The sequence below is a fragment of the Meles meles genome, unplaced genomic scaffold (assembly GCF_922984935.1).
Source record: "Meles meles unplaced genomic scaffold, mMelMel3.1 paternal haplotype, whole genome shotgun sequence".
In the NCBI taxonomy this organism is placed as follows: Eukaryota; Metazoa; Chordata; class Mammalia; order Carnivora; family Mustelidae; genus Meles; species Meles meles.
Window position 1 is genome coordinate 689143 of NW_025721582.1, and position 72089 is coordinate 761231.

The window sequence follows — 72089 nt, forward strand, 5'->3', positions numbered from 1 at the left end:
TCAAAAGCCCCAACTAGCTGGGCACTGCTGGTTACTGATCTCCTGAGACTGAGAGATAGAGTTTGTGGGTTCAGCCACTGAGTGTGGGGAAATGTGGTCACACAGCACTGGGAAAAGGGCACTGATACTTTCTAACTGCCCCGGGCCTGGGCCCTCCTACCATCCATCTCTGCTCTCCTCCTCAGCTTCCCCTGGCCACCCTGGCCTCCTTTCTAATCTCCACTCTGGGAACATCAAATTCTGCCTCCAATCCTCTGCTCCAATCTGAGCCACCCAGATTCCCTATTCTATTGTTTTTCTGATTTCCACATTACTTCTGTCTTGATGTTTCTATCTTTGGGCTGAACTTATTTGGGCCTCATGGATCTGGGTGTCCATTTTTCTCCCTAGAGTTTGGAAATTTTCATCTCTTATTGCTTTAAATACACTTTCTATTCCATTCTATTATTCTTTAACTTCTGGAATTCCCATAATGTTGATGTTATTTCTTTTAACATTGTCTTATAAGTTCTGAAGACTTTATCTTTTTTTTTTTTATTCTTGTCTTCTTTTTATTACTCTAACTGGATAATTTAAAATAATGCTGTGGTTTAGGACACTGATTCTTTTTTCTTATTGCTTAAGTCTGCTTTTTAAGCTCATTATTTTATTCTTAAGGATGGCCATTGTATTTTTCTGTTCTTGTTTTCTTGGGTTATTTTATTCTTTTTTATGAACTTCTTTTGTTTATGAACTGGTTTCTTGATTTTCTTTAGCTGTTTGTATGTTCTTACAGTTTACTCCACTTCTTGAAGAGGATTATATTTAATTTTTTGTCTGACCATTCATAGACACTCTTTTCTCTATAAACCATTATTGGGATATGTTAGTTTTTTGTGGTTGTTGTTGTTTATTTATTTGTTGTTTTTGTTGTTGTTTTTGTTTGCTCCTTTTTTTTGGTGGTGTCATGATTACCTGATTTTTCATGGTAGTTAATTTTTTATGACATTTGATTTCTGATGTTAGTAGCTGCATGTGATTGAGTGTGCTCTTTTTCCAGACTTTGCAGATGCACTTTGGTAGTGATAGTTTTTCAACAGTCAGCTCAGTACGGGTTTTTGGACAACTCTACTAATAAACATTCTTGGGTGTGTAGGGCTTGCTATCACGGTCTATTTTGGAGAAAAGCTGCTTCCTGAACTTTGAGAACAGTGGTTGGGTGCTGCTGTTGAGAACAATTGGATAAGATTTCTGATATTATACCCATCTAGCGAAGCTGTAGAATGGGTTCAGTGGTGGTCTTAATTTCTGGTCGGTATTACCGGATTTGGGAACTCGGCATTATATTCAGCAATAGTCAGGGCTATGACTACTGACAGAACATCAAAATGGAACCCAGGGCCTACATGGCTGGTTGTTTGGAGATTCAAGTAAATCAAGACCGTATGACAAACTTCCTGGCAGGTAGAACTTATGGTTTGGTCTTGAAGATGGCAAAAGCTGCAGGTTGTGTTCTGAGTTAAACTAGCACTCTAATCAAGGCTGTTGGATGGGGTAAGAAACTTTCGATGTACTTTCCTAAGTTCTCTGGTCAGGTGTACTGAAGGTTCTTTTCAGAAGTGGGCTGGGCTTTAAATCAAGTTCCTAAATAGGTAGAACAGGAAAACTGCCTCCAAGGCTGCCAAGGCTCTTTGTTGTCTTGACTAAAGGTGGTACATGCTTCCAAATACCCTGGCCAAGTGAGACCACTGAATCTGTTTTCAGTATAAATATCTCTTCCTATTACACTCTCTGCTCAAAAATTTTGAGTTATACAGTTTTCCAGATATTCCAATATATCTTTCTGCTTCTTTGAAGATTTTATTTATTTATTTGACAGAGAGAGATCACAAGTAGGCAGAGAGGCAGGCAGAGAGAGTGAGAGGGAAGCAAGCTCCCTGCCGAGCAGAAAGCCCAATGCGGGACTCAATCCCAGGACCCTGAGATCATGACCTGAGCCGAAGGCAGCAGCTTAAACCACTGAGCCACCCAGGTGCCCCTCTTTCTGCTTCTTTGAAGACTGGCTCTACATTCATTGGTGGGTGAGACTAGATTTAGGTCCTCTATAAGAGCAGAATGGGAAGACCAGGTCTAAGTGGCTTCCTAAATGTTCCCAGTCAGGTTTTCTGGTCTGTAGGTATTTAGAGCTATACTCAGCAATTGGTGAAGCTACAAATTACTTCTCCTCACCGGGCAGGGTGAGAGTACCGACTTATGGAGACTAAAGTCTCTTTGTGGTCTTGACTCAAGACAAATCACTCTACAAGTTCCTTGGTTCAGTGCTGCCACTGGCTTTACTCTGTGAATATTGTCTCTGCCTACCATAATCTCTGCTTCAATATTGCTGAGATATGCAGTTTTAAGGTGTCCCAGTAGACCCAGGAGATATACTCAGGAATGCATCAGTGTCACTCAGCTCCCTGGCTTTGGTGGGGTCAGATCAGGCCCCACGTATAGAAAGATTATTGTTTGAGGTCCTGAATCAGGTAGACCTGTACCCGCAGTTAGTTTCCTGGCTAGGCTATACCACCACCTTGTCTCTCCAGATTAACATAACTGGTAGTTGGGACTTCTACTTGGGTGTAGCAGGTAGGAATTTGGTGTGCTAGTATATGACTACTTGTTTTCATTAGTTCACCACCATTCTTCATCACAACCAGATTTTCAGTAATCAAGCCCCATAATTTCCTCTGCAAACCCTGTGGTGCAAGACCAGTGTGAAATATCTCCCCAAAAGACCTACAAGACTGGAGAGCTGGGAGTTGATCCTTAACTCTCTTTTTACTCCTGGAGGACAATAGATTCAGGGAAGCTCTGTCAGTGGGGTGCTGTATTGACCTGGGTGAGGAGCAGCAATCATAATGTAGCTGCTTCTCCTACCACTTCAATGTAGTTTTTCCCTGTCTCATGATACAGGAGAATGCTTCAACCTTTCTCCCATGCTGTAAGATTTTCTCAGTGGTGTCTTCTTCTGAATACTTTTTCCTTGTTCTTGTGAAAGGAAGTAAATAGGAAACAACTTGTGTTGCCATGTTAGTAATGTCACTCTTCATAGTGTTTTTTTTTCCATTTTATTCATTTTTTAAGCGTAACAGTATTCATTCTTTTTGCACAACACCCAGTGCTCCATGCAAAACGTGCCCTCCCCATTACCCCAACCTCCCACCCCTGACCCTTCAAAACCCTCAGGTTGTTTTTCAGAGTCCATAGTCTCTTATGGTTCGCCTCCCCTTCCAATTTTTTTTTTAATAAACATATAATGTATTTTTATCCCCAGGGGTACAGGTCTGTGAATCGCCAGGTTTACACACTTCACAGCACTCACGATAGCACTTACCCTCCCCAATGTCCATAGCTCTCTCCCCCTCTCCCAATCCCACCTCGCCCCAGCAACCCCCAGTTTGTTTTGTGAGATTAAGAGTCATATATGGTTTGTCTCCCTCCCAATCCCATCTTGTTTCATTTATTCTTCTCCTAGCCCCCTACACCCCCATGTTGCTTCTCCATGTCCTCATATCAGGGAGATCATATGATAGTTGTCTTTCTCCGATTGACTTATTTCACTAAGCATGATACGCTCTAGTTCCATCCACGTCGTCGCAAATGGCATGATTTCATTTCTTTTGATGGCTGCATAGTATTCCATTGTGTATATATACCACTACTTCTTTATCCATTCATCTGTTGATGGACATCTAAGTTCTTTCCATAGTTTGGCTATTGTAGACATTGCTGCTATAAACATTCGGGTACACGTGCCCCTTCGAATCACTATGTTTGTATCTTTAGGGTAAATACCCAGTAGTGCAATTGCTGGGTCATAGGGTAGTTCTATTTTCAACATTTTGAGGAACCTCCATGCTGTTTTCCAGAGTGGTTGCACCAGCTTGCATTCCCACCAACAGTGGAGGAGGGTTCCCTTTCTCCACATCCTCTCCAGCATCTGTCATTTCCTGACTTGTTAATTTCAGCCATTCTGACAGGTGTGAGGTGATATCTCATTGTGGTTTTGATTTGTATTTCCCTGATGCCGAGTGACGTGGAGCACTTTTTCATGTGTCTGTTGGCCATCTGGATGTCTTCTTTGCAGAAATGTCTGTTCATGTCCTCTGCCCATTTCTTGATTGGATTGTTTGTTATTTGGGTGTTGAGTTTGCTAAGTTCCTTATAGATTTTGGATACTAGCCCTTTATCTGATATGTCGTTTGCAAATATCTTCTCCCATTCTGTCAGTTGTCTTTTGGTTTTGTTAACTGTTTCCTTTGCTGTGCAAAAGCTTTGATCTTGATGAAATCCCAATAGTTCATTTTTGCCCTTGCTTCCCTTGCCTTTGCCGTTGTTCCTAGGAAGATGTTGCTACGGCTGAGGTCAAAGAGGTTGCTCCCTGCATTCTCCTCAAGCATTTTGATGGATTCCTTTCTCACATTGAGGTCCTTCATCCATTTGGAGTCTATTTTCGTGTGTGGTGTAAGGAAGTGGTCCAATTTCATTTTTCTGCATGTGGCTGTCCAATTTTCCCAGCACCATTTATTGAAGAGGCTGTCTTTTTTCCATTGGACATTCTTTCCTGCTTTGTCAAAGATTAGTTGACCATAGAGTTGAGGGTCGATTTCTGGGCTCTCTATTCTGTTCCACTGATCTATGTGTCTGTTTTTGTGCCAGTACCATGCTGTCTTGATGATGACAGCTTTGTAATAGAGCTTGACGTCCGGAATTGTGATGCCACCAACTTTGGCTTTCTTTTTCAATATTCCTTTGGCTATTCGAGGTCTTTTCTGGTTCCATATAAATTTTAGGATTATTTGTTCCATTTCTTTGAAAAAAATGGATGGTATTTTGATAGGGATTGCATTAAATGTGTAGATTGCTTTAGGTAGCATAGACATTGTCGCAATATTTAATCTTCCAATCCAGGAGCATGGAACATTTTTCCATTTTTTTGTGTCTTCCTCAATTTCTTTCATGAGTACTTTATAATTTTCTGTGTATAGATTCTTAGTCTCTTTGGTTAGGTTTATTCCTAGGTATCTTATAGTTTTGGGTACAATTGTAAATGGGATTGACTCCTTAATTTCTCTTTCTTCAGTCGTGTTGTTGGTGTACAGAAATGCAACTGATTTCTGTGCATTGATTTTATATCCTGACAGTTTATTGAATTTCCGTACAAGTTCTAGCAGTTTTGGAGTGGAGTCTTTTGGGTTTTCCACATATAGTATCATATCATCTGCGAAGAGTGATAGTTTGACTTCTTCTTTACCAATTTGGATGCCTTTAATTTCTTTTTGTTGTCTGATTGCTGAGGCTAGGACTTCTAGTACTATGTTGAATAGCAGTGGTGATAATGGACATCCCTGCCGTGTTCCTGACCTTAACGGAAAAGCTTTCAGTTTTTCTCCATTGAGAATGATATTTGCGGTGGGTTTTTCATAGATGGCTTTGATCATATTGAGGTATGTGCCCCCTATCCCCACACTTTGAATAGTTTTGATCAGGAAGGGATGCTGTATTTGTCAAATGCTTTTTCAGCATCTATTGAGAGTATCATATGGTTCTTGTTCTTTCTTTTATTAATGTGTTCTATCACATTGATTGATTTGCGGATGTTGAACCAACCCTGCAGCCCTGGAATAAATCCCACCTGATCGTGGTGAATAATCCTTTTAATGTACTGTTGAATCCGATTGGCTAGTATTGTGGTGATAATTTTTGCGTCTGTGTTCATCAAGGATATTGGTCTGTAGTTCTCTTTTTTGGTGGGATCCTTGTCTGGTTTGGTGATCAAGGTGATGCTGGCCTCATAAAATGAGTTTGGAAGTTTTCCTTCCATTTCTATTTTTTGGAACAGTTTCAGGAGAATAGGAATTAGTTCTTCTTTAAATGTTTGGTAGAATTCCCGTGGGAAGCCGTCTGGCCCTGGGCTTTTGTTTGTTTGGAGATTTTTGATGACTGTTTCAATCTCCTTACTGGTTATGGGCCTGTTCAGGTTTTCTATTTCTTCCTGGTTCAGTTGTGGTAGTTTATATGTCTCTAGGAATGCATCCATTTCTTCCAGATTGTCCAATTTGTTGGCGTAGAGTTGCTCATAGTATGTTCTTATAATTGTCTGTATTTCTTTGGAGTTAGTTGTGATCTCTCCTCTTTCATTCATGATTTTATTTATTTGGGTCCTTTCTCTTTTCTTTTTGATGAGTCTGGCCAGGGGTTTATCAATCTTATTGATTCTTTCAAAGAACCAGCTCCTAGTTTCATTGATTTTTTCTATTGTTTTTTTTTTTTGGTTTCTATTTCGTTGATTTCTGCTCTGATCTTTATGATTTCTCTTCTCCTGCTGGGTTTAGGGTTTCTTTCTTGTTCTTTCTCCAACTCCTTTACGTGTAGGGTTAGGTTGTGTACTCGAGACCTTTCTTTTTTCTTGAGAAAGGCTTGTACCGCTATATATTTTCCTCTCAGGACTGCCTTTTCTGTGTCCCACAGATTTTGAACTGTTGTGTTTTCATTATCATTTGTTTCCATGAATTTTTTCAATTCTTCTTTAATTTCCTGGTTAACCCATTCATTCTTTAGAAGGATGCTGTTTAGTCTCCATGGATTTGGGTTCTTTCCAGCTTTCCTCTTGTGATTGAGTTCTAGCTTCAGAGCATTGTGGTCTGAAAATATGCAGGGAATAATCCTAATCTTTTGATACCGGTTGAGACCTGATTTGTGACCCAGGATGTGATCTATTCTGGAGAAGGTTCCATGTGCACTAGAGAAGAATGTGTATTCTGTTGCTTTGGGATGAAATGTTCTGAATATATCTGTGATGTCCATCTGGTCCAGTGTGTCATTTAAGGCCTTTATTTCCTTGTTGATCTTTTGCTTGGATGATCTGTCCATTTCAGTGAGGGGAGTATTCAAGTCCCCTACTATTTTTGTATTATTATTGATGTGTTTCTTTGATTTTGTTATTAATTGGTTGATATAGTTGGCTGCTCCCACGTTAGGGGCATAGATATTTAAAATAGTTAGATCTTCTTGTTGGACAGACCCTTTGAGTAGGATATAGTGTCCTTCCTCATCTCTTATTATAGTCTTTGGCTTGAAATCTAATTGACCTGATATAAGGATTGCCACCCCAGCTTTCTTCTGATGCCCATTAGCATGGTAAATTGTTTTCCACCCCCTCACTTTAAATCTGGGGGTGTCTTCACGTCTAAAATGAGTTTCTTGTAGGCAACATACTGATGGGTTTTGTTTTTTTGTCCATTCTGATACCCTGTGTCTTTTGATTGGGGCATTTAGCCCATTAACATTCAGGGTAACTATTGAGGGATATGAATTTAGTGCCACTGTATTGCCTGTAAGGTGACTGTTACTGTATATTGTCTCTGTACCTTTCTGATCTACTACTTTTAGGCTCTCTCTTTGCTTAGAGGACCCCTTTCAATATTTCCTGTAGAGCTGGTTTGGTGTTTGCAAATTCTTTCAGTTTTTGTTTGTCCTGGAAGCTTTTGATCTCTCCTTCTATTTTCAATGATATCTTAGCTGGATGGAGTATTCTTGGCTACATGTTTTTCTCGTTTAGTGCTCTGAATATATCATGCAAGCTCTTTCTGGCCTGCCAGGTCTCTGTGGATAAGTCTGCCGCCAATCTAATATTTTTACCATTGTATGTTACTGACTTCTTTTCTCGGGCTGCTTTCAGGATTTTCTCTTTGTCACTAAGACTTGTAAATTTTACTATTAGGTGATGGGGTGTGGACCTATTCTTGTTGACTTTGAGGGGGGTTCTCTGCATCTCCTGGATTTTGATGCTTGTTCCCTTTGCCATATTAGGGAAATTCTCTCCAATGATTCTCACCAATAGACCTTCTGCTCCCCTCTCTGTTTCTTCTTCTTCTGGAATCCCAATTATTCTAATGTTGTTTCGTCTTATGGTGTCACTTATCTCTCGAAATCTCCCCTCATGGTCCAGTAGCTGTTTGTCCCTCTTTTGCTCGGCTTCTTTATTCTCTGTCATTTGGTCTTCTATATCACTAATTCTTTCTTCTGCCTCATTGATCCTAGCAGTGAGAGCCTCCATTTTTGATTGCACCTCATTAATAGCTTTTTTGATTTCAACTTGGTTAGATTTTAGTTCTTTAATTTTTCCAGAAAGGGCTTTAATATCTCCAGAGAGGGTTTCTCTAATATCTTCCATGCTTTTTTCGAGCCTGGCTAGAATGTTCAGAATCGTCATTCTGAACTCTTGATATCTGACATATTACCAATGTCTGTGTTGATTAGGTCCCTAGTCTTCGGTACTGTCTCTTGTTCTTTTGTTTGTGGTGATTTTTTCCGCCTTGTCATTTTGTCCAGATAAGAGGATATGAAGGAGCAAATAAACTACTAAAAGGGTGGCAAAGACCCCAGAAAAATGCGCTGTAACCAAATCAGAAGAGACCCCTAATTGTGGGGGGGAGAAAGGGGATAAAAACAGGTTCTCAAAAAAAAAGAAAAAAAAAGAAAAAAATTTAAAAAATAAAACAAATAGAAAAATATAATAAAGAAAGAAAAAATATATATATTTAGATGAACTAGTCAAAAAACGTTAAAAAAGAAAAGGGTAAATGTTTTAGAAAATTAAGAGAAGAAGAAAAAAGAAAAAAGAAAAAAAATTGAAAAAAGAAAAAAAAAATTGAAGTAGCCGCAAGTCTAAAGAATCATGGGGAGAAATCTATGAGTTCCGTGCTTTGCTTTCTCCTCCTCTGGAATTGCTCTGCTGTCTTAGGAATTGAACCTGCTTTCTCCTTGATAGATGAACTTCATCCTGGCTGGATATTTTGTTGATCTTCTGGGGGAGGGGCCTGTTGTAGTGACTCTCAAGTGTCTTTGCCCGAGGCGGGATTGCACCGCCCTTACCGGCGGCCAGACTAAGTAATTGTCTCGGGTTCTCTTTTGGGAGCTTCTGTTCCCTGAACGCTTTCCGTAGAGTTCCGGAGGACGCGAATGAAAATGGCGGCCTCCCAGTCTCCGGCCCGGAGATGCCAAGAGCCTGGGGCCCCACTCCTCAGTGCGCCCCCAGAGGACAGCACCCAATCACTCCCGTATCCCCAGCCTCTAGCCGCGCTCTGAGCTCACCCAGCCCGCGACCAGTTCAAGGTAACCCCGAGCTGAGAGTTCAGTCCTCGGCTCTGTCTCTGCAGCCGGCTTCTCCGTTCTAATACCTGCGAGCTCTCCGACACTCTGACACCCCCGATCCTTCTGTGACCCTGTGGGGCCTGGGGCCACGCTGACCCCGCGTGGGCTTCACCCTGGTTTAGCCTCTGGAGCAGTGTCCCTCAGTGGAACAGACTTTTAAAAGTCCTGATTTTGTGCTCCGTTGCTCCGCCGCTTGCCGGGAGCCGGCCCCTCCCCCCGCTGTCTATCTTCCCGTCGTTTTAGATTCACTTCTCCGCCAGTCCTACCTTTCAGAAAGTGGTTGATTTTCTGTTTCTAGAGTTGCTGTTCTTCTTCTCTTCGCTCTCCCGTTGGATTTGTAGGTGTTTGCAATGTTTAGATAAGCTATCAAGCTGATCTCCTGCTACCTGATGTAGTCTCAGGCTGCTACTTCTCCGCCATCTTGACCCCTCCTCCACCCTTCATAATGTTTTTTGTTTTTTTTTGTTTTTTTTTTTTAAGATTTATTTATTTGACAGAGAGAAATCACAAGAGAGGCAGGCAGAGAGAGAGGAAGGGAAGCAGGCTCTCCGCTGAGCAGAGAGCCCGATGTGGGACTCGATCCCAGGACCCCGAGATCATGACCTGAGCTGAAGGCAGTGGCTTAACCCACTGAGCCACCCAGGCGCCCCCTTCATAATGTTTTAATGGATGTATTTATTGTTACAAATGCCCCCTTAAGATTCCTTTGCAGGGTCCATTGGGTTTGGGTATGTTGTATTTTTACTGTCATTTGTTTTGAGATATTCTTTGATTTCACATTTGTTTTCTTCTTTTATCAATTGATTGTATGTAAGCATGTTGTTTAGTTTTCACATAGTTGTAGATTTTTTACCTTTCCTCATATTGATCTCTATTTTCATACCATAGTGGTCAGAAGTAATACTTTTATAATTTTAATCTTCTTAAAATTGGTAAGACTTGGGTGCCTGGGTGGCTCAGTGGGTTAAAGCCTCTGCCTTCGGCTCAGGTCATGATCCTAGAGTCCTAGGATCAAGCCCCACATCAGGATCTCTGCTCCGCAGGGAGCCTGCTTCCTCCTCTCTCTCTGCCTGCCTCTATGCCTAGTTGTGATTTCTCTCTGTCAAATAAATAAAATATTGTTAAAAATTGGTAAGACTTGGCTGTAAATTAATATATGATATAACCTGGAAAATGTCTTGTGTGTGTTCGGGAAGAATGTGTATTCTGCTACTGTGGATGGATTATGATAGATTTATCTGCTGAATTACTTTGTCCTCAAGCATAATTAAGCCCAATATTTGCATAGTGATTTTATGTCTTGACAATGCTTCTATTGTTTAATGGCTTATTGAAATCTATTATTCTTATTGTAGTATTGTCTAGTTCTCGGTTTACCTCTTAGAATTTACTTAATATATTTGGTTGCCCCAATGTTGGGTACATAAATCTTGACCACTGTTATATAGTATTCATGGATTATTTCCTGCATATTTTACATTGACCTTTTGTATCTCTTTATACAGTTTGGACTTAGAAACTGTTTTGACTACTATAACATTAGCTTCCCATCCTCTCTTTTGCTTTCCATTTGTATAGAATAACTTATTCCTTCCACTCACTGAGAACCAACTGGTATAAGGTGGTGTCACAATGTGGTTTTAATTTGAATATCCCTGATGACTAGTGATGATGAACATTTTTCATGTGTCTGTTAGCCATTTGAATGTCTTCTTTGGGGAAGTGTCTGTTCATGTCTTCTGCCCAGTTTTTAACATGATTATCTTTTTTGTGTGTGTTGAGTTTTTGGAATTCTTTGTAGATCTTGGATAACAACCTTTTGTCTGTACTGCCATTGCAAATATATTCTCCCATTCCGTGGGTTGCCTCTTTGTTTTGTTGACTGTTGCCTTTGGTGTGCAGAAGCTTTTGATCTTGATGAAGTCCCGAACGTTAATATTTGCTTTTGTTTCCTTTGGCTTTGGGCACATATATTGAAAGAAGTTGCTGTGGCTGGTGTTGAAGAGGTTACTGCCTATGTTCTCCTCTAGGATTCTGATGGATTCCTGACTCACGTTGAGGTCTATTATACTTTTTGAGTTTATCTTTCTGTACGGTGTAAGAGACTGGTCAAGTTTCATTCTTCTACATATAGCTGTCCAGTTTTCCCAGCACCATTTATTGAAGAGACTGTCTTTTTTGCACTGTATATTTTTTCCTGTTTTGTCGAAGATAATTTGACCATAGAATTGAGGGTCCATATCTGGGCTCTCTACTCTGTTCCACTGGTCTATGTCTGTTTTTATGCCAGTACCATGCTGTCTTGGTGATCACAGCTTTGTAGTAAAGCTTGAAATGATGTAACGTGATGCCATCAGTTTTGTTTTTGTTTTTCAACATTTCCTTAGTGATTCAGGGTCTCTTCTGATTCCATACCAATTTTAGGATTATTTGCTCCAGCTCTTTGAATAATACCAGTGGAATTTTGATCGGTATGGCATTAAAAGTATAGATTGTTCTAGGCAGTATAGACATTTTAACAATGTTTATTATTCTGATCCAAGAGCATGGAATGGTCTTCCATCTTTTTGTGTCTTCTTTAATTTCTTCCATGAGTGTTCTGTAGTTCCTCAAATACAGATCCTTTACCTCTTTTGTTAGGTTTATTCCCAGGTGTCTTATGGTTCTTGGTGCTAGAGTAAATGGAATTGATTCTGCAATTTCCCATCTGTGTTTTCATTGTTAGTGTATAAGAAAGCCACTGATTTCTGTACATTGTCTTTGTATCCTGCCACGTTACTGAATTGCTATATGAGTTCTAGTAGTCTAATAGTAGGGGTGGAGTCTTCTGGGTCTTCCATATAAAATACCATGTCATCTGCAGATAGAGAGAGAGTTTGACTTCTTCCTTGCCAATTTGGATACCTTTTATTTCTCTTTGTTGTCTGCTGTTGTTAGGAATTCTAATACTATGTTGAAAAAGAGCAGTGAGAATTGGGATTCTTGTCGTGATCCTGATCTCAATGAGGGAAGCTGTATGCTTTTTCACATTGAGGATGATATTTGCTGTGGGTTTTTCATAGATTTTATGAAGCACAGGAATGTTCCCTCTATCCCTATATTTTGAAGTGTTTTAATCCAGAACAAATGCTGGATTTTGTCAAATGCTTTTTCTGCATCAGTTGAGAGAACCATGTGGTTCTTCTCTCTGCTCTTATTGATTTGTTCTATCACATTGATTTGTGAATGTTGAACCATTCTTCTAACCCAGGGATGAATCCCACCTGGTCATACTGGATAATCGTTTGAATGTGCTGTTGAATTCTGTTTGCTAAGATCTTGTTGAGAATCATAGCATCCATATTCATCAGTGATATTGGTCTGAAATTCTTCTTTTTGGTGGGGTCTTTGCTGGTTTGGGGATCAGGGTAATGCTGGCTTCATAAAAGGAGTCAGGAAGTTTTCCTTCTCTTTCTATTTTTTGAAACAACTTCAGGAGAATAGGTGTTATTTCTTCTTTGAAAGTTTGGTAGAATTCCCCAGGGAATCCATCAGGTCCTGGACTCTTGATTTTTGGGAGGTTTTTGATTACTGCTTCAATCTCGTTACTAGATATTGTTCTATTCAGGTTGTCAATTTCTTCCTGGTTCAATTTTGGGAGTTTATAATTTTCCAGGGATGCATCCATTTCATCTAGGTTGCTTAGCTTATTGGCATATAACTGTTGGTAAGAATTTCTGATGATTGTTTCTATTTCCTTGGTGTTCATTGTGATCTCTCCCTTTTCATTCATAATTTTATTAATTTGAGCTTTTTCTCTATTATTTTGGATTAGTGTGGCCAATGATTTATCGATCTTATTGATTATTTCAAAAACCAGCTTCTAGTTTCATTGATACGTTCTACTGTATCTCTGGTGTCTACCTCATTGGTCTCTGCTCTAATCTTGAATATTTCCTTTTTTGTGTGTGGAGTTGGTTTGATTTGTTGTTGTTTCTCCAGTTCCTTAAGATGTAGATACTGTTATGTATTCTGGATTTTTCCAATTTTTTGATGGAGGCTTGGATGACTATATATTTCCCCCTCAGTACTGTCTTTGCTGTATCCCATAGGTTTTGGGCCGAAGTGCCTTCATTCTCATTGGTTTCCATGAATTGTTTAGGCTGATCCAAGCATTCTTAAGCAAGGTGGTCTTTAGCTTCCAGGTGTTTGTGATCCTTCTGAACTTTCCCTTGTGATGAACTCCAGTTTCAAAGCATTGTGAGCTGAGAATATGCAGGGAATAATGTCAGTCTTTTGATATCGTTTGAGCCCTGATTTTTGACACAATATGTGGTTTATTCTGGATAAGGTTCCATGTGCACTTGAGAAGAATGAGTATTCTGTTGTTTTAGGATGGAATGTTCTGTATATATCTATGAGGTCCATCTGGTCCAATGTGTCATTCAATGCTCTTGTTTCTTCATTGATTTTCTGCTTGGATGATCTGTCTATTACTGATAGAGGCATGTTAAGTTCTCCTACTATTTGTGTATTCATATAAATATGACTCTATCTTTATTAATAGTTTTCTTATGTAATTGGCTGCTCCCATATTGGGGGCATAAATATTTACAATTGTTAGATCTTGTTGGTGGAGAGGCCCTTTGAGAATGATGTAGTTTCCTTCTGTATCTGTGACCACAGTCTTTAGTTTAAAATCTAATTTATCTGATATGAGAATCCCTACCCCGGCCTTCTTTTGAGGCCCATTGGCATGAAAGATGCTTCTTCATCCATTCACTTTCAGTCTGGGTGTATCCTTAGGTTCTAAATCCGTCTCTTGTAGACAACATACAGATGGATCCTGTCGTTTTATCCAACCTGCAATCCTGTGTCGATTTATGGGTGCATTTAGGCAATTCACATTGAGAGTGATTATTGATAGATACATTTTTATTGGCATCATGTTGCCATGGAAGTCTTTCTTTCTGTAGATTGTCTCCATATATTTCTGTTCAATGATATTCTTAGGATTTTCCTCTTTTATAGAACCCCCCTTAATATTTCCTGCAGTGTCGACTTCGTGGTCGCATACTCTCTTAAACCTTGCTTGTCTTGGAAATTCTTTATCTTTCCATCCATTTTGAATGTCAGTATTGCTGGATAAAGTATTCTTGGCTACATGTTCTTCTCATTTAGTGCCCTGAATACATCTTGCCAACCCTTTCTGTCTTGCCAGGTTTCTGTTGACCAATCTGATGTTATTCTGATAGGCTTTCCTCTGTCCAGAAGGAACTTCTTCATCCTAGCTGCTTTGACAAGGTACTGTCTACAACTATGATTCCTCATTCTTATTATCAGGTGTCTTGAAGTCTTTATAGATTCTATAATCCTGAGGGGAGACTATTCTGCTTCTAGTACATGAAGGCTGGTTCCATTCTCAAGATTGAGAAAATTGTCATGGAGAAATATTCATCTATATCTTCTAGTCTTCTTTCTTTCTCCTTCCCCTCAGAAATTCCAATAATTCTGACGTTGGAACATTTCATGGCATCATTTATTTCCCTAATTCTGTTTTCATGGCTTCTAAGCAGTTTGTTCCAGGTTTCCTCCTGATTCTACTTTTTGTCCAGTTACCCTAGATTTTAAAGAAATTAGATTAGATTGGAACTCTTTGAAAACATTGTGAACATCATCCCTGGTGGCTTTCACTTTTGTCGTAGTCAATTCCATTTTGTCATCCATGCCTTTTTCCAACCTAGCTATTGCCTGGACAATTGTTAGCCTGAATTCCCTTTCCAACATATTGTCTTTGTCCATAGCCATTAGCTCTGTTGCAGAAGGCCCAACCTCTACATTTGTCTTCTGTTGGGCATTCCTCTTCTTAGTCATTTTGGTGAGAGATGGCTGAACAGATGTAGCTGGTTGTATCGACTGTGGTGCAGGCAAGGGGCACCCTGTAATGCTTCTGAGCAATCAAGTGTCCCAACCAAAAGAAAGAAAAGAGTAAGGAAGAAAAAAAAAAGAGAGAGAAAAACAGGGGAAATAAAGAAAGATAAAATAAAAGAGAAGGACAACCCAAATACAAACAAAAACAGACAAACAAAAAGAATGATAAAATTAGATGACAAGAGAAAAAAAAAATATATATAAGCAAAACAAAAAAAGAACCTCATCAAAAAGAACCCCAAGTATAAGATTTATATACTATCAGTACAAAAACAAATACACAGAAGCACTGGCAGAAGAAATAGATAAGAGAGTGGTTATAAATTCTCAGTGTGGGCGAGGATGGTTGTTTTGAGTCTTCCTGGATGTATCTTGATATCTTTGTTAGATCACTCAGCTTCCCTAACATAAAGGGGGATTAAAAACTGGTTTACCTATGGGGTAGCATTGATTGGGGAAAGGGGATTACCTTGAAATTTAACTCTGTATGAATATTTAAAAATAAAAATAAAAAAAGAATAAACTAAACTAAATTTTAAAAAAACTAAAAAATATAGAAAAGCAAAAGAAAAACACAGGTATATGTATCAAAAAGTTCATTTTAAAAAGTTATTATGGAATTTGATGTACTCAGCATCTCACTGTGATGGTAAATAGGTTAAAAATTAGCTATTAAAAAATGAACCAGGGGCGCCTGGGTGGCTCAGTGGGTTAAGCCACTGCCTTTGTCTCAGGTCATGATCTCAGGGTCCTGGGATCGAGTCCCACATCGGGCTCTCTGCTCAGCAGGGAACCTGCTTCCCTCTCTCTCTCTCTCTCTGCCTGCCTCTCTGTCTACTTGTGATCTCTCTGTCAAATAAATAAATAAAATCTTAAAAAAAAAGAATGATGAATCACTGACACCCTACCTCTGAATCAATGGTATATTATGTTAATTAATTGAATTTAAATAAAAAAATGAACCAGAATCATGGAACGAATTAAAAATAGAAGTTGTATCTACGAAGTAGTGGCGGTTGTCCTTTTTTTTTTTTTTTTTTTTTGGTTGACTTTCTGGGCGAAGGGCTTTCTGGGCGAAGGGCCTTCTGTGTCGTTTCTCAGGCACTGTTCCCTGAGTTAAATCCTCCTGTCCCCATCAAGGGGGTGGACTCTGAGGAAACTGTTTTTTTCAGGCGTTTGTTCTCTAGAGGCTTTTTTGTTTGTTTGTTCATTTGTTTTCTCTCACCTTGGCAGCTTTTGATGGTTTTTGGAGATTAAGAGGAAAGCAAACTTCCCCAAGACCTCCCTCTCAGAGAGAAGCCTCAGTCTGTTCTGCTCTGGGTGCTTCAGAGCACATAAATTCCCCCTCAGCCACTGGCAGACCACATTCCCAGTCATGGTCTCTGGGGTCATAGGAACTCCTGCTTGTACCCAAAACCACTATCGCCTCGGCTGTCTGGGCAGCTTCAGGCCACCAGAGAGGTTCCAAGTTGTGGTACAACACTGAGATTTTCCACTGGCCCAGGTTGGGAATGCTCAGACTCTCCATGTCCAAGAGAGCACTGGCTGGCACCTGTAGCGCCTCTCTCAGGTAGGGGTGTGGGGTGGGGAGTGACTCAGGCTCTGGTAGCACAGCCCACATGTGGATAGTTCAAAAGGCTGTGGTTCTGCTGGCTGGTACCTGCATGCACCTCTGGATGGGGGGCACGACTCAGACTCTGGTAGCATGGTGCATGCTGGAGAGTGCATAAGGCACTGGTTCTGCTGGCTGGTGAGGCTCCCTGCCCCCAATGGGAGCCACCACCCAGAGGATCTCAGGCATGCTGGCGTCTCAGGGACCAAGACCTGGCTTCTTTGCCACACTCTCTCTGGCTCAGTGCCAGAGGTGGCTGTCCTGGGTGTAGGGACTCAAGTACCTGTCCCTAACCACTCCAATTCCCACAATTTCCCCCCATGATCCTTTGCTCTTTTTGAGTGCTTTCAACCAGACTCAAGTTAATGCTGGTCCCCAATTGCAAGGCACTCTCATATTGGAGTATTACTTTCCAATGGGTCACGTCTGTTGGCTCCTTCCTCCTTTTGTTTATTTTCCAATATTAACCTGATGTTCCCATTCTGCTTTACCTGCCCACTGGCATCTTCTGCCCCCATAGAGATCCAGAAGTGTATAATTCTAGTCTCAGGCTGATTTCTTGGGTGATCAGAGTTCTTTGGTAGGTAATCAGCTCACTTTAGGGTCCAGGTTGAAAAGGCGCCTCCTCCTACTCCCCTGTCATCTTGTATCCCTGCCACATATGAGCTTCTTGCATCAACTGTAAATTTTTGTTTTTTTTTTACATTGAGGCTTACATAAATATCCTATGTTAAGGTAATAACAACTTATCTTAGATTGTATAGAGATACTCTACGTTTTTATTCTCATTTGCCATATAATATGTATTTGATATCACAATACACCTTTTTATTTCTTTTTTAAATTTTTATTTATTTTTTAATTTCTTTTATATATTGTGTATTTATTATCAAGTTATAGTCGTTTTATTTATTTATTTTAAAACAATTTTCTTAAAATTTTCTTTAAAGTTAACTGATAACACAACTTTATATTACAGTATTAATGTACTTTGACTTTGAATATGCAAATATCTTTATTTTCTTAAAGATTTATTTATTATTTAAGAGAGAAAGAGCACACATGCCTGTGTTGGGGAGGAGCAGAGGGAGAGGGAGAAGAAGAGAATCTCAAGCAGACCTCTCACTGAGCATGAAGCCCAGTGCAGGCCAATCTCCTGACCCTTAGAGCATATGAAGAGTTGGTGACCCAACAACTGAGCCACCCAGGGGTCCCTCCAATTATGTTTAAAACTAAATTTTATGGGGCACTTGGGTGGAGTAATCATTAAGCCTCTCCCTTCAGCTCAGGTCATGATCCCAGGGCCCTGGGATAGAGCCCCACATAGGGCTCCTGTTCAGCAGGAAGCCTGCTTCTCCCTGCCCCAATTCTGCTGCTTGTGTTCCCTCTCTTGCTATGTCTTTGTCAGAAAATAAATAAAATCTTACAAAAAAACCTAACTTTTATATTTCCAAATGTTTCACCTTTCTTAATAGGGTTCTTTTATTTAAATTTGAGGATGCCCTTTTCAGCTTTTCTTGTAAGGCAGGGCTAGTGATAATGAACTCCCTGAACTTTTTTTTTTTTTTTTCTTGTTTTATCTTTATCTCTTTGTCACTTTTGAAAAACACATTTGGACGTTAAAGTATTTTTGGTTAGTTGTTTTGTTTTATTTTGTTTTCCTTTCAGCACTTTCAATATATTACTTTACCTGGCCTGCAAGTTTTATGATAAAATATCCACTCATGAGGATTCCTTGTATGTATATTTCTTTTTTTCTCTTCCAGTTTTAAACTTTAGTTTTTGTTTGATTTAACAGTTTTATTATGTTAAGTAATAATTTATTGTTTAAGTTACTAAATAATAAGCTTGGGGACTCATGATCTTCATGAACTTGGATTAAGATTCCTGCCCCTCTATCTTTATTTTTATTCTGAGACTCAAAAAAATGCCTAGATTTTTTTTTCAGTTGATGATTTCTCATAAGTCACATAGGATGTCTTCACTTTTTGTCATTTTTTTTCTATTATGGCTAGATAATTTCAAATAATCTGTCTTTAGGTCACAAGTTTTCTGTTTGATCAAGTCTGATATTAATGTTCTCTTTTGAATTTTTAATTTCACCCATTCTCTATTCTTCAGATCAACAATTTTTCTTTGGTTCTTTTCTATAACTTCTATCTTTAAAGAACTCATTTTGCTTGTGTATTGTTTTCCTGATTTTATTGAGCTATTTTTCTATGTTTCTTTTAACTCACAGAGGCTTTTACAAGGACTATTTTGAATTATTTACTGGATAAATCTGGGATCTCCATTTCTGTGAAGTTGTACTGAAAAACTATTATGTTCTTATTGTGGTATGATGATTCCATGAATATTTATGTTTCTTGATGGCTACATGTGATATCTTCACATTTGAAATACTAGACACTTCTAGTCTTTACTGCCTTGCCACTTCAATGAGTTTAATCTTGGGTTTATTTTCTCAAATGATGTACTGGACACACACCCTCCTCCAAGTGGTGACTACATTTCTTTGTTTATTCTGTGATGATTTATCAATCATGCCTCTTCTAAATTTTGCAGTTTTCTGTTGTATATTTTAATATAATTTAACTTAAAAATTACTATAGACATATGATGGGTATCCTTTCCCCTCACTTAAAAGGGATGACCAGAGATGTTCCCCAGTAATATTAACAAATTCCTATATTAGATGATTTGTGGTAACTAGATTTTCATCTTTATTAAAAATACATTCTATTAACTTGGGAAATAAAATTATACATTGTAATAATTTTAAATTAATTTTAAGTCACCAACTCTATACTTGCATAAACTGGGTATTGTTTTATGTGTTAAAAGTGAAGGAAATATTCTCCAAATTCCAAATCATATTTAAACATATTATCTGGTTTTCATTCTGATTTCCCCAAAATCCTTCCAGTATTTACAGAAGTAATCAGCCCCATGGGGAAGCTGATGTAAAGAGCAAAAAAAAAAAAAAAATTGCCTCTCATGCACAAGAGGCAGATGGGAGCTTCAGAACCATGTTTTCTGAGTTTTTCTTATGTTTTGTGCCAAATCATGTCATTAAATGTTAAACTATTTCCAAAGAAGAGAAGCATGTGATACAATGAGCAGCTTCTAGCTTATTAATCCTAGTGATAAACTTGGAAAATTCCTCTGAGAGTGACATGTTGATAAAACCCATATTCATTCTCTGTTCAATACCAGCTAGGCTGGTCTACCAAGGACCTGATGACGCATGTTGAAGGGCAGTCATGCACTCTCTGCTGTCTTTCTACAGGTGAGAAATATGGACATGAAATAATTAAACTCTTGCTTCCACATATTTATTTTACTTAGACCACAATTTGTGTATATTTATATAACATAAAAATGGAAATAGTGGGTAGTATAAAATTTAATTATTAAATGCTTTATTAAATACTCAGCAAGTAAAGGAGTGATAAGAAAAACTAAAAATGTTTATAAATTGTTTAGTGTGAAGAAATAAATACAGATCTCTTTTGCCTAGAAATTGGAATTGCATCCTTGCCAAGTTGATTCTTCACTTTGGAAAAGTTCTGCTAATAGGTCCAATAACAGCATGAAATAAATGTTCAAAATCTCAGATACTGACTATACACAAGTTATTTTCATGAGGCAGAACAATTTTAATGTATAATTCCATGGTATTGAAATGTCATTTGACTAAAATAAAGGGCTGATTCATAATATACAGCTAGTATTTTTGTCAGCTGGGATTTTGTTAAGTATAGATTGTGTTAAACCTGAATAATACATGCCTACCATGGTATTGACAAATATTTAGCAAACATCTCAGGGAGTTTTCCTTTCAAAATCCTAAAGACTCAAATTTTAAGAAAATATCTAAGGTTTCCATTCTACTATATCTCCTTGGTTTCCATTAATTAAGGACATAAAGGTGATAAATCCATCAACTCTTGATTATCTCTCATTGCTTTATTTCATTTTCTTTGACCAGATTTTAAGTTTATTCTATTATATATATTTTACTCATCACAAAAGAAAGGACAGAGATCTTCATCGTGATCTATTATGTACTCCAAGCTCCATGAACTATCCCTGATATAGAAAATGTGCTAAAATAGTTGAATAAATGAAAACTATTTTATTTCAGAATTAGCACTCAAAATTACTTGGGTTTAGGGGCACCTGGATGACTCAATTAGAAGAGCATGTGACTCCTGATCTTAAGATCATGAGTTTGACCCCCACATTGAGTTCAGTGATCCCTTAAATAAAAAAAAAATTAAGAATAATCCTTTTTTAAATTGTTTTTCCCTTTCTTCTGGGAATCCCAAACTTGAAGAGTTGTAGTAGAAACTGTAGATCAGTAAAATTAGATGTGTTTTTTAAGCTCACATTTCATTACACGTCAAGGAAGAAGGTCGAAGCAAAAGAATTATACCTAAATTCCTTCCAATGTCACCAATTCTGATGTCATTTCTATTTAAATGCTTTTAAGCTGTAGCCCCTGCAAAGAAAGAATAGCTGGTTTTTGCTATACTTGTCACAGTTAACCATTTTCTTTTTGAGAAACAGGAGTATGTTTCATATGCAGGCATTTGCTCAGTTGAGGAGACAAAATTTGCCTCTTTCCATATTAATTGAAAACATAGATGTTAAAATGAGGCTTAGGTTTATATATTTAAATTGATATCAAGACTTTTCTTCTCCTGAATTTATAGTGCTTAACTGCAGTGAGTAGTGATTTTAATAAGTATCCAATAAACTTAGAAAGATAAAATCAGGAAACATGTTTGAATATAATTAAATCTGTCTCTGGAACTTAGCTTCTGCAGAGTTGATGAAACAGACAGGCACTATCTTTCCTCCTTAGAAAAATTGTGTGGGAAACTTCTTTCATGAGGAAAAAAATAATATAAATGTAACCAAACTCAGAGCTTTCTGCATATAATTGTTCTTTCTAATTTGAAAGATTGTAAAAATGTGTGAGTATTTTTAAGAACAAGATTGCATGCTGTGTACATATTAAGAAGTAAAACCAGTATCAAGAGAGATAACTGGTCTAATGCTATTGTTTTATTAAAAATGAATCCTTTTGATGTAGTCTTCAAGATTCATTACTACATCAGAAACTAATGATGTACTATATGTTGGCTAATTGAACTAACTAACTAAATAAATAGTTTGATAATCTTAAATTTATCATCTAAAATTTATATAATTTACAATCACTTTTACCATCATGTCTGCTTTAAATATATGGAAAATTAGAGTAAAAGGATTTAAGTAACAAAAACAAGGTTATGTACTGCAATTTTAAGATTCAGAAATTATATTGTTTTCCTACTCTGAGGCCTATTGTTTCTCCACAACTACCAAGTTGGAGAGTTGTTTTCAGTCAGAGGAGATCCTACAATTTATAGTCAATACTTTTATAGCATTATTAGGTTCTTAGTATTGTTATAAGAGCCTTACACACACTGCACAATAATATTGAGGACAGGGACTGCTCTGATGCCCTTTTGTCTAGTGAGGAACTTGAGGAGTGACTTCCCTGTTGTCATATGGCTAATAAGCGGCAGACCCTGGATTTTTACCCAGGCCATCAAGACACAGATTCTTTCTAAGGATCAGATTAAATTGCATCAGGATTAATGGATAAAATGGTATCTTAGAGTTTGAAGTTATTTTAGAAAACTGGGGAATTTAAACTAGCAAATTGAAATTATTTATACCAATGTTTAGTCTCAATCGCTTGGGGGCATTCTTTTGTATGTAGCTTTCCTTTCTTTGATAATTCTTTTAATTTTTTAATACCTTATGTATTTAAAAATTTGTATCTTCTGACTTTTTGATGTATGTATATTAGTAAGTCCCTCTGAATTTAGTTTACAATGGTTAACATGCATATTTAAGACAATAAAGATTTATTTCAGGTAGCATCTTGTAGTACAATGTTTAACAGTAGGGAGGAATTTGATGAATTTTGTCTTCCGATTTGGGAGAGATACAGGCAGGGTTCTGGTGTAATTTCATGCCTGCTCAGTCATCCTCTTAGTATTTAGAGACTGAGATGTGGAAAATTTTATTTATTAATTGCCCAAACTTTTAATAAGAAGCTTATCCTTTGACTTAAAGTAAATTCTTTTTCCACATATAATCTATACTTGTAGGAATACAGAAAATAAGATCCAGAAGAAATTGATGTCACTTGAATCTTCACCATCAGTGAAAACTTGGATATATTTTATAATTTAATATATGCATATATATTTGTTTATAAGTATATAATTATTAAACTATATATAGTTATATGTGTATAGAGGACTGTAACACCAAGTGCTCAGTGATTCATACATATTCAGGGAAGAAAGTGGTGGGGGTTGTTTTTATGGATTCAGCAACACAATCCAGGGACTTCTACCTGGTTGGAAACAGAGGCCAAAACACCTTGATTTTTCAATGTTACTGAACTCAGTAACTAACTCTGATCATACTCAATTAAGGAATAATCATATAGAAGATGTCTGTTTTTAATGGAACCAATGACTTTAATCAACACTGGGGAAGTTCTCAAAGTACCTCCACCTGTAGAGAGGTTTTGGTTTAAGAGAGTGATGTATTATGTTAGACACAACCATAACAGGTCTGAGGTCTGACCACAGAGCTAGCATCTTACTTTAAGTCTTTTTAAAATGTGTTTTATATATATTTTTTATTTTTTTTTTACATTTTTTAAGTAAGCTCTGCATCCAATGTGCGGCTGAACTCATGACCCCAAGATCAAGAGTCACATGCTCCACAGACTGAGCCAGCCAGTCAACCCTAAGTGTTAAAGAATTATCATTCTTTAGGATTTAGGAACATCTGTAACTAAAAAAATATATATATACAGGAGAAGAGGGAAATCATGTATTAAAAACTTGATAATTTAACTTATGGTTTTAGATTTATAAATCATTGATAAGACATTTCTAGTAACATTTCAGTTTATGCCACAATGAGTTAATTTGGGTTCACACTTTCAGGTAATTTCTGAAATGTCTTTGTTGTTCATTCTTCATTCAATTTTAATAATCTTGTCCTCATTGGTCATTTATTCAGGAGTTAATTCTGCCACTTCCCCCTTACACACATGGAGGATTTCTTTCAAAGGTGGATCTTCAAAAGGAAATATGGTGTCAGCTTTACAGAGTTTCATATGTAATGATAGTTATACTGGTGAAAGACTGGGAATAGTACTATTGAAAGGGCATTATTATGTCTTCTTGGAGATAAGTAGCTTCCCTAAACAGTGATTATTCAGCAGTGAGAATTGTGAGTCTGGTGTTTGGAGGACCATTCCCAGGTTACATTAAGTGAGGACTTTTTTTCTTTTTCTTCCCCCCCCCCCACTGCTCTGCCCACCCCTTGGATGTTAAAATGGGAAGTCAGACATCTATAAGAAAATATGTGATTCTTAGAGATTGCCCAGGAGTTAGAGAACACTTTATATTTTTGGAAATAATGAACTTCATTTCTTACTTTATGACTTTGTTGAAAACTTTGACCATAAATCCAAAAATTTTTAAATGTGATTATGGTTTTGCAGCCTATTTTAATATGATTTGTCTCATATAACTGTAAATTCAACAAATGATTAAAAGGATATTGTATATTTAGGGTGAGTTGAACATAGCTGTGGAAAGTATGAAAAACAAAGTCTTGCTTCTTTTTTTAAAATATTTATTTATTTGAGAGAGAGAGAGATTACAAGTAGATAGAGAGGCAGGCAGAGAGAGAGAGAGAGAGAGAGGGAAGCAGGCTCCCTGCTGAGCAGAGAGCCCAATGCGGGACTTGATCCCAGGACCCCGGGATCATGACCTGAGCCGAAGGCAGTGGCTTAACCCGCTGAGCCACCCAGGCGCCCCAAAGTCTTGCTTCTTGAACCAGGCCCAGATCTGCCATTTGCCCTCTCCATGCCTTAGTTTCTCCAATTGAACAATAATGATAATTATAGTAACTGTCCCCATAGAGGTGCTGTGAAAAGTAAATACATCAAAACACCAGAGCATATGGAGAGATTACTGGCAAAGGGTAAGCACTGCATGAGTACTGGCTAATTTGTTATTAGCAATCAATATGCCTCATTATACTTGTTAAAACCTGATAAAATTATTTGTTGGTGTGACTGTTGTATCTAATTACCACTAACTTTAGATGACACAAACTTATTATCTTTCTATTCTGGAGGTCACAAGTCAAAAATGATCATAATAGACCAAGATTGAGGAGGACTTGTACTCATTTCTGAAGGCCTTAGAGGAGAAAACTTTTTTTTAATTTTTCAGATTCTAGAAACCACTTAATTAATTCCTTGCATCATGGTCCACTTCATCTTCAATGCCAGTGTTTGAATCATGTGGCCTTCTGTTCCTAACACCACATCTCTCCCTCCTCCTTTCTTCCCCTCTCTTATAAGGACTCTTGTATTTACATTGAACACAACAGGACATTCCAGAATAATTCTTCTCTCTCTCTCTCTCACACACATACACATGCGCACTCACTCTCTCTCTTTTTAAGTAGGCTCCACTCCCATGTGGAGGCCAACACAGGGCTTGAATTCACAACACTGAGATCAAGACCTGAGCTGATATCAAGAGTTTGATGCTTAACCTAGTGAGTCAACCAAGCACTTCCAGAATAATATCCTAATCACATCTTCAAAATCTATTTTGCCAAATAAGGAAATATTTCATAGTCTTGAAATTAAGATATAAGGATCCTTGAGTGGGGTGAGGACATTATTCTGCATAATATAATTGGCTTTATTTATCACCAATTAAAATATATCCTAGATTTATTGTTTAATAAAATACAAAATTTAGGGGCGCCTGGGTGGCTCAGCGGGTTAAAGCCTCTGCATTCGGCTCAGGTCATGATCCCAGGGTCCTGGGATCAAGCCCCGCATCGGGCTCTCTGCTTGGCTGGGAGCCTGCTTCCTCCTCTCTCTCTCTCTCTGTCTGCCTCTCTGCCTACTTGTAATCTCTATCTGTCAAAAAAATAAATCTTAAAAAAATACAAAATTTATAGAAACATATTTGAAGACATATTTTTTCTGATAATATGAGACAGATGTAAACTACTGGCAAGAAAAACATTCACAATGATTTTTCTGTCCTTTTGTCTGTATTATCTAGGATGAATTAAACTATGTTATTAACATCCACAATATAGTGACTATATATGTTTATATATAAACATACATATATATACATATATATGTTTAGTGAACCATATATGTTTAACAATATTTAAATATTCAAGTAATATTTACTATGTTCCAGGCATTCTTTTATATTCTGAAAGCACATAGTGAACAAAACAGGCAAACTGCCTTACTCATATTGAGATTGTTAGTGACAGGAAACAAACACAAAGTGAAATGAATATATATGTTAAGTGGTGTGAAGGAATATAAAAACAATAGTCACCAAGACTGTTAAGAATAGGACCCTCTGAGAAGGTGGGCTTAAAACAAAACCCTAAATGAATGAAATGAGGTGTCAGTCACAGATGTGGGCAGGAGACCCTGGCGTGGGTCTCAGCAGAGACAAAAGCTCTGGACTGGAGGCACCCCCAAAGTAGGGACAAAGGATTAGCAGGGAGGACATACTGAATTTACAGCACCAGGGCAAATGCCCTGGAGGAAGCAAAAAATGATTTCAGAGGATTAAAGTGTTACAGTATGGTGGGCCTTGAAATGAAATAAGAAGTTTCATAGTAGATCTGTGAGCAGGAGTTGACATGCTCTGATGTAGAATTTTTAAGGACTATTTATTTGAGAAAGAGAGAAAAAGAGAGCACACAAGCAGGGAAGCAGCAGAAGGAAAGGGAGAAGGAGGTTCTTCTTCTTCTTCTCCCTTTGAAAGCCCAAAGAAGGGCTCCATCTCAGGACCTTGAGATCATGACCTGAGCCCAAAGCAGACACTTAACCAACTGAGAAACCCAGGTGCCCCCCCGATGTAAAATTTTAAAGATCACTTTTGTTCTGCTGAGGTTAGACTAAAAATAGAAAAGAAAGAGAGATCACGGAGATAGCAGGAAAGCTACCAGAATAACCTAGATGAAATATGGCTGGGAACATTTCATTTACAAAGTGCCAACAAATGTCCTAACACTTTGTGATGTCATGATGCATAATTCATTTATTTTTTTTTCATATTCCTGGCATAGAATTCCTAAAACCCTCATAATTTCCTAAATAGAAATATGTGGATGTCTTTTGTTATTCATAAAAAGGCCCTTCTACCACATCTTGAGTTTATGCTAATGAGGTGACTTATGGAAATCTCCTAAGAATCAGAGCTTGTTGCCAGGAAAATAACCATAATTAAAGGTTTGCAATTTTTAAAATCTCCATCTCTCAGATTTCCAAGGAGAGGATCTAGAGGTTTCAATAATCACTAAGGGAAAATGATTTGATCAATCATGCCCAAATAATCAAGCATCCCTAAAAATCAAAAAGGACGAGGTTCAGGGGCACCTGGGTGGCTCAGTGGATTAAGCCGCTGCCTTCGGCTCAGGTCATGATCTCAGGGTCCTGGGATCGAGCCCCGCATCGGGCTCTCTGCTCCGCGGGGAGCCTGCTTCCTCCCCTCTCTCTGCCTGCCTCTCTGCCTACTTGTGATCTCTCTCTCTGTCAAATAAATAAATAAAATCTTAAAAAAAAAGGGCGAGGTTCAGAGAGCTTCTGAACATATGCAGTGACTAAGAGGATGGTACATCCAGAGAGGACAAAGAGTTCTTGGTCTTTCCCAACACACCTTAACTTGTGTATCTCCACTACCTGGTTTTTCCTTAGTTAAATGCTAGTCAATCCAGTAATTAAAATATTTTCCACTCTAGAAAATTAATTGAACCCAGGGGTGGGATCATTCTATTTAGAGCCAGTGGTTCAGAAGCCCAAGTGATAAGCTCTATTTGGCAATTAGTATCCGATTTGGGGAACAGTTTTGTGGGACTAAGCCATTAAGCAGTAAGATATTAAGCTATCTCTATGTAGATGGTATGAGTATTACATTAAATTGTAGGACACCCAGCTGGTTGTCTAAAGAGTTGGACATTGCTTATTATGGAAAATAAACCCTCAAAATTTTGGTGAACAATAGTGTCAGAGCTGAAATAATGAGAATAATGAAGACACATAGAAATTTTTTTCTTTACATTCTGTACTTCCTAAGTTACTCAATTTGCTTGCCTTTGCCATCCAAATAATCAGTGAATCAATGAGACTTACCCAACCAGTACTGGCTTAGAGCTACTATAGACTGGACAACATTCTGGATGCCAGAAATGCAGAGAGTGACTAGGAAATATATAGTTAAACCCTAATCCAGGTATAGCAAATACCAACATTTTTATGCAGTTAGCATAATCTATGTCTTGCAGCATGAACATAAACACAATATAAATTGTTGTTCTCGAACATGGAGGAAGAGATCAGCAGTTTCCATCTTAACATCTGTCTCTTGATCTGTTCATTTTTCTCTAGCATTTTGACTTAGAAAATTTCAGCCCATCCAGCACTCTCTGAGGTTTCATCTCCATTGTAAGTTTCATCCATACTGAAAGTGTCCTCTCTCCTTTTCCTTCCTGGTCTTTGTGGCTTCCTGCTTTACTGGAGCTGCCATCAGCAATGTCAATGAAGAATATAACTTTATCCTCTGACTTTATCCTCCTGGGGCTTCTGGTGAACAATAAAGCTATAGGGATCATCTTTCCTGTTATTTTTGCTATTTTTGTGGTGACTGTAACTGCAAATTTGGTCATGATAGTCTTGATTCAGGTGGACTCCCGTCTCCATACTCCTATGTATTTCCTGCTCAGTCAGCTGTCTATCATGGACACCCTTTTCATTTGTACCACTGTCCCAAAACTTCTGGTCGACATGGTTTCTAAAGAGAAGACCATTTCCTTTGTAGGTTGTGGCATCCAGATCTTCCTCTACCTGACCATGATTGGCTCAGAGTTCTTCCTCTTGGGCCTCATGGCTTATGACCGCTATGTGGCTGTCTGTAACCCTCTTAGGTATCCAGTCCTGATGAATCACAGGGTGTGTCTCCTGCTGGCTGCTGGTGCCTGGTTTGGTGGGTCCCTGGATGGCTTTCTGCTCACCCCCATCACCATGAATGTCCCCTACTGTGGCTCCCGCAGTATCAACCATTTTTTCTGTGAGATCCCTGCAGTTCTCAGACTAGCCTGTGCTGACACATCCTTGTATGAAACTCTAATGTACATCTGCTGTGTACTCATGTTGCTTATCCCCATCTCTATCATTTCAACCTCCTACTCTCTCATCTTGTTAACTGTCCACCGAATGCACTCTGCTGAAGGCCGGAAGAAAGCCTTTACCACTTGTTCGTCCCATTTGACTGTAGTCAGCATTTTCTATGGAGCTGCCTTCTACACTTATGTTCTGCCCCAGTCTTTTCACACTCCTGAGCAAGACAAGGTAGTGTCAGCCTTCTATACCATTGTCACACCCATGCTCAATCTTCTTATCTATAGCCTCAGAAACAAGGATGTAATGGGGGCATTTAAAATGATACTATCACAAATCTCATCTGCTCAAAAAGTATCCACAAGTGATGCTTAAGAATTCAGTAAACTGACAATAGGTCTTCCTAAGAACATTTTCTATTGTCCTGTTTCAAATATGACTATTTGGTCAGCTGTCAAAGATTACTTACAATTGCCAATCAAGAGGATTTTCCGTGGCTGGCTTCTTGCTACTAGGGGAGGGAAACAAAGATTTTTCATTAGTTGTGCAGACACATTTTGGCTACATACCAACAATGAGATATTATTACATCAGTTAAAGAATTCATTTGATTCTGGTTCTTGTCTCTCAGACTAAATAAAGGGTAAAAAAGACATATCTTAGAGTTCACAGCAAACCTGTGAAAGTCCTTTCACCCTTAACACAAAAATTCCTTACAAAGCTAAGGAATTTTGTTGCCAATAATTGTGTATTTTTGTTACAATAAAGTAAAACAATACCAATTTACAAATGACAAAGGATAGAAATCACACAATCTTAATATGGTCTTTATTGGCTTTGCATCAGAGAATTTTAACCTCTATGATCATCTTCATACACCTGTGCAGAAATAGTGACTGTCAAATACTAGAACACAGTAAATACTGAGTAAGCTAAACTGAATGTTGTATACTCAGGCATTACATACCTACTCAAAAGGGATAGAGACATCAAAGAGAACTACTGTTCCTTTTTCCATGATATTTCATAGCATAAAAGTGAAGTCTATGGGAGAAAATTTACATTGTCCAATTCTGTGTGATTCATCAACAGGAGTTGGATTCAATTCAGCTTCTTTGCACTGAGAAGGAAAACTTTTGATAAATTTTCTGTATAGACATAACTTGCTTGATAAGATGTATATTTTTATGTGCACTACTTTATGCATACTTCCACGCTATATCTATGTGTGTGAAATATGCATACTTCCATGCTACATCTATGTGTGTGGTATATAGAAGAGGGAACTAGATTGTATGCAGGAAAAAAATTTAGGAATCTATACGTGAGAGGAAAGAAGGATTAGTCATGTAGTTACAAAGAGTATTTAGCTCATGGAAAGGATGACTATTAGAAAAGCAAGTGAAATGAAAAATAAGTCAATTAACCTCAAGGGAAAGGAATCTAGGATATCTGCTCCATGAGATTTTTGAAAACATGTAGAGTGGCAAAATTGGGTAGAAGAAATCAAGGATTTAGTTGTTGAGAGAATTTTGAAATATCTCTTAGATATAGGAAGCCAACTGGGGCTCAGATTGGAGTTAAGGGCTGAAGGTTTAAATTTGGTAGTCTTCAGGGATGCCTGGTGGCTCATTGGGTTAATTTGGTAGTCTTCAGAGTAGAATGAATACTTTAAAGGCATAAGATTAGTTTAAACCTAAGTAGGAATAAAGATGTAAGACTAAGGCAGCTGTTCAGCGGGCAAGAAAGTGAGACAGGAGACCGTGACTGACGTAATAAGAAGAAGTAATATCTCAGATAGAAGTGAGAAAACTTCAAAACTGGAGTGTAATCAACTTCACTAGATGCTGTTTCTTGTTGGATGACAATGAGACTCTTCATTAGCCACTGTATTTGTCAACACAAAGATCAATTATGACCTTAATAAAAGCAATTCCAATGAAGTTGTGCTCCAAGAGAATTCAGAGTAAAATAGAAGGGGAGAAAGTGGACAAGGTGAGTAGAGTTAAAATACATTTTTTTAAAAAAAATGAGAGCAAATAATTGGAGTAGTGGTTAGAAAGGGATATTATACCAATATGTTTTTATTATTGTAGGATATTGCAGTTATGTTAAAGGGAATAATCTATCACAAAGCATATATTGATAATGGAAACAAAATGAAGGAAACTTCTTCCAGAAAATGACCTTTGAGAAAGACAGAAAGCATAGAAATCAATTTAGGTAAAGAGCTGTTTTTGTTTGTATGTTTGCTTGCTTGCTTGTTTTGTTTGTTTTTTGTTTTTATTTAGCTTGGCTAGTTCATTTGCAATAGCAGGAGGTAATGCAGAGCAAAGGTGATAAAAGTGAGTTATCCTCAGATTTCCTCTATTTCACAGTGCAAGTAGAATCAAGGATAACTTCTACTTATGAAAGGGAGAAGTGATCATTAAAATTTTAAGAAAAAAAGAAAAATGTTTTACAGATCAGTTGAGTAAATGAATAAATTAGAGATATTAGGAATGCAGGGCAGTCTTGGAGTTGATTGATTAATTTAGTATAAGCATGTTTGTCAGATAGCCCAATAAGTGGTGCCTAGCAAATAGTAAAGACACAATATATTACTTATAATTAATTATGGCAACAGCAATGACAAAAATCACTGGAAAAAACAAATGCTATCACCACTTCTACAGACTTAACATTTCTTATATGAATAAAATACATTGTAATCACTTGTTTTTCCAATGCCTAGAACTTGCAGCATATATAAAGTGTTTATACTTGTTTATTTTAGTGAATCGATCCGTTTTTGAAATTAAAAGTTTTTTAATCAGGAATCTTGCTTATTTTAGTGAATTGATCTGTTTGTCAAATTAAAGGTTTTTTAACCAACATTCTTGCCCATGTGAAACATTATATAACATGATACAATTTGGAATCATAAGGTAACATACTGTCTCTTCAATAAACTATGTAAGTTTATGAGCTAAAGACATCCCCCAGTATATTCAGTCTTTAAACTGGTCTTTGTGATGCCTTCTCTGGTAAGAAGTTAGATGATCTACTGTACTCAGTGAACATCTTTCTGTTCCAATAGATTTTACTAAAATTTTCAGACTTCTACATTTGCATACTCCAAATCATTGATTGTTCAGCTTTTGAACTGATTTTATATTTTTCCTATTCATTTAAATGTTTAAGTTACTTCCAACCCATATGCAAATGAATGAATTTAGGTGCAAATGAATAATGTTAAGATCATAGGCTTTACTTAAACTGACTGGTATTTGAATTTGTTTTAAAATTTCTGTGTTGTGTATCCTTCGGCATGTTATCTAATCTCTCTGTACCAAATTTTCCTGTCTTAAAAAATGATTTCCTGTTAAAAAATCAAGAAAGTGGGGATGCCTGGGTGGCTCAGTGGGTTAAAACCTCTGCCTTTGACTCGGGTCATGATCCTGGGGTTCTGGTATCGAGCCCTGCATCGGGCTCTCTGCTCAGCGGGGAGCCTGCTTCCTCCTCTCTCTCTCTCTCTGCCTGCTTCTCTGCCTACTTGTGATCTCTGTCTGTTAAATAAATAAATAAAATCTTTTTTAAAAAATCAAGAAAGTGGAAAGTGTTCTTACAACAGAGATTATCTGAATCTGTGACTTTCTTCTTGAGACAAAGGTAGCTCTTCTTTTATCATATGGTCACTTAACATTTTTTCTTGTGTTCTCAAGGCACAGTTATCATCAGCAGTGTCTCTTGATTCATTAAATAACATATATTAATTACCAATTTCAATCATTTGTAATTGTATCTGGGACATTCATTCTTCTCCCCTTTATCCCTTCCTTGGCTTGATGATGTCTTTGCAGGGAGAAGAAATCCATATATCTATTAAATCCCCAGAAGGTTTTTTTAGATTCTATATAGCCCTACAATAGGTATTACTAGGGGACCAAATTGGCATTATCCATCTGCCACCTTGTGGATAATTAACACATGACATTGTTCTATAACTACAGTGTATGTCCTTGGTGTGTTCCTTAAAAAAACTATGTATGCTTAGGAAAACAAACAAGCAAACAAACTACAAAAATGATATATAAGGCTTATTTGTTCATTTTTTTAAACTCAATTAGCCAGCTGCAGGAAAGATGGAGGTACAGTAGAGGACTTCGTTTCTTCTTGTACCTTGAATTTAGCTGGATATCTATCAAACAATTCTGAACACCTAAAAAAATCAGCCTGAGATGTAAGAAAATATATCTGGAAAACTACAAGCAGAAAAGCAAATGCTTTTTGCAAGATAGGAGGTGTGGAGTCATGAATCTGTGGGGAAATATGAGAAAATAAATGGGTGGGCTCCATAAGCTGGCTATTAGAAACTGATATAACATCAGAGCACAAAATCAGAACATGTATAAAACTGTTCCAGTGAGAGATATCCTTTTCTGAAAAGGTTGCAGGGGATTAAGAAGATAGAATTCTAGGTGGGCCATTGTGGTCTCAGGATCCCAAGAGACACAGAAAGAATGGGGGTGCCTGAACCAATAGAATGACCAAGCAGTGGAGCAGGGAAACTGGTTATGGTCAGGAAGCCCAGGAAGGACTTTCAGCCCTGGTCACATCAAACCCAGTGCCAGGCTGGAAATGAGATCACTCCATTCCTGAGCACCCAGAAATGGACTAGGAATATATGGGCCAGTTACCATCCCCTGGGAGGGATGAAACAACTGCAACCATGACTGGGCAACAGCTCTCAGGGTGGGAGTAGCCCTGGAAAGGACCGTAGGATGACACCCAGCCATGACCTGGGAACAGTAGAGTAGGGTACAGGCCAAACCCAAAATGCTTGTAGTCACAAAGACACAAAGATTAGTGATGCTCACAACTCGCTGGTACTCCTCATGGGAGGATTGCAGTGAGCTTGAACTGTGGGAATCTGCAGACTCTAGAACACAGAGAAGTGGATTCTGTTTGACCTAGAGGATTTATTGAATAGGGGGGGGACCATGAACTTATAGCTTTGGGCCAGAAATCCAGGAAGGACCATTTTTGCTCTGAACCTCTGAAGAGGCATGGAAAGCTGCCAGGGGAAAAAAGCCACACAGAAGACCAGCTTGCATTAAGCCCATCCCCCGACAAGGAGTGAGAAAACTCTGTCCAGGAAAAGACACTTGAGAAGCAGTAAATCAGACCCCTTACCCCAGAAGACAGACTAGAAGAACAGGTAAACAACAAGCTTATGGATCCCATAAGATGGTAAAAATCCAGCACCAGGGGAAAATAGCATATTGAGCTCCAGGTGTTTCCCACAACTCATTTATCCTTCATTCTAAAATTCTCAATTTCTGGGATACCTGGGTGGCTGAGTGGGTTAAAGCCTCTGCTTTTGGATCAGGTCATGATCCCAGGGTCCTGGGGTTAAGACCCGCATCAGACTCTCTGCTCTGCAGGTAGCCTGCTTCCTCCTCTCTCTCTGTCTGCCTCTCTGCCCAATTGTGATCTCTGTCTGTCAAATAAATAAAATCTTTAAAAATAAATAAATAAATAAAATTCTCAATTTCTTTTTTTTCTCTTTATCTTTTTCCCATTTCAACAAAATTTTAATTTTACCAATTTATGCTTTTAAGTCACTTCTTAATTTTTATTTCTTTCATATCTACATTTTAAACATAGAAGATTCATTCTAGTCCTTTTTCCCTCTGTTAAATTTTGATCTTTATATAAATATAAATGTTGTTTCTTTGCAATTTGGGAATTTAGTGTCTTCTAACACAGAGACCAAAATTCAAACAGGAACAAATGGATCACCCTGAATGACTCATCCACACTTTTAGATTATAGTCTCACTCTCCCACAACTATTCTTTATTATTATTATTATTATTATTATTATTATCATTGTTATTTAAAGTTCTGTTGCATTTTGACTTTGTTTGTTTTGTAACGGCTTCCAACCACTTGAGTTTTTTTCTAGAATGCATTTTGCACAGATCATGCTTGATATTTTGGGCTTGTTTCATTTGCTTACCCATCCTTACCTGGGAAGAATGAATAGAAATAGGAACTCACAACTAAGGAAAGAAACAGAGGCAATGTTCTCTACTACAGAACTAATCAGTGTGGATATACTTAAGATGTCGAAGATGGAATTCAGGATAACAATTATCAAGTTGATAACAACACTCAAAGAAAACATAAATGATAACACAGCATCTTGAAGGGTGGAAATGAGATGTAATCAGGCCAAACTTCAAAAAGCTATTAATGAGATGCAGTCTAAATTGGCTGCTCTAACAGCTAGGGTCAATGAGGCAGAAGAGAAAACATGAGATCTAGAGGACAGGGTGATGGAAAGGAAGAAAGTTGAAGAAAAGAGAACAATGAACAGCCCATGAAGAAAGGCTTTGAGAATTTAAGGACGCCTTGAAATGAACTAATGTCCATTTTATTGTGGTCCCAGAGGCGTTGGAGAGAGAAAGCTAGAAGGTATATTTGAGCAATTCATGGCTGAGAACTTCCCTAATCTGGGGAAGGAAACAAGCATTCATGTCCAAGAGGCATAGAGGACCCCTCACCAAATCAATAAAAATAGACCAACACCCCAACATATAATAGTGAAGCCTGCAAATCTTAGAGTCAAAGAAGCTATCCTGAGGGCATCTAGGGAGAAGAGGTTCCTTACATATGGAGGGAGGAACATCAGAATATCATCAGGCTTATCCACAGCAACCTGAAAAGCCAGAAAAGACTGACAAGGTATATTCAGGTTACTAAATGAGAAGAACATGCAGCCAAGAATACTTTATCCCTCAAGGCTGTCATTCATAGTGGATGGAGAGACAAAGCTTTCAGGACAGCAAAAAAATAAAGAATATGTGATGATCAATCCAGCCTATGGAGTTATTCTTAGGAAATATAATGTAAACCTTAAGGAGTGACTCTGTAAACAGCTGAAATGTCAGCAGTGTTTCTGTTCTCAGACTATTAAATACAATGGCCCAGGAGAATCAGGATCCCACAATCCCCCAGGGCAGCACATAGTTAGGAGCTATGAATGAAAGTAACTCTGAGTATCCCCTTTCTGCACCTTGTGATTTCTAACCCAAACATTCCACTCCTCACTCATCCCCTGACTGACTACCTGCATGTGTATGCACAGGGGAAAAATTCAAGCCTGCTTCAAGATATTTGCCATCCCTTTGTATTCCTTTCCCACAATAGGACCCATATGTCCATGCTTTTCTGATTAAAAAAAAAACCTAACAGAAAATAAAATGGAGAACAAAATAAAATCTATGTGTAAGATTTAGCTGCTGCTGCTCTCCTTTCCAGAGGCAACCCTGCATGACCATTCAGACTGATGAGTGAGAACTTTATTTCCATGCACAACAACACTAGCCCTGTAAGAAGTATTAAGCAAAGAGACACCAAAAGTAACAGAACATAAAATAACAGAGGCAATCTACAGAAACAGGGACTACAGGCAATATAATAGCACCAAATTCATATATTTCAATAGTTACTCTGAATGTAAATGGATTAAATGATCAAATAAAAAGACAAATGTTAACATATTGGAGCAAAAAAAAAAAAAAACCCATCCGTATGAGGTCTACAAGAGACTCATTTTGAACCTAGAGACACCTCTAGATTAAAATTGATGGATGGAGAACAATTTATCATGCCAACAAACCTCAAAAGACAGCTGGAGTAGCAATTCTCAGATCAGACAAATTAGATTTTAAACCAAAGACTGTAGTATGTAGTATGTAATACTACAGATGTAGGTGGACACTATAACATACTTAAAGGGTCTGCCCAACAAGAGGATCTTACAATTGTAAATATCTATGCCCCCACTGTAGGAGCAGCAATCTGTATAAGCCAGTTAATAATTAAAGTAAAGAATCATATTGAAAAAATACATTAGTAGTAGTAGACCTTAACATTCCAGTCTCATCAGTGAACAGATATTCCAAGCAGAATATCAACAAAGAAACAAGAGCTCTGAAAGACATATTGGACCAGACAGACTTTGTAGATATATACACAACATTCCACCCTAAAACAACAGAATATGGATTCTTCTCATGTCCACACAGAAATTTCTCCAGTATAGACCACATAATGGATCACAAATCAGGTTTCAACAGAAACCAAAAGATTGAGATTATTACCTAAATGTTATCAGACTACAATGTTTTGAAACTGGAACACAATCATAAGAAAAAATTTTGGAAGAAATTCAAACACATGGTAGTTAAGAAACATCCTCAATCATCCTGCTAAAGAATGATTGGGTAAACCAGAAAATTAAAGAAGAACTTAAATAATTCATGGTAGCTAGTGAGAATGAAAACACATTGATCCACAGGCGCCTGGGTGTATCAGGGGGTTAAAGCATCTGGCTTCAGCTCAGGTCATGATCCTAGGGTCCTGGGATCGAGTCCCACATTGGGCTCTCTGCTCAGCATGGAGCCTACTTCTCCATCTCTCTCTGCCTGTATCTCTGCCTACTTGTGATCTCTGTCTGTCAAATAAATAAATAAAATCCTTAAAACACACACACACACACATTGGTCCAAAACCTATGGGATAATGCAAAGGCATTCCTTTAGTGGGAAATACATAGCCATTCAAGACTCAAAATTTAGAAAAATCCCGAATGCACAAGCTAGCCTTAAGCCTAAAGTGACAGGAGAGAGAACAGAAAAACAAAAACAAAAACAAACAAAAAAGCCTAAACCAAGTTAGAGAAGAAAAATAATAAAGATTAGAGCTAAGATCAACGAAATAGAAACCAGGGGGGGGGGACCAGTAAACAGATAAACAAAACTAGAAGCTGATTCTTTAAAAGAATTAATAAGATCCATAAATCCTTGGCTGTAAATATCCAAAAGAAAAGAGAAAGGACCCAAATCTAAAAAGTCATGAATGAAGAGGGAGAATTCACGACTAACACCAAAGAAATAGAAACAATTATTAGAAATCATTACCAGCAAACATATGCAAACAAATTAAGCAACCTGAAAGATATGGATGCATTCCTGGAAACTTATAAAGTACAAGGAGTGAAACAGGAAGAAATAGATAATCTGAATAGGACAAATAACCAGTAACAAAATTGAAGAAATAATCAAACCTCCCCCAAAATAAAAGAGTCCACTGCTAGATGGCTTCCCAGGGGAATTCTACCAAACATGTAATAAAGAAGTCATACCTATTCTACCAAAACTGTTTCAAAAAATAGAAATAGAAGGAAAACTTCAAAACTCATTCTATTTGGTTAGAATTACCCTAACCCCAAGACCAGGCAAAGATCAGATCAAAAAGGAAAATTACAGACCAAAAATCCCTGATGAACATGGATGCCAAAACAATCAACAAGATCCTAGCCAACAGGGTGCAATGATTATCCATCACGACCAGGTAGGATTCATACCTGGGATGCAAGGGTGATTCAACAACTGCAATGCAATCAATATGATATAGCACATTATGAAAAGAAAAGACAAGAACCATATGACCCTCTCAATCGATGCAGAAATAGCATTTGCCAAGATACAGTATCCTTTCCTGATTAAAACTCATCAGGGTATAAGGATAAAGGGAACCCTCCTCAACAGTACAGAAAAAAATCTATGAAAAGGTCACAGCAAATATCATTCCAAAAGGGAAAATCTGAGAACTTTTCCCTTAACATCAGGAACATGCCAGGGATCCCCATTCTCACCACTTTTGTTCAACATAGTACTAGAAGTCCTAGCCTCAGCAATCAGACAACAAAAAGAAATAAAATACATTCAAATTGGCAAAGAAGATGTCAAACATTTTCTCTTTGCAGATTACATGATACTTTATGTGGAAAACCCAAAAGACCTCATCCCCAAATTTCTAGGACCAATACAGCAATTCAGCAATTTGGCAGGATATAAAATCAATGCACAGAAATCAGTTGCTTTCCTATATACTAACAATGTAGCTATAGAAGGAGAAATTAAGAAATTGATTCCATTTACAGGAACACCAAGAACCATAAGATAACTATCAATAAACCTAACCGAAGAGGTAAAGGATCTATACTCTGAAAACTACAGAACAGAAAGATAGAAATTGAGAACAGAAACTGAGAACAGAAACAGAAACAGAAAGAAATTGAGGCAGACACAAAGAGATGGAAAAACATTCAATGCTCATGGATTGGAAGAATAAACATTGCGGGAGGGAAGGGGTAAGATGGTGAAGTAGGAGATGCTGCTTCAACCGGTCCCCTAAAGTGAGCTGATTATCTACCAGAACTCTCTGCACACTCATGAAATCAGCCTGAGATTTAGGATATTACATTTATGGATCTCTACAGGGGCAGAAGTCACCAGTTGTGAGGTAAAGGGGAGTTTTTAAAGATTCCATTGATATCAGAGGATAAACAGAAGTGGGAGGGAGCTACCAGTAGTGACCGATTGGAAAGTAATACCCCAATACAAGAATGCCCTGTGATTGGGACCAGCATTAACTTGGAGTCTGGTTAAAAGCACTCAAAAAGAGCAAAAGATCTTAAGGGGAAACTGGTGGAATCGGGCGGTCACAGGCACGGGCTTAAGCCCATGGACCCAGGATAGCAACCACTGCCTTGTCAGAGAGAGTGCAGTGAAGCATCCAGGCCATGGTCCCTGAGCTGCCAGCCTACATGAGAACCTGGGTGCACACCAGTGCACTCTCTAGAACCATTGCCTTTTGCACTCTGTGTACATGCTGCATGACCAGGTTCTAAGACATGCTCCACACCCTCCCTTAACTGAGGTCCTTGCAGGCACTAGCCAGTAGTCTCTAGGACCAGCTGAGAGTCTGAACACTCCCAGCCCCAGCCAACAGGAAAATCTCAGCATGTTATCTCTGGTTGGGATCTCTCTGGCGGTCTCGACCTACCCACACAGCAGCCGGGCAAAGGCAGCCACTGGAAGCCGGCTCCCTGGACCAATACTGCTTGCCGTTTTAGTAACACTGGGGTGCAGAGACAAGCGGGAATTCCTGCGACCCCTGAGACAGTGGCTGGAGAAGTGATATCCCAGTGGGAGGTGGCAGAGCAGGAGTCTGAGCTCTGGACCACTCAGAGGGGAACAGACTAAGGCTTCTCTCTGAGACGGAGATCTGGGTGCAATTTCCTTTCCTCTAAACCTCCAAAGAACCACCAAAAGCAGCCAAGAGAAAATAAAACAAAACAAAACTCCAAAGAACAGAAGTCTGAAAAACCAGTTTTCTCAGAGCCCAGTCCCTTGATAGGGGGCAGGAGGACTCAACCCAAGCAAGACTGACTGAAAAACAATGTGGTAGGCCCTTCCCCCAGAAAGCCAGCTCCCTCCCCAATAACAAAACAAAACAAAACAAAATGAGAGGACAACCACCACAGTGTCCCCATAAAACTGTTAAACCCCAATGTCAGGGAAAAAGAAGGTATTAAGCTCCCAGTATTGCCATAACCTATGTACTTCATAGATACAACTTTTATTTTTAATTTGTTCCTACTATTCTCATTCTTTTTAATTTTTTATAAGTTTTAAGCTATTTACCATCATGGGAGGTTCAATACAACAAATTCCACAATAATGTTTTAACTTGAACTTTTTCAATACATATACCTGTGTTTTTCTTTGCTATTTTATTTATTTATTTATTTATTTATTTATTTATTTATTTATTTTGCTATTCTGTTTTTTTTTAATATTCATATAGATGTAAGCTTCAAGGTAATCCTCTTTCCCCAAACAATAATACCCCTATATAGAAACCAGTTTTAATCTCCCTTTAACTCAGGAAAGATACGTTCTTTAAAAAAGATATCAATATACACCCAGGAAGAATCAAAATAAACTTCCTGATCACACTGAGGATTTATAACCACCCTCCAAACTTTTACTTCTGTCAGTGTTTCTGTGTACTTATTTTTGTTATGGTATTACATAAATCTTATACTTGGAGTTCATTTTGGGTGTGTTCTATTTTTTTCCCTTGTCATTTACTTTTGTTGGTCTTTTTGTTTGTTTTTCTTTATATACTTTATAAATCTTATCTTTGGGGCCTATTGTGTCTCAGTCTTCTCTTTCTCTCTCTCTCTTTTTTTGTTTCCTGTCTCTCTCTCTATTTTTTTTTCTTTGTTAATTATTTTTGGTAGGGACACCTGATTGCTCAGAAGCATTCCAGGGTGCACCTTGCCTGGATCATAGTTAATACATTCAGCTACACATCACCTCAGCCATCTCTCACCAAAATGACTAGGACGAGGAATAACCAACAGAGCAACAATTCAGAGACTGTGCCCGCTCCATCAGAGCTTTTGGATATGGACATAAACAGTATGTTGGAAACTAAATTCAGTGTAATAGTTATTCAGCAATGGCTAGAATGGAGAAAAGCATTAATGACAACATGGAATCAATTAGGGAAGAAGTCAAAGCTACCAGGGAAGATGTTAACAATGCACTCAATGAGTTCCAATCTAATCTAAATTCTCTAACAGCTAGGGTAAATGAGGCAGAAGATAGAATTAGTGATCTAGAGGACAAACTGATAGAGAAAAAGGATCAGGAGGAGGCCTGGGACAAACAGCTTAGAAGCCATGAAAACAGGATTAGGGAAATAAAAGACGCCCTGAAACTTTCCAAAGTCAGAATTATTGGAATCCCTGAGTGGGGAAAAGAAGACTAGAATATATAGTTGAACAAATTCTCTGTGAAAATTATCCCAACCTGGGAATGGAACCAGGGTTCATGCCCTAGAGGCAGAAAGGTTTTCCCCAAAGATCATAGAACCTAGAAAGACCTCGGAAAAACTCATTGTGAAACTGATGAATCATCATTTTAGACAAAAGCTCTTGAAAGCAGCTAGGGGGAAGAGAATCCTTATGTACAGAGGAAGGCCCATCAGAATAATGTCAGACCTGTCCACAGAAACCTGGCAAGCCAAAAAGGGCAGGCAAGATGTATTCAGGGCACCAAATGAAAAGAACGTGCAGCCAAGAATACTTTGTCCAGCAAGGCTGGCATTCAAAATGGATGGAGAGAAAAGAGTTTCCAAGACCGGCAAGGTTTAAAAGAGTATGTGACCACCAAGTCAGCAATACAAGAAATATTAAGAGGGGAGGGTTCTATAAAAGAAGAAAGAACCCAAGAGTGTCATAGAACAGAAACAACCTATAGAAACAAGGAATTCACAGGCAACACGATGTAGATAAAAAAGTATCTCTCAATAATCACTTTCAACATGAATGGTCTAGGGGCGCCTGGGTGGCTCAGTGGGTTAAGCCTCTGCCTTTGGCTCAGGTCATGATCTCAGGGTCCTGGGATCGAGCCCCACATGGGGCTGTCTGTTCAGCAGAGAGACTGCTTCCCCACCTTCTCTGCCTGCCTCTCTGCCTACTTGTGATCTCTCTCTGTCAAATAAATAAAATAATAATTAAAAAAATAAATGAATAAAATCTTAAAAAAAATGAATGACCTAAATGCTCCCATAAAATGCCACAGGGTTGCAGATTGGATAAAATGATAGGACCCATCCATTTGCTGTCTACAAAAGATCCATTTAGAACATAAAGACAGAACCAGACTTAAAATGAAGGGATACAGCAGCAACTTTCATGCCCATGGGCCTTGAAATAAGGCTAGTGTCATGATTCTCATACCAGATAAATTAGATTTTAAACTGAAGACTATAGTCAGAGATAAAAAAAGGACACTCCATCATTCTTAAAGGGACTATCCAAGAAGAAAATTTAGCAATTGTAAATATCTATACCCTATATACAGGAGCAGCCAATTACATAAGAAAACTGTTAATGAAGATAAAGAGTCATATCGATATGAATACATCTATAGTAGGGGATTTCTCAGTAATAGACAGATCATCCAAGCAGAAAATCAATAAAAAAATAAGAGCATTGGGGCGCCTGGGTGGCTCAGTGGGTTAAGCCGCTGCCTTCGGCTCAGGTCATGATCTCAGGGTCCTGGGATCGAGCCCCACATCAGGCTCTCTGCTCAGCAGGAAGCCTGCTTCCTCCTCTCTCTCTCTCTGCCTGCCTCTCTGCCTACTTGTGATCTCTCTCTGTGTGTCAAATAAATAAAAAAAAAATCTAAAAAAAAAAAAAAAAAGAAATAAGAGCTTTGAATAACACATTGGACGAGATGGATCTCATAGATATGTACAAAACATTCCACCCTAAAACAACAGAATACTCATTCTTCTCAAGTGCACATGGAACCTTCTCCGGAATAGGCCACATAGTGGGCACAAATCAGGACTCAACTGATACCAAAAGATGGAGATTATTCCCTACATATTCACAATGCTTTGAAACTGGAGCTCAACCACAAGGAAAAGTTTGGAAGGAATTCAAACACCTGGAAACTAAAGACCACCTTGCTTAAGAATGTTTGGACAGACTAGGAAATCAAAGAAGAACCTAAACAATTCATGAAAACCAATAAGAATGCAGACACTTTGGTCCAAAACCTATGGGATAAAGCAAAGGTGGTCTTAAGGGGGAGATACATAGCCATCCAAGCCTCCCCCCAAAAAACTGAAAAATCCAGAATACACTAACTCTCTTTACACCTTAAGAAATGAATAATCAACAACAAATTAAGCCAACCCTACAAACAAGAAAAGAAATAATCAAGATTAGAGCAGAGATCAATGATATAGAATTTAGAGATACAGTAGAACACATCAATGAAACTAGGAGCTGTTTTTTTTTGAAAGAATCAATAAGATAGATAAACCACTGGCCAAACTAATGCAATAGGGAGAGAGAGAGAGAGAGAGAGAGAGAGAGAGAGAGAGAGTGAGAGAGAGGACCCAAATTAATAAAATTACGAATGAAAAGGGATATATGACTAAGACCAAAGAAATAGAAACAATCATCAGAAAATATTATCAACAACTGTGTGCCAATAAGTTAAGCAACCTAGAAGAAATACATGCATTCCTGGAAACGTATAAACTTCCAAAACTGAATCAGGAAAAAATTGACAACCTGAATAGACCAAAGTCTAGTAATGAGATTGAAGCAATGATCAAAAATATCCTCCAAAACAAGAGCTCGGGACCTGACAGTTTCCCTGGAAATTCTACCAAGCATTCAAAGAAGAAATAATACCTATTCTCCTGAATCTGTTAAAAAAATAGAAGCAGAAGGAAAGCTTCCAGATACTTTTTATGAAGCCAGCATTACCCTGATCCCCAAACCAGGCAAAGATCCCGACAAAAAGGATAATTTCAGACCAATATCCCAGATGAATATGGATGCCAAGATTCTCAACAAGATCCTAGCTCATAGGATCTAACAGTACATTAAAAAGATTATCCAGGGCACCTGGGTGACTAAGTGGGGTAAAGCCTCTGTCTTCAGCTCGTCATGATCCTAAGGTCCTGTGATCAAGTCCCCCATTGGGCTGTCTGCTCAGCAGGGAGCCTGCTTCCTCCTCTCTCTGCTGCCTCTCTTACTACTTGTGATCTCTGTCTGTCAAATAAATAAATAAAATCTTTAAAAGAGAAGATTATCCACCATGACCATGTGGGAATTATCCATGGGATGCAGGGCTGGTTCAACATTCACAAATCAATCAATGTGATTGAACAAATTATTAAGAGAAGAGAGAAGAACCACAAGGTCCTCTCAATTGATGCAGAAAAAGCATTTGACAAAATCAAGCATCTGTTCCTGATTAAAACGCTTCAAAGTATAGGGGTAGAGGGAACATTCCTGAACTTCATAAAATCTATCTATGAAAGACCCACAGCAAATATCATCCTCAATGGGAAAAAGCTCACAGCCTTCCCGTTGAGATCAGAAACACGACAAGGATGCCCACTCTCACCACTCTTGTTCAACATAGTATTAGAAGTTCTATCAACAGAAATCAGACAACAGGGGCACCTGGGTGGCTCAGTGGGTTAAAGTCTCTGCCTTCGGCTCAGGTCATGATCCCAGGGTCCTGGGATTGAGCCCTGCATCGGGCTATCTGCTTGGCAGGGAGCCTGCTTCCCCTTCTCTTTTGGCCTGCCTCTCTGCCTACTTGTGATCTCTATCTGACTTGTGATCCCTGTCTGTGAAATAAATAAATAAAATCTTTTAAAAAAAGAAAAGAAAAGAAATCAGACAACAAAGAGAAATAAAAGGTATTCAAATTGGCAAAGAAGAAGTCAAACTCTCTCTTCGCAGATGACATGATACTTTATATGGAAAACCCAAAAGAGTCCACCCCCAAACTACTAGAACTCATACAGCAATTCAGTAATGTGGCAGGATACAAAGTCAATGTACAGAAGTCAGTTGCTTTCTTACACACTAACAATGAAAATACAGAAAGGGAAATTCGAGAATCGATTCCATTTACTCTAGTACCAAGAACCATAAGATCTCTGGGAATAATCCTAACCAAAGAGATAAAGGATCTGTACTCGAGGAACTACAGAACACTCATGGAAGAAATCAAAGAAGACAGAAAAAGATGGAAGACCATTCTATGCTCATTGATCAGAAGAATAAACATTGTTAAAATGTCTATACTGGCCAGGAGTCAAGATGCTATAGAAGTAGCATGCTGAGATGACATCGGGTACCAGGAAATCAGCTAAAAAGCTTATCAAACAATTCTGAACACCTACAAATAAAACAGGAGATTTAAGGGAAGAAGAGCTGCAATTCTAGAAACAGAAAATCTACCACTTTCTGAAAGGTAGGACCAGAGGAAAAGTGATTCCAAAGCAATGGGAAGATAGATCGTGGGTGGAGAGCCTGGCTTCTGGCAAGCAGCAGAGAAACAGGGTACAAAATCAGAAATTTTAAAAGACTGCTCAACTGAGGGACATTGCTCCAGAGGCTAAACTGGGGTGAAGCCCATGCAGGGATAGCGTGGCCTCAATTCCAAAGGGGTTACAGAAGCATCGGGGTGTCTGAGTGTCTCAGAGCTTATAGGTGTTAGAGTGGGGAGGCTGGCTACAGAGATGGAGCCAAGGAGTGAGCTCTCAACTCGGGGATACCTTGAACCACAATACATGGCACAGGCCACTGCTCTGTGAGTGGGGTCCCCACAAGACCGGGGGAGACCCCCCCTGGAAGAGCTCAGGTATCTGTGGGGTTCATTGACGCCAGGTGGAGCTGTGTGCCAGAGAGAGAGGGACGCTTGGTCACAGGCTGGGTGAGCTCAGAGCGCAGCCGGCGACCAGGGAGGGACGTGGGAGTGATTGAGCACTTTTCTCCAAGCACGGCTGGAGACCAGGGAGACGGGAGTGATGGAGCACTTTTATCTGAGGGCACACTGAGGAGTGGGGCTCCAAGATCTCGGCTCCTCTGGGCAGGAGATTGAAAGGCTGACATTTTCATTCCCGCCCTATGGAACTCTATGGAAAGCATTCAGGAACAAAAGCTCCTGAAAGTGAAACCGAGCAGATTACTTAGCCTGGCCCCTGGTAAAGGCAGTGCAATTCTGCCGCGGGCAAAGACAGTTGAGAATCATTACAACAGGCCCCTACCCCAGAAGATCAACAAGAAATCCAGTCAAGACCAAGTTCACTTAACAAGGAGAACAGCAGAATTCCAGAGGAGGAGAAAACAAAGCATGGAATCATGGCTTTCTCTCCATGATCCTTTAGTCTTGCAAAGTTAATTAATTTCCTTTTTTCTTTTTTTTTTTAAGATTTTATTTATTTATTTGACAGAGAGAGATCACAAGCAGACAGAGAGGCAAGCAGAGAGAGAGAGAGGGAAGCAGCCTCCCTGCCAAGCAGAGAGCCTGATGCGGGACTCGAGCTCAGGACCCCGAGATCATGACCTGAGCTGAAGGCAGTGGCTTAACCCACTGAGCCACCCAGGCGCCCCTAATTTTCTTCATTTTATTTTTCTTCTGCTAATTTTGTTTAACTTTTATCCTTTCCTCTTTTAATGTTTTTTAACTAGTTTATCTTAACAATACCTTTCATAAAAATAATAATAATCTTTTTTGAAACTTCATTATTATAGTCATATTTTATCATTCATTGTATCTAACTTTATCTTTTGTATACATGTAGGGTTTTTTCTTCTAAAAAATGTGGGTTACAACTTCCTATAATAGATCAAAATACACCATAAATCTCTCACTGGGCTTGTTCTAGTCTCCAGCCTGAGAAAATTCTCTCCACTTTCTTTTTCTTTATTGTCCCAACGAATTTAAATTATCAATCCTTTTTTAGGAATTAAAAAAAAATTATCTATATAATCATATTCCATCCCTTCATTGTGTTTATGCTTATATATGTTTTTCATTCCTTAGAATTTTGAGAGGTAGTTCCTTCTAAGAGACCAAAATACTCCCAAAATCAAGTGGGTGACCATTCTAGTCGCCAGTCGAATATATTTTTTTCTTTATTTGTTTTCTTTTTAAAAAAATTTTTTGAACTTCATTTTATCCCCTTTCCCCCCCATGATTTGGGGTCTCTTCTTATTTGTTTAAAGCACTTATTTCTGGGGTATTTCCCACCCTTTTAGTATTTTATTTGCTCTTCATATATACTTATCAGGACAAAATGACAAGGCGGAAAAACTAACCACAAAAAAAAAAAAAAAGAGGTCAAGATGGCAGAGAAGTAGCAGGCTGAGACTACATCAGGTAGCAGGAGATCAGCTCGATAGCTTATCTAAACATTGCAAACACCTACAAATCCAACGGGAGAGCGAAGAGAAGAAGAACAGCAAATCTCGAAACAGAAAATCAACCACTTTCTGAAAGGTAGGACTGGCGGAGAAGTGAATCTAAAATGACGGGAAGATAGACCACAGGAGGAGGGGCCAGCTCCCGGCAAGCGGCGGAGCAACGGAGCACAAAATCAGGACTTTTAAAAGTCTGTTCCACTGAGGGACATTGCTCCAGAGGCTAAACCAGGGTGAAGCCCACGTGGGGTCAGCGTGGCCCCAGGTCCCGCAGGGTCACAGAAGGATCGGGGTGGTAGGAGTGTCACAGAGGTATTAGAATGGAGAAGCCGGCTGCAGAGACAGAGCTGAGGACTGAACTCTCAGCTCGGGGTTACCTTGAACGGGTCGCGAGCTGGGTGAGCTCGGAGTGCGGCTAGAGGCTGGGGATACGGGAGTGATTGGGTGCTGTCTTCTAGGGGCACACAGAGGAGTGGGGCCCCAGGCTCTTGGCTCCTCCGGGCCGGAGACTGGGAGGCCGCCATTTTCATTCCCGTCCTCCGGAACTCTACTGAAAGCGTTCAGGGAACAGAAGCTCCCAAAAGTGAACCCAAGCCGATTACTTAGACCGGCAGCCAGTAAGGGTGGTGCAATCCCGCCTCGGGCACTACAACAGGCCCCTCCCCCAGAAGATCAACAAAATATCCAGCCAGGACGAAGTTCATCTATCAAGGAAAGTAGGTTCAATTCCTAAGAAAGAAGCGCAGTTCCAGAAGAGGAGAAAGCAAAGCACGGAACTCATGGATTTCTCCCCATGATTATTTAGTCTTGTGGCTACTTCAATTTTTTTTTCTTTTTTCAATTTTCTTTCTTTTTTCTTTTTTCTTCTTCTGCTAAATTTTTTTTAAAAATTTTACCCTTTTCTTTTTTAACGTTTTTTGACTAGCTTATCTAAATATATATATTTTTTCTTTCTTTTTTATATTTTTTCTTTGTTTTATTTTTTAAATTTTTTTTCTTTTTTTTCTGAACCTCTTTTTTTTTTAAATTTTTATTTCTTTGACAGAGAGAAATCACAACTAGGCAGAGAGGCAGGCAGAGAGAGAGGAGGAAGCAGGCTCCCCGCCAAGCAGAGAGCCCGATGCGGGGCTCGATCCCAGGACCCCGGGACCATGACGCGAGCTGAAGGCAGAGGCTTTAACCCACTGAGCCACCCAGGCGCCCCTGAACCTCTTTTTATCCCCTTTCTCCCTCCCACAATTTGGGGTCTCTTCTCATTTGGTTACAGCGCATTTTTCTGGGGTCTTTGCCACCCTTTTAGTATTTTATTTGCTCCTACATATCCTCTTATCTGGACAAAATGACAAGGCGGAAAAAATCACCAAAAACAAAAGAACAAGAGACAGTACCGAAGGCTAGGGACCTAATCAACACTGACATTGGTAATATGTCAGATCAAGAGTTCAGAATGACGATTCTGAACATTCTAGCCGGGCTCAAAAAAGGCATGGAAGATATTAGAGAAACCCTCTCTGGAGATATTAAAGCCCTTTCTGGAAAAATTAAAGAAATAAAATCTAACCAAGTTGAAATCAAAAAATCTATTAATGAGGTGCAATCAAAAATGGAGGCTCTCACTGCTAGGATCAATGAGGCAGAAGAAAGAATTAGTGATATAGAAGACCAAATGACAGAGAATAAAGAAGCTGAACAAAAGAGGGACAAACAGCTACTGGACCATGAGGGGAGAATTCGAGAGATAAGTGACACCATAAGATGAAACAACATTAGAATAATTGGGATTCCAGAAGAAGAAGAAACAGAGAGGGGAGCAGAAGGTCTATTGGAGAGAATTATTGGAGAGAATTTCCCTAATATGGCAAAGGGAACAAGCATCAAAATCCAGGAGATGCAGAGAACCCCCCTCAAAGTCAACAAAAATAGGTCCACACCCTGTCACCTAATAGTAAAATTTACAAGTCTTAGTGACAAAGAGAACATCCTGAAAGCAGCCCGAGAAAAAAAAGTCTGTAACATACAAAGTTAAAAATATTAGATTGGCAGCAGACTTATCCACAGAGACCTGGCAGGCCAGGAAGAGCTGGCATGATATATTCAGAACACTAAATGAGAAAAACATGCAGCCAAGAATACTCTATCCAGCTAGGCTATCATTGAAAATAGAAGGAGAGATCAAAAGCTTCCAGGACAAACAAAAACTGAAAGAATTTGCAAACACCAAACCAGCTCTACAGGAAATATTGAAAGCGGTCCTCTAAGCAAAGAGAGAGCCTAAAAGTAGTAGATCATAAAGGTACACAGACAAAATACAGTAACAGTCACCTTACAGGCAATACAGTGGCACTAAATTCATATCTCTCAATAGTTACCCTGAATGTTAATGGGCTAAATGCCCCAATCAAAAGACACAAGGTATCAGAATGGATAAAAAAAACAAAACCCATCAGTATGTTGCCTACAAGAAACTCATTTTAGACGCGAAGACACCTCCAGATTTAAAGTGAGGGCGTGGAAAACAATTTACCATGCTAATGGGCATCAGAAGAAAGCTGGGGTGGCAATCCTTATATCAGATCAATTAGATTTCAAGCCAAAGACTATAATAAGAGATGAGGAAGGACACTATATCCTACTCAAAGGGTCTGTCCAACAAGAAGATCTAACAATTTTAAATATCTATGCCCCTAACGTGGGAGCAGCCAACTCTATCAACCAATTAATAACAAAATCAAAGAAACACATAAATAATAAAACAATAATAGCAGGGTACTTTAACACTCCCCTCCCTGAAATGGACAGATCATCCAAGCCAAAGATCAACAAGGAAATAAAGGCCTAAATGACACACTGGACCAGATGGATATCACAGATATATTCAGAACATTTCATCCCAAAGCAACAGAAAACACATTCTTCTCTAGTGCACATGGAACCTTCTCCAGAATAGATCACATCCTGGGTCACAAATCAGGTCTCAACCAGTGTCAAAAGATTAGGATCATTCCCTGCATATTTTCAGACCACAATGCTCTGAAGCTAGAACTCAATCACAAGAGGAAAGCTGGAAAGAACCCAAATCCATGGAGACTAAACAGCATCCTTCTAAAGAATGAATGGGTTAACCAGGAAATTAAAGAAGAATTGAAAAAATTCATGGAAACTAATGATAATGAAAACACAACAGTTCAAAATCTGTGGGACACAGCAAAGGCAGTCCTGAGAGGAAAATACATAGCGGTACAAGCCTTTCTCAAGAAACAAGAAAGGTCTCAAGTACACAACCTAACACTACACGTAAAGGAGCTGGAGAAAGAACAAGAAAGAAACCCTAAACCCAGCAGGAGAAGAGAAATCATAAAGATCAGAGCAGAAATCAATGAAATAGAAACCAAAAAAAAAAACCAATAGAAAAAATCAATGAAACTAGGAGCTGGTTCTTTGAAAGAATCAATAAGATTGATAAACCCCTGGCCAGACTCATCAAAAAGAAAAGAGAAAGGACCCAAATCAATAAAATCATGAATGAAAGAGGAGAGATCACAACTAACACCAAAGAAATACAGACAATTATAAGAACATACTATGAGCAACTCTACGCCAACAAATTGGACAATCTGGAAGAAATGGATGCATTCCTAGAGACATATAAACTACCACAACTGAACCAGGAAGAAATAGAAAACCTGAACAGGCCCATAACCAGTAAGGAGATTGAAACAGTCATCAAAAATCTCCAAACAAACAAAAGCCCAGGGCCAGACGGCTTCCCAGGGGAATTCTACCAAACATTTAAAGAAGAACTAATTCCTATTCTCTTGAAACTGTTCCAAAAAATAGAAATGAAAGGAAAACTTCCAAACTCATTTTATGAGGCCAGCATCACCTTGATCCCCAAACCAGACAAGGATCCCACCAAAAAAGAGAACTACAGACCAATATCCTTGATGAACACAGATGCAAAAATTCTCACCAAAATACTAGCCAATAGGATTCAACAGTACATTAAAAGGATTATTCACCATGATCAAGTGGGATTTATTCCAGGGCTGCAGGGTTGGTTCAACATCCGCAAATCCATCAATGTGATAGAACACATTAATAAAAGAAAGAACAAGAACCATATGATACTCTCCATAGATGCTGAAAAAGCATTTGACAAAGTACAGCATCCCTTCCTGATCAAAACTCTTCAACGTGTGGGGATAGAGGGCACATACCTCAATATTATCAAAGCCATCTATGAAAAACCCACCGCAAATATCATTCTCAATGGAGAAAAACTGAAAGCTTTTCCGTTAAGGTCAGGAACACGGCAGGGATGTCCATTATCACCACTGCTATTCAACATAGTATTAGAAGTCCTAGCCTCAGCAATCAGACAACAAAAGGAAATTAAAGGTATCCAAATTGGTAAAGAAGAAGTCAAACTATCACTCTTCGCAGATGATATGATACTATATGTGGAAAACCCAAAAGACTCCACTCCAAAACTGCTAGAACTTGTCCAGGAATTCAGTAAAGTGTCAGGATATAAAATCAATGCACAGAAATCAGTTGCATTTCTGTACACCAACAACAAGACTGAAGAAAGAGAAATTAAGGAGTCAATCCCATTTACAATTGTACCCAAAACTATAAGATACCTAGGAATAAACCTAACCAAAGAGACTAAGAATCTATACACAGAAAATTATAAAGTACTCATGAAAGAAATTGAGGAAGACACAAAAAAAATGGAAAAATGTTCCATGCTCCTGGAATGGAAGATTAAATATTGTGAAAATGTCTATGCTACCTAAAGCAATCTACACATTTAATGCAATCCCTATCAAAATACCATCCATTTTTTTCAAAGAAATGGAACAAATAATCCTCAAATTTATATGGAACCAGAAAAGACCTCGAATAGCCAAAGGAATATTGAAGAACAAAGTCAAAGTTGGTGGCATCACAATTCCGGACTTCAAGCTCTATTACAAATCTGTCATCATCAAGACAGCATGGTACTGGCACAAAAACAGACACATAGATCAGTGGAACAGAATAGAGAGCCCAGAAATCGACCCTCAACTCTATGGTCAACTAATCTTCGACAAAGCAGGAAAGAATATCCAATGGAAAAAAGACAGCCTCTTCAATAAATGGTGCTGGGAAAATTGGACAGCCACATGCAGAAAAATGAAATTGGACCACTTCCTTACACCACACACGAAAATAGACTCCAAATGGATGAAGGACCTCAATGTGAGAAAGGAATCCATCCAAATCCTTGAGGAGAATGCAGGCAGCAACCTCTTCGACCTCAGCCGTAGCAACATCTTCCTAGGAACAACGGCAAAGGCAAGGGAAGCAAGGGCAAAAATGAACTATTGGGATTTCATCACGATCAAAAGCTTTTGCACAGCAAAGGAAACATTTAACAAAACCAAAAGACAACTGACAGAATGGGAGAAGATATTTGCAAACGACATATCAGATAAAGGGCTAGTAGTCAAAATCTATAAGGAACTTAGCAAACTCAACACCCAAAGAACAAACAATCCAATCAAGAAATGGGCAGAGGACATGAACAGACATTTCTGCAAAGAAGACATCCAGATGGCCAACAGACACATGAAAAAGTGCTCCACGTCACTCGGCATCAGGGAAATACAAATCAAAACCACAATGAGATATCACCTCACACCAGTCAGAATGGCTAAAATCAACAACTCAGGAAATGACAGATGCTGGAGAGGATGTGGAGAAAGGGGAACCCTCCTCCACTGTTGGTGGGAATGCAAGCTGGTGCAACCACTCTGGAAAACAGCATGGAGGTTCCTCAAAATGTTGAAAATAGAACTACCCTATGACCCAGCAATTGCACTACTGGGTATTTACCCTAAAGATACAAACATAGTGATCCGAAGGGGCACGTGTACCCGAATGTTTATAGCAGCAATGTCTACAATAGCCAGACTATGGAAAGAACCTAGATGTCCATCAACAGATGAATGGATCAAGAAGATGTGGTATATATACACAATGGAATACTATGCAGCCATCAAAAGAAATGAAATCATGCCATTTGCGACGACGTGGATGGAACTAGAGCGTATCATGCTTAGTGAAATAAGTCAATCGGAGAAAGACAACTATCATATGATCTCCCTGATATGAGGACATGGAGAAGCAACATGGGGGGGTAGGGGGATAGGAGAAGAGTAAATGAAACAAGATGGGATTGGGAGGGAGACAAACCATAAATGACTCTTAATCTCACAAAACAAACTGGGGGTTTCTGGGGGGAGGTGGGATTGGGAGAGGGGGAGCAGGCTATGGACATTCAGGAGGGGAGGCGAACCATAAGAGACTATGGACTCTGAAAAACAACCTGAGGGTTTTGAAGGGTCAGGGGTGGGAGGTTGGGGGAACAGGTGGTGGGTAATGGGGAGGGCACGTTTTGCATGGAGCACTGGGTGTTGTGCAAAAAGAATGAATACTGTTACACTGAAAAAATAAATAAAATGAAAAAAAAGAAAAAAAAATCTCCAGACAAACAAAAGCCCAGGGCCAGACGGCTTCCCAGGGGAATTCTACCAAACATTTCAAGAAGAACTAATTCCTATTCTCCTGAACTGTTCCAAAAAAAAGAAACGGAACGAAAACTTCCAAACTCATTTTATGAGGTCAGCATCACCTTGATCCCCAAACCAGACAAGGATCCCACCAAAAAAGAGAACTACAGACCAATATCCTTGATGAACACAGACGCAAAAATTCTCGCCAAAATACTAGCCAATAGGATTCAACAGTACATTAAAAGTATTATTCACCACGATCAAGTGGGATTTATTCCAGGGCTGCAGGGTTGGTTCAACATCTGCAAATAAATCAATGTGATACCACATTTTAATAAAAGAAAGAACAAGAACCATATGACACTCTCCATAGATGCTGAAAAAGCATTTGACAAAGTACAGCATTCCTTCCTGATCAAAACTCTCCAAAGTGTAGGGATAGAGGGCACATACCTCAATATGATCAAAGCCATCTATGAAAAACCTACCGCAAATATCATTCTGAATGGAGAAAAACTGAAAGCTTTTCCGTTAAGGTCAGGAACACGGCAGGGATGTCCATTATCACCACTGCTATTCAACATAGTATTAGAAGTCCTAGCCTCAGCAATCAGACAACAAAAGGAAATTAAAGGTATCCAAATTGGTAAAGAAGAAGTCAAACTATCACTCTTCGCAGATGATATGATACTATATGTGGAAAACCCAAAAGACTCCACTCCAAAACTGCTAGAACTTGTCCAGGAATTCAGTAAAGTGTCAGGATATAAAATCAATGCACAGAAATCAGTTGCATTTCTGTACACCAACAACAAGACAGAAGAAAGAGAAATTAAGGAGTCAATTCCCTTTACAATTGCACCCAAAACTATAAGATACCTAGGAATAAACCTAACCAAAGAGACTAAGAATCTATACACAGAAAATTTTAAGGTACTCATGAAAGAAATTGAGGAAGACACAAAGAAATGGAAGAATGTTCCATGCTCCTGTATTGGAAGAATAAATATTGTGAAAATGTCCATGCTACCTAAAGCAATCTACACATTTAATGCAATCCCTATCAAAATACCATCCATTTTTTTCAAAGAAATGGAACAAATAATCCTAAAATTTAGATGGAACCAGAAAAGACCTCGAATAGCCAAACGAATATTGAAAAAGAAACCCAAAGTTGGTGGCATTACAATTCCGGACTTCAAGCTCTATTACAAAGCTGTCATCATCAAGACAGCATGGTACTGGCACAAAAACAGACACATAGATCAGTGGAACAGAATAGAGAGCCCAGAAATAGACCCTCAACTCTATGGTCAACTAATCTTCGACAAAGCAGGAAAGAATGTCCAATGGAAAATAGACAGCCTCTTCAATAAATGGTGCTGGGAAAATTGGACAGCCACATGCAGAAAAATGAATTTGGACTACCTCCTTACACCACACACGAAAATAGACTCCAAATGGATGAAGGACCTCAATGTGAGAAAGGAATCCATCAAAATGCTTGAGGAGAATTCAGGCAGCAACCTCTTCGACCTCAGCCGTAGCAACATCTTCCTAGGAATATCGGCAAGGGCAAGGGAAGCAAGGGCAAAAATGAACTATTGGGATTTCATCAAGATTAAAAGCTTTTGCACAGCAAAGGAAACAGTTAACAAAACCAAAAGACAACTGACAGAATGGGAGAAGATATTTGCAAACGACATATCAGATAAAGGGCTAGTAGTCAAAATCTATAAGGAACTTAGCAAACTCAACACCCAAAGAACAAACAATCCAATCAAGAAATGGGCAGAGGACATGAACAGACATTTCTGCAAAGAAGACATCCAGATGGCCAACAGACACATGAAAAAGTGCTCCACGTCACTCGGCATCAGGGAAATACAAATCAAAACCACAATGAGATATCACCTCACACCAGTCAGAATGGCTATAATTAACAAGTCAGGAAATGACAGATGCTGGCGAGGATGCGGAGAAAGGGGAACCCTCCTCCACTGTTGGTGGGAATGCAAGCTGGTGCAACCACTCTGGAAAACAGCATGGAGGTTCCTCAAAATGTTGAAAATAGAACTACCCTATGACCCAGCAATTGCACTACTGGGTATTTACCCTAAAGATACAAACATAGTGATCCGAAGGGGCACGTGTACCCGAATGTTTATAGCAGCAATGTCTACAATAGCCAGACTATGGAAAGAACCTAGATGTCCATCAACAGATGAATGGATCAAGAAGAAGTGGTATATATACACAATGGAATACTATGCAGCCATCAAAAGAAATGAAATCTTGCCATTTGTGACGACATGGATGGAACTAGAGCGTATCATGCTTAGTGAAATAAGTCAATCGGAGAAAGACAACTATCATATGATCTCCCTGATATGAGGACATGGAGAAGCAACATGGGGGGTAGGGGGATAGGAGAAGAGTAAATGAAACAAGATGGGATTGGGAGGGAGACAAACCATAAATGACTCTTAATCTCACAAAACAAACTGGGGGTTGCTGGGGGGAGGTGGGATTGGGAGAGGGGGAGGGGGCTATGGAAATTGGGGAGGGTATGTGCTATCGTGAGTGCAGTGAAGTGTGTAAACCTGGCGATTCACAAATCTGTACCCCTGGAGATAAAAATACATTATATGTTTATTTAAAAAAATTTGGAAGGGGAGGCGAACCATAAGAGACTATGGACTCTGAAAAACAACCTGAGGGTTTTGAAGGGTCAGGGGTGGGAGGTTGGGGAACAGGTGGTGGGTAATAGGGAGGGCACGTTTTGCATGGAGCACTGGGTGTTGTGCAAAAACAATGAATACTGTTACACTGAAAAAATAAATAAAATGGAAAAAAAATCAAAAAAAAAAAAAAAAAGAAAGAAAAAAAGAAAAAGAGGCAGTACCGACGGCTAGGGTCCTAATCAATACTGACATGGGTAATATGTCAGATCCAGAGTTCAGAATGATGATTCTCAAGGTTCTATCCGGGCTCGCAAAAGGCATGGAAGATATTAGAGAAACCCTGTCAAGAGAAATTAAAGCCCTTTCTGGAGTAATAAAAGAACTAATATCTAACCAAGTCGAAATAGACAAAAGCTATTAATGAGGTGCAATCAAGAATGGAGTCTCTTATTGCTAGGATAAATGAGGCAGAAGAAAGAATTAGTGATATAGAAGACAAAATGACAGAGAATAAAGAAGCTGAGCAAAAGAGAGACAAACAACAACTGGACCATGAGAGGAGAATTTGAAAGATAAGTAATACCATAAGATGAAACAACATTAGAATAATTGGGATTCCAGAAGAAGAAGAAAGAGAGAGGGGAACAAAAGGTATATTGGAGAGAATTATTGTAGAGAATTTCCCTAATATGGCAAAGGAAAGAAGCATCAAAATCCAGGAGGTGCAGAGAACTCACCTTAAAATCAGTAAGAATAGGTCCACACCCTGTCACCTAATAGTAAAATTTACAAGTCTTAGTGAAAAAGAGAAAAAACCTTAAAACCGCCCAGGACAAGAAGTCTGTAACCTACAATGGGAAAAATACTAGATTAGCAGCAGACTTATCCACAGAGAACTGGCAGGCCAGAAAGAACTGGCATGATATATTCACAGCACTAAACGAGAAAAACATGAATCCAAGAATACTGTATCCATCTAGGCTATCATTGAAAATAGAAGGATAGATTAAAAAGCTTCCAGGACAAACAAAAACTAAAAGAATTTGCAAACACCAACCAGCTCCAGAGGAAATATTGAAAGGAGTTCTCTAAGCAAAGAGAGACCCTATAAGTAGTAGATCAGAAAGAAACAGAGACAATATACAGTAACAGTCACCTTACAGGCAATACAGTGGCACTAAATTCATATCTCTCAATAGTTACCCTGAATGTTAATGGGCTAAATGCCCCAATCAAAAGACACAGGGTATCAGAATGGTTGGAAAAATATAACCCATCAATATGCTGCCTACAAGAAATTCATTTAAGACCCGAAGACACCTCCAGATTTAAAGTGAGGAGGTGGAAAACAATTTACCATGCTAATGGACATCAGAAGAAAGCTGAGGTGGCAATCTTTAGATCAGATCAATTAGATTTTAAGCCAAAGTCTATAATAAGAGACGAGGAAGGACAATATGTCATACTAAAAGTGTCTGTCCAACATGAAGATCTAACAATTTTAAATATCTATGCCCCAAGATGAGAGCAACCAACTATATAAACCAATTAATTACAAAATCAAAGAAATACATCAATAATAATACAATAATAGTAGGGGACTTAAACACTCCCCTCACTGAAATGGATGGATCATCGAAGCAAAAGATCCACAAGGAAATAAAGGCCTTAAATGACACACTGGACCAGTTGGACATCACAGATATATTCAGAACATTCCATCCCAAAGCAACAGAATACACATTCTTCTCTAGTGCACATGGAACATTCTCCAGAATAGATCACATCCTCGGTCATAAATCAGGTCTCAACTGTTACCAAAAGATTGGGATCATTCCCTGCATATTTTCAGACCACAATGCTCTGAAGCTAGAACTCAGTAACAAAAGGGAATGTGGAATGAACCCAAATACATGGAGCATCCTTCTAAAGGATGAATGGGTCAACCAGGAAATTAAAGAAGAATTGAAAAAAAAATTCATAGAAACAAATGATAATGAAAACACAATGGTTCAAAATCTGTCGGACACAGCAAAGGCAGTCCTGAGAGGAAAATATACAAGCCCTTCTCAAGAAACAAGAAAGGTCTCAACTTCACAACCTAACCCTACACCTAAAGGAGTTGGAGAAAGAATATCAAAGAAATCTAAACCCAGCAGGAGAAGAGAAATAATAAAGATCAGAGCAGAAATCAATGAAATAGAAACCAAAAAAACAATAGAACAAGTCAATGAAACTAGGAGCTGGTTCGTTGACAGAATTAATAAGATTGATAAAACCCTGGCCAGATTTACCAAAAAGAAAAGAGAAAGTACCCAAATAAATAAATCATGAATGGAAGCGGAAAGATCACAAACAACACCAAAGAAATACAAACAATTATAAGAACATATTATGAGTAACTACAGGCCAGCAAATTTGACAGTCTGGAAGAAATGGATGCATTCCTAGAGACATATAAAGTACCATAACTGAATCAGGAAAAAATAGAAAACCTGAACAGACCAATAACCAGTAAGAAGATTGAAATAGTCATCAAAAATCTCCAAACAAACAAAAGCGGAGGGCCAGACAGCTTCCCAGGTGAGTTCTACCAAACATTTAAAAAAGAATTAATCCCTATTATCCTGAAACTGTTCCAAGAAATAGAAATGGGAGGAAAACTTCCAAACTCATTTTATGAGGCCAGCATCACCTTGATCCCACAACCAGACAAGGATCCCATCTAAAAGGAATATTACGGACCAATATGCTTGATGAACACAGATGCGAAAATTCTCACCAAAATACTAGCCAATAGGATCCAATAGTACATTAAAAGGATGATTCACCACAACCAAGTGGGATTTATTCCAGGGCTGCAAGTTTGATTCAACATCCGCAAATCAATAAATGGGATACAATACATTAATAAAAAAAAGAACAAGAAATATATGATACTCTGAATAGATGCTGAAAAAGCATTTAACAAAGTACAGTATCACTTCCTGATCAAAACTCTTCAAAGTAGGGACAGTGGACAGATATCTCAATATTATCAAAGCCATCTATGAAAAACCCACTGGAAATATCATTCTCAATGGAGAAAAACTGAAAGATTTTCTGCTAAGGTCAGGAACATGGCAGGGATGTCCATTATCACCACTGCTATTCAGCATAGTACTAGAAGTCCTAGCGTCAGAAATCAGACAACAAAAGGAAATTAAAGGCATCCAAATCAGCAAAGAAGTCAAACTATCATTCTTTGCAGATGATATGATACTATATGTGGAGAACCCGAACGACTCCACTCCAAACATGCTTAGAACTTGTACAGGAATTCAGTAATGTGTCAGGATATAAAATCAATGCACAGAAATCAGCTGCATTTCTTTACACTGACAACAAGACAGAAGAAAGAGAAATTAAGGAGTCAATCCCATTTATAATTGCACCCAAAACCATAAGATACCTAGGAATAAACCTACCTAAGGAGACTAAGAATCTATATGCAGAAAACTATAAAGGACTCATGAAAGAAATTGAGAAAAACACAAAGAAATGAAAAAATGTTCCATGCTCCTGGATTGGAAGAAAAAATACTGTGAAAACGTCTATGCTACCTAAAGCTATCTACACATTTAATGCAATCCCTATCAAAATCCAAACCTTTTTTTTTTCCAAAGAAATGGAACAAATAATCCTAAAATTTATATGGATCCAGAAAAGACCTTGAATAGACAAAGGAATATTGAAAAAGAAAGCCAAAGTTGGTGGCATCACAATTCCGGACTTCAAGCTCTATTACAAAGTCATCATCAAGACTGCACGGTATTGGCACAAAAACAGACACATAGATCAATGGAACATAATAGAGAGCCCAGAAATTGACCCTCAACTCTATGGTCAACTTATATTCGACAAAGCAGGAAAAAATGTTCAATGGAAAAAACACAGCCTCTTCAACAAATGTTGTTGGGATAATTGGCCGGCCACAGGCAGAAAAATGAAATTGGACCACTTCCTTACACCACACAGGAAAATACACTCAAAATGGATGAAGGAACTCAATGTGATAAAGGAATCCATCCAAATCCTTGAGGAGAACGCAGGCATCAACCTCTTTGACCTCAGCCATAGCAACATCTTCCTAGGAATATTGGCAAAGGCAAGGGAAGCAAGGGCAAAAAGGAACTACTGGGATTTCATCAAGATCAAAAGCTTTTGCACAGCAAAGGAAACAGTTAACAAAACCAAAAGACAACTGACAGAATGGGAAAAGATATTTGCAAAGACATATCAGATAAAGGGCTAGTGTCAAAAATCTATAAGGAACTTAGCAAACTCAACACCCAAAGAACAAACAATCCAATCAAGAAATAGGAAGAGGACATGAAAAGACATTTCTGCAAAGAAGACATCCAGATGGTTAACAGACACACGAAAAAGTGCTCCACGTCACTCGGCATCAGGGAAATACAAATCAAAACCACACTGAGATACTACCTCACACCAGTCAGAATGGCTAAAATAAACAAGTCAGGAAATGACAGATGCTGGTGAGGATGTGGAGAAAGCGGAACCCTCCTCCACTGTTGGTGGGAATGCAAGCTTGTGCAACCACTCTAGAAAACAGCATGGAGGTTCCTCAAAAAGTTGAAAATAGAGCTACCTTACAGCCTAGCAATTGCTCTACTGAGTATTTATCCTAAAGATAAAAAGTAGTGATTTGAAGGGTCACGTGCACCTGAATGTTTATAGCAGCAATGTCTACAATAGCCAAACTATGGAAAGAACCTAGATGTCCATCAACAGATGAATGGATAAAGAAGAGTGGTATATATATACAATGGCATACTATGCAGCCATCAAAAGAAATGAAATCTTGCCATTTGCGACAATGTGGATGGAACTAGAGGGTATTATGCTTAGAGAAATAAGTCAATCAGAGAAAGACAACTATCATATGATTTCCCTGATATGAGGAAGTGGAGATGCAACATTGGGGGTTTAGGGGTTAGGAAAAGATTAAATGAAATAAGATCAGATCAGGAGGGAGACAAACCCTAAGGGTCTCTTAATCTCACAAAACAAACTGAGGGGGGCCAGCTGGGGGAGGGAGAGGGTGGTGGGGCTATGGTCATTGGGGAGGGTATATGCTATGTTGAGTTCTGTGAAGTGTGTAAACCTGGCTATTCACAGACCTGTACCCCTGGGTCTACTAATACATTATATGTTTATAACAAAATAAAAAATTAAAAAAGAAAAGTCTATACTGCCTAGAGCAAACTATACTTTCAATGCCATTCTGATTGAAATTCCACTGGCATCTTTCAAAGAGTTGGAACAAACAACCCTGAAATTTGTATGGAACCAGAAGAGAACCCAAATTGCTATGAAAATGTTGAAAAAAAAAACACAATTGGTGGCATCATGTTGCCTGATTTCAATCTTTAGTACAAAGCTATGGTCACCAAGATAGCATGGTACTGACACAAAAACGGAAACATAGAAACATGTTCCACATAGACCAGTGGAACAGAGTCGAGAGCCCAGATATGGACCCTCAACTTTATGATCAAATAATCTTCAACAGAGCAGAAAGAAATATATAGTGGGAAAAAAAAACAGTCTCTTCAATAAGTGGTTCTGGGAAAATTGGACAACTATGTATAGAATGAAACATGACCTTTCTCTTATACCATACACAAAGATAAACTCAAAATGGATAAACGTCCTCAACAGACACTGCGGTCCAAAAATTTGCAGAAGACAGACACTTCTCCAAAGAAGACAATCAAATGACTAACAAACACATGTAAAAATGTTCATCATTACAAGCCATCAGGGAGTTTCAAATCAAAACCACATTGAGATACCACCTTACACTGGTTAGAATGGCTAAAATCAACAAGACAGTAAACAACATGTGTTGGAGAGGATATGAAGAAAGGGGAACCCTCTCACACTGTTTGTGGGAATGCAAGTTACTGCAGTCACTTTGGAAAACTGTATGGAGATTCCTTAACAAATTAAAAATAGAGATTCCCTATGACCCTGCAATTGCACTACTGGGTATTTATCCCAAAGATACAGATGTAGTGAAAAGAAGTGCCATCTGTACCCCAATTTTCATAGCAGCAACTGATCACAATCGCCAAACTGTGGAAAGAACCAAGATGCCCTTCAACGGATGAATGGGTAAAGGAGATATGGTCCATATATACTATGGAGTATTATGTCTCCATCAGAAAGAATGAATATCCAACTTTTGTATCAACATGGATGGGACTGGTGGGGATTATGCTGAGTGAAATAAGTCAAGCAGAGAGATTCAATTACCATACGGTTTTGCTTATTTGTGGAGCATAAGGAATAACACAGAGGACATGGGGAAATGGAGAGAAGTGAGTTGGGAGAAATTGGAGGGGGAGAGAAACCATGAAAAACCATAGACTCTGAGAAACAAACCGAGGGTTTTGGAGGGGTGAGGGTAGGAGGTGGCTGAGCCTGGTGGTGGGTATTAAGGAGGGAACATATTGCATGGACCACTGGGTGTGTTGCATATAAAATGAATTCTGGAACACTGAAAAAAAAATTTTTAAAAAAAGAAAAAAAAGAATAAACATTGTGAAAATGTCTATGCTGCCCTAGGAAATCTACACCCTCAATGCAATTCCTATTTTAATGTGATTAAAATGATATTTTAATCATCTTTTTTCAAGGAGTGGGAACAAACATCCCTAAAATTTCTGTGGAAACACATAAGATCCCAAGTTCTCTGGGGAAAGTGGAAAAGTAAAGCAAAGTTGAGGACTTCACAATGTCTGACTTTAAGCTATATTACAAAACTGTGATCACCAAGATGGCATGGTGTTGGGACGGTGGCTCCGAGAATGTAGGAGAAATGATAGAAATGATGGCAGGGCCACCATCTTCCAGGCACTCCCCCTTTCCTACCCCTTGACTCTCTCGCCATAAGGATGTATGTCCAGGTCATGTCTCCACAAGTAACCCAATACCTATGCAAGAAACTGGAACATAAGGACTCCCCCAACCCTCCAATCCCCAAATACTATACCTTATATGGCTGTGAACCTATTCCCTGTCTTAACCCAGATAAAAGACCCACTCAACACCTCCCTGTGTGACTTCTCTGACTCTCCTCTCCTGAGTCACAGAACCTCGCCTGAAGGCGCCTTTAATAAATCTTGCCTTGTGCCTACCTCACCTGGAGTTGTGTTTATCTCGCCTGTAAAACCTTAAATTTGGTGCCGGAGGAGATTGAGCCCCCACCCTGTTGGGAGGCTCTCTTCTCTCCCTATCTGGACCTGGACCTGCCTTTCCAAATCCCACTTTTGAAGCCTTGGTGAGTTTCCCCCAATTCCACACCTCCCTCAGGAAAGCCCTGCCTAACCACGGCCACATCAGGGTGGACCCCTGCAGTCACCAGGTGACCTCCGTGACTCCGAGAGGCTGGGAGACATCCTAACCTCTATGGCAGTCAACACTGCTTTTCCACAACTCAGTGGTGGATGAGGGGAAACCTTCCTCCAGCCCTCGGGTTGCCCAGCAATGAATCATGGGAACCTCCCAATCCAAATTTGACCTTAAAACATCCCTGGGATGTTTTAGGCCTGTTGTCCAATCTTAAAACCCTGGAACTGGACCAGGACCTGTGAAAGCAATGTTACTGTACTGTCGCTTGGCCACAATACCGATTACACAATCAGTCTGAATGGCCTCCGGAAGGCACATTTAATTACCAGATTCTCATGGACCTAAAAAACCTCAGCAAACACCAAGGTAGATGGGCCAAGGTCTCTTATGTTCAGGGTTTCTGAACTGGTGCCCTCATCTATCCATCCCCCTCCCCACTCTTATCCTAACTCCTGACAAAGTTATCAGCAGTTGCGAAACTTCAAAGTTTACTGAAGTTCAAATTGATGAGGGAGCAGAAGGCTGGCTGAGGACAAAGCAAAAAATGGCACATTACACCCCCTCCCTTCCCCCACCTTGATAACTTGTGTGGCATTCTTCAGGCACTCCTGGCTGTTCTAAAAGAAAAACAAATAGTTAACTTGCAGAAATAACAATCCTCAAGACAGGGGTCTCCCTCGGTTTACAAATGCCCTACTAATTTACAACAACAACAACAAAAAAACTATCTTATTAGTAGCCCAACTTCTAGAAACAAGTAACTCAGTTCATCAAGCCCTAACATCACCCTTCCCTCCATAAAACTGAAGGAGGCTGAGGGTAAGAAAATGTAAATAAAGTATCCTGATAGTCTTCTTTACCATGAGAGCCCTTCTTAACATCCCCTTTGTCCTCACCTACCCAACTCCTGTGTATATATTCAGCCACGCCTCAGGATATCAGGGCAGCATCTCCTCCTGCCCATGCTTCCTGTCTCCATGCTTTAAAGTTGTAGAAGTTTTGTTAAGAGAAATCATTCAGGAACCCATTGAAAACCGGGCCATGTTTCTTAATGGACTTACTGAGGCACTGACTCAATACATTTGCCTAGATCTGGCCTCTCCGGCAGGGGTGACTGTTTTAGCTACCCACTTTATTTCTCAGTCAGCTGCCAACATTCAGAAAAAATTGAAGAAAGCGGAGGAGGACCCTCAAACTCCCATTTCTGATCTGGTGAAAATGACATTTAAAGTCTTTAACTCCCAAGAGGAGGCAGCAGAACTTAAGCACCAAGCCAGACTCCAACAGAAGGTCCAACTGTAGACCCAAGCCCTGGTAGCAGCCCTGAGGCCAGCAGGTTCTGGGGGTCAACAGAAGGGAGCATCTAACTGCGTCCCTTCAGGGGTCTGTTTCAAATGTGGAGCCGAGGGACACTGGGCCCCTCAATGTCCCAATCCAAAAGCACCTACAAGGTTGTGCCCTCAATGCCGCATGATGGGCCACTGGAAATCGGACTGCCCCAGACTCTCCCCCAGCGCCTCCATGTGGGGGAGACCCTGAGATGGTAAGTCCTGCCTTCCAACTTCTCGGATTGGAAGATGACTGACAGAGCCCAGACTCAGACATCCCTCTCACCCACACCGAGCCCAGGGTCACACTCCAGGTAACGGGTAAGTCCATTTCACTTCTGTTGGATACGAGGACTACCTGTTCCATCCTGCCTTCCTACTCGGGTCCTACTCATCCCTCACCAGTTGCAGTTACGGGAATTGATGGTACTTCCTCCACTCCAAAGGCCACCCTACCCCTTACGTGCAGTCTGGAAGGGTTCCCTTCTCATACTTCTTCCTCATTATCCCTTCCTGCCCTGTTCCCCTACTAGGCTGGGAAACCCTCCACAAACTTGAGGCCACCATTCTTCTCTCTCCCTCTCCCTCGACTTCTGCTCACCTCATCCTCCCTCTACTCCCCTCTGACTCATCGTCTATCCCGGATTGTCTCCCCTTCGTAGACCCGCAGGTATGCGACATTTCCAGACCTATAGTAGCAGCCCACCAGTGAGGACTTAAGCCCATCATCCACCGCCTCCCACGGCAGGGTCTCCTTATTCCCATTAACTCTCCAAGTAACTAGATGTTACCGCCCAGGGATGGCAGCCCTGTCTCAGGGCCCTAGTGGCAGCTGCTTCTCTTAAAAGGAGGCCCTCAAACTTACCTTAGGACAGACCCTCCCGGTCTTCTCCCCCCCATCGACTGATGGACTTAGTCAGTCACAAATTCTTGGCACAACTCACTCCTTCCCATCTCCAACTCTACCACCTGCTGTTCATAGAAAATCCCCAGGTCACACTCTTTCTCCCCTCGCCTAAATCCTGTCACTCTCTTGCTGACACTTTATTCTACCCCCACTCCTCCCCACTCCTGCTCTCAACTCCTGGAAGAACTCTCTCCCTCCCATCCAGGACTTTCAGACCAGCCACTGCCTGACCCCGATCGCACTCTGTTCGTGGATGGGAACCATAGGGCCAGATGGACGGTGACAGGTGGCCTATGCAGTGGTCACCCTAGACGCTCTCATAAAGGTGGCCCCCCTTTCCATTGGGACTCCTTCTCAAAAGGCAGAACTCATGGCTTTCACCAGGGCCCTTCACTTATCTGAGGGCCAACGGGTCACTATTTATACTGACTCCAAATATGCTTTCCTTATTACCCACACTCACTCTGTCCTCTGGTGAGAAAGGGGATTTCTCACGACCAAGGGAACCCCCATAGTCAATAGGCCTCTCATTGCTAAACTCCTCAAGGCTCTCAATTACCCCACCGAGGTGACTATTGTCCACTGCCATGGCCATCACGCCTCCAAGGACCCCATCTCTTTGGGGAACAACAAGGCCAAATCTATTGCCCGACAGGTAGCCTTAAACTCCTCTCCAGTTCCTCTCCTGTTTCTCAACACTCCCCACAGTCCCTCATACACTGATGAGGAGACTCGGGCCCTCAAAAAATTAGGTGGCAGGTTGGGTGTCAAGGGATGGTATTATGTCCAGCAAAAAATTGCCCTCCAGAACAGCCTAATCCACACCCTCATTACTGACATCCACCAGTATCTCCACATTGGTCCAAAGGCCCTATACCAATTTCTCCAACCTCTCTTTCACCACCCTCTCCTCCAAACGACCATTAAGGAGCTGCACCAGGCCTACAGAACCTGTTCTGTGGTCAACGCCCAGGGGGCCTCTGCAGAGCGGGACCCAACCACCAGCTCCGTGGGTATCAGCCAGGCGAGGACTGGCAACTTAACTTCACTCACATGCTTCCACACAAAACCTTCAGATACCGGCTAACTCTTGTGGACACCTTCACAGGCTGGATCAAAGCATTCCCCACCACTAGAGAAGCAGCAGACATGGTCGCCCCAGTTCCCATTGAGCACATCATCCCAAGATTTGGACTCCCTCGCACCTTACAGTCAGATGACAGATCGGACTTCATCTCCAGCATCACACAACAGATCTCTGAGAGAGCCTCAACATCACCTGGAAACTCCATATCCCCTATCACTCCCAATCCTTGGGTAAGGTCGAGAGGGCCAACAGCCTCCTCAAGGAACAACTCACCAAACTCACTCTTGAAACCCGCCTCTCTTGGCCAACCCTTCTCCCACTAACACTCACCTGCCTTAGGGCCTCTCCTCACAGCCGGTCAGGACTCAGCCCCTTTCAGCTCCTGCACGGCAGGCCCTTCTACTCAATCACAGCCTGCCTGCCTCTCCTCCACACTTCCTATCTTATCTGCCCTATCTGACCCTCTTACAAGCCCACCTAAGGGCTCATGCAGATGCAACCATCTCCACCCCCCACAACCTGGGTGGAAACTTCCCCCAGGTCTTAAACCCTGGGGACCAAGTTCTCCTACGAAAATTTCACCCCAAATCCTTACAGTCCAGGTGGATCTCTCCCCATACTGTTATTCTTACAACTCCCAACACAACAAAACTTCTGGAACACCACCCGTGAGTACACATCTCCAGCCTAAAACAACCTCCACCACAAGATGGCTGGACCTCCCAGTCCCGTGGGTGCGGATTTCCCACACCACTTCTCTTCACCCTTCTCCTAACCCCCCATAACTGCCCTTCCGGTGACCCTGGGTTCAGGTGACACTTCTTCCTAGTGGAAACTTGAACCCATGGGGACACCACACAGTCTAGTCAGCTGGTCACCACAGATTGCCAGTCCGGATGCTGCCAGCCCTAGCAGAAATGACAATCCTCTCCAACCCCCTCCTGTGACAGAAAAGGGCTTTGTTTCTTCCCCTGGTTATTGGGGTCTCCTTGACATCTTCCCTAGTGGCCATCGGGCTGGGCACCGGGGCCCTAACTCACTGCATAGATGCTACCCGAAATTTATCTGAACAGCTCCAAAAAGCCATGGAAGCCTCAGCCAAATCCTTGGCATCCCTACAATTACAGGTTACCTCAATGGCCCAGGTAGCCCTACAGAACCGACAAGCCCTGGACCTGCACACACCAGACAAGGGAGGAACCTGTGTATTCCTCAATGAAGAATGCTGCTATTATATCAACAAATCCGGTATAGTCAAAACCAATATAGATGCCCTGGAAAAAATCTGACTCCCTCCATGCCCAGCACCGCCGTGAAACAACCCCCTTTCAATGGTGGCTCTGCCCCTTAATGACCCAGCTCCTCCTGATCCTAAGTCCTCTCATTCTCCTTTGCCTCTCATTACTAATTGCCCCTTGTGGTCTTCACTTCATTCAGGATCACATCCATGAGGTTTCCAGGGTCACTGTCAACCAACTGCAGCATCCCTATACCCTCCTACCCACATCCGAAGGACCCTATAATGATGCCCCTTCACCAGCAGAAAGTAGCCAGATATGAATTGCCACCCCTATTACAACAAAAAGGTCAGAATGTTGGGTTGGCAGCTCCAGGAATGCAGGAGAAACAATAGAAATGACCGCCGGGCCACCATCTTCCAGCCCCCCATGTCTTCCAAACCCTTGACTCTCTCGACATAAGGATGTATGCCCAGGTCACGTCTCCACAAGTAACCTGATACCTATGCAAGAAACCGGAGTATCAGGACTCCTCCAACCCTCCAATCCCTGAATACCATATCTTATATGGCTGTGAACCTATTCCCTGTCTTAACCCAGATAAAAGACCCACTTGCTCCCTTCCCCACACGACTTCCCCGACTCTCCTCTCCTGAGTCATGGAACCTCGCCCGAGGTTGCCTTTTATAAATCTTGCCTTGTGCCTACCTTGCCTGTTGTCGTGTTTATCTCACCTGTAAAACCTTACACATGGCACTGGCACAAAAACAGACAGAGAAGGGCGAGTCAGGATGGCGGGGAAGTAGGAGGAGGCGCTGTTTCACCCTGTACCCTAAAGTGAGCTGATTACTTACCAAAGAACTCCAATCACCCATGAAATCAGCCTGAGATCAGAATTATACACGTCTGGATCTCTATAGGAGCAGAAGACACCAGTGGCAGGTAAAGCAGAGTGGGAACATCGGACTGATATTGGAAGATAAACAAAAGGAGGAGGAAGCCACCAGAGGTGACCAATTGGAAAGTAATATCCCAATATGAGAATACCCTGCATCTGGGGACCAGCATTAACTTGGAGTCTGGTTGAAAGCACTCAAAAAAAAAAAAAAAAGTGCAAATGATCGTGGGGGAAATAGTGGGAATTGGGGCAGTTAGGGACAAGGACCTAAGTCCCCAGACCCAGGACAGCCTCCCCTGGTGCTGAGCCAGAGAGAGTGCAGTGGAGAAATCAGGTCACGGTCCCTCAGCCACCAGCAAGCCTGAGCAGGTAGCGCACCCAAGAACGAGTGGGGTCAGGCTCCCATGAGGGGCTGGGAGCCTGGACAGAGGGCAGTCCTGAAACGCACATGTCTCACACCATCCCCTGGGAGAGGTGATCATAGGTGCTATCTTGGAGCTCTGGCATCCAGAAAAAAAAGACATTCCTGGCCCAGGACAGCGGGAAAATCTCAGTGTGTGATCTCTGCTTGGAACCTCTCTGGCAGTCTGGAGCTGACCAGACAGTAGTCACTGCCCTGGTATTGGGTACAACGAGGAGCTACTGCATCCCTAGGGACTGTGACTCAGAACCAACTCTGCCAGCAGCTCTGCAGAGCATTCTGAGGCTTCTCCTGAGTGGGAGGTCAGGGTGCAGTTTGCTCTCCTCTAAACCTCCAAAAACCATCAAAAGCTGTCATGGCAAGAGAAAACAGTTGAAAGAACATAAAAACCCCCAGAGAACAAAAGCCTGAAAAAAACAGTTTCCTCAGAGCCCACCCCCTTGAGGGGAGCGGGAGGACCTAACTCAGGGAACATCATTGTCTGAAAACCCACGTGTAGGCCCCTCCCCCAAAAAACCAAACAGGAAGGAAGAAAAAAAAAAAAAGACTACAAGAGAACAACCACCACTACTTCATAAATACAACTTTTATTTTTAACTCTTTACCAATATTCTGTTTCTTTTTTTAATACATACAGATAATTTTTAACCTATTTACCATCACACGGAGATGTCCAGTACTTCAAATTCCTTAATAACCTTCTAACCTGAAATTTTTGATACATACACCCGTGTTTTTCTTTTGCTTTTCTATTTTTTTAATTTTAACATAGTTTAGTCTAGTTTATTCTTTTTTAATTTTTATTTTCTACTATACATATAGAGTTAAACTTCAAGGTAATCCCCTTTCCCCAATCAATGCTACCCCTATAGGCAAACCAGTTTCTAATCCCCCTGTAACTTAGGAAAGTTGAGGCCCTTAACAAAAACATCAAAATACATCCAGGAAGAATCAAAATAACCTTCCTCGCCCACACTGAGAATTTATAACCACTCTCCCAATTTTTCCTTCTGCTAGTGTTTCTGTGAATTTGTTTTTGTCCTGATAGTATATAAATCTTATACTTGGGGTTCTTTCTGATGAGGTTCTTCCTTTTTTTTTTTTTTTTTTGCTTGTATATATATTTTTTTCTCTTGTCATATACTTTTATCAGTCTTTTTGTTTGTCTGTTTTTGTTTGTATACTTCATAAATTTACCTAAGGGCCCATTTGGGCTGACCCTTCTCTTTTATCTTCCCTATTTTTCCTGTCTCACTCTATCTCTCTCTCTCTTTTTTTTTTCATTTTTTCTTTTCCTTACTTTTTCTGGCTTCTTCTCTATTTCTTTTTCTTTTCTTTTTTCTCTCATTTGGGTGGGGAACCCTGATTACACAGAAGCATTCCAGGGTATACCTTGACTGCACCACAAACAATAAATCCAGCTGCATCCATTAAGTCATCTCTTACCAAAATCACTAGGAAGAGGAATACCCAACAGAAGAAAAATACAGAGGATGGACATTCTTCAACAGAGCTATTGGCTATCGACATAGACGATATGTCAGAAAAGGAATTCAGACTAACACTAATCCAGGCAATAGCTAGGTTGGAGAAAGCCATGGATGACCAAATGGAATTGATTAGGGCAGAACTGAAAGACACCAGGGATGATGTTCAAAATGCTCTTAATGAGTTCCAATCTAATCTATATTCCATAAAAGCTAGGGTAACTGAGACAGAATATAGAATTAGGGATCTGGAGGACAAACAGATAGAGAGAAAGGATCAGGAGGAAGCCTGGAACAAACAGCTCAGAAGCCACGAAAACAGAATCAGGGAAATAAATGATGCCATGAAACATTCCAATGTCAGAATTATTGAAATTTCTGAAGGGGAGGAGAAAGAAAGAAATCTAGAAGATATAGTGGAACATGTTGTCTATGAAAATTT

At 39.7% G+C, this 72089-nt stretch overlaps 1 protein-coding gene across 1 annotated transcript; it reads left to right on the top strand.

The window, feature by feature from the left end:
- Positions 1-28376: 28376 nt before the first annotated feature.
- On the top strand, positions 28377-29336 carry LOC123936513 (olfactory receptor 2T11-like). The gene has a single exon (XM_045997000.1). It carries the CDS (start codon positions 28377-28379, stop codon positions 29334-29336), a length of 960 nt encoding a protein of 319 aa, XP_045852956.1.
- The last annotated feature ends 42753 nt before the right edge of the window (positions 29337-72089 follow it).

Excerpts from the sequence above, each read along its gene's own strand:
- LOC123936513 (XM_045997000.1), top strand. The coding sequence starts at position 28,377 with ATGTCAATGAAGAATATAACTTTATCCTCTGACTTTATCCTCCTGGGG.